The following is a 72089-nucleotide window of genomic DNA, read 5'->3' as shown; positions in this document are numbered from 1 at the left end:
TGGGCTCAAGGGCGGGTGTTCGCCTTGACCGAGCAAGAGGCTAAGGCGTCAATCTCTATAATTCGAGGTACGCTTTCTGTATGTGGAATTGAAGCAAGAGTATTAATTGATCTTGGATCATCCCATTCATTTGTTGTACCACACTTTGCATATCACTTGAATGTTAAACCTGTACAACTTGTTTGGACTCTGTTAGTATGTACGCCTATGGGAGAATCAATAGAAACTGATATAATATATAAACAGTGAGGGGTTGTGATTGAAGGACATTTGTTACCTATAGATTTGATACCTTTAGATGTTCAAGACTTTGATATTATTTTGGGTATGGATTGGTTGTCTACCCACTATGCCACAGTGAACTGTTTTGATAAGATTGTAACTTTTAAATGCCCTGGTCAACCTGAACTACACTTTAAGGGCGTCAAGGGTGTTTGTCCTTTACACATCATCTAAGCCCTTCGAGCCTCTTGCATGTTGGCCAAAAGATGTGTTGGATACTTGGCTTATGTAGTAGAAAACCAGAGTGTTCAGTCTAAATTAGAAGAGATACCGGTGGTGAGAGAATATCTAGAGGTCTTCCCTGAAGAGTTAACTTCTCTGCCCCCGGTTAGAGATATTGAATTTGAAATAGAGGTGGCCCCTGATACTTCTCTTATTTTTAAAGCCCCATATAGGATGGCCCCAGCTGAGTTAAAAGAATTGAAGAGAGCAATTACAGGAATTATTGGCTAAGGGGTTCATCAGCCCCAGTGTGTCACCATGATGTGCACCAGTTCTATTTGTGAAGAAAGATGGGTCTTTGAGGCTATGCATTGATTATAGGCAGTTGAATCAGATTACAGTAAAGAATAAATAGCCGTTGCGTAGAATTGATGATTTATTTAATCAACTGCAAAAGGCCCAAGTATTTTCTAAGATTGACCTCTGGTCTGGGCATCACCAATTGCGTATTAAGAAATATGATATCTCCAAGACTGCGTTCAGGACTCGTTATGGCCACTATGAGTTCTTAGTCATGTCTTTTGGATTAACGAGCGCACCGACTGTGTATATGGATCTGATGAACACATTCTTTAGGCCCTATCTGAATAACTTTATAGTAGTTTTTATAAATGCGATTTTGGTGTATTCCAGGAATCAAACAGATCATGAGCAACATTTAAGAGTGGTCCTCCAGACTCTAAGGACGGAGAAATTGTATGCTAATCTTGATAAGAGTGAGTTTTGGCTCCCAAGCATGGCGTTCCTCGGGCACATTACTTCCAAAGAAGGGGTTGCACTTGATCCTTGTAAGATTGATGTTATACTTAAGTGGGAAAGACCAATAAATATATCTGAAGTCCGCAGTTTCTTAGGGCTGGCAGGGTATTAAAGATGTTTTGTAGAGGGATTCTCGAAGATAACACTTCCCCTATCCCACCTAACCCAAAAGGAAGTCAAATTTGTGTGGTCTGATAACTGCGAGAAAAGTTTTCAGGAACTGAAAAAGAGACTAAGTACAACCCTGGTACTAACTTTGCTTGAGGGGAATGAAGATTTTGTGATTTTTATTGATGCCTCGCATAAAGGGCTTGGGTGTGTATTGATGCAAAGGAAAGACGTTATAGCCTACACCTCTAGGCAGTTAAAGCCGTACGAGCAGAACTATCCCACTCATGATTTGGAATTGGCAGCTGTGGTTTTTGCCCTAAAAATTTGGGGATATTATCTGTATGGAACTCAGTTTAAAGTGTTCACCAACCATAAGAGCCTCAAGTACTTGTTTTCTCAGGAAGAATTGAATATTAGACAAATAAGATGGATGGACTTGCTCAATGATTATGATTATACCATGAACTACCACCCGGGTAAGACTAATGTTGTGGCAGATGCTTTAAGTAGGAAGCCTGTAGTGTCAATAGCTCACATGATGGTTCGAGAGATGAAGTTACCTGAAGATGTAGTAGAATAACACCCAACTCTGCCCCTTGATGATTGGAAAGGAATAATTTCATGTATAAGAATAGAGCCCCATCTCTTTTAACAAATCCGAGTAGTGCAAAAGGAGGATCCTCAATTCATAAAAATTTTCGAGGAAATAAAGTTGGAAGGTAAGGAGGATTTTGCTATGGGCAGTGATGATATGTTAAGGTTTAAAGGTTGAGTTTATGTCCCTGACAATGAAAAAATAAAAAGTCTTATTTTAGAAGAGGCACATCACATCTGTTATACAGTGCATCCAATGAGCACGAAAATGTATCAGGATCTAAAAAGGGTCTTTTGATGGAATAACATAAAGAAAGAAGTCGAACAATTTGTTTCCAAGTGCTTGACCTGATAGCAAGTGAAAGCTGAACATCAGAAACCTGCTGGGCAGTTGCAACACTTACCTGTGCCAGAATGGAAGTGAGAGCACCTAACTATGGATTTTGTGACTGGCCTGCCTAAATCAAGTTTGGGGCATGATAATATTTGGGTCATTGTAGACCGACACACTACGACCTCTCATTTTTTGCCGCTTCGTACTACTTATACAATGGATAAGTTGGCCCAATTATACATTAAGGAGATAGTAATTCTGCATGGGGTGCCTGTTAGTATTGTGTTCGACAGAGACTCTATATTTACTTCAAGGTTTTGGAACAGCCTACAGTCGGCTATGGGGACCAAACTCACTTTTAATACAACTTTCCACCCTCAAACAGATGGACAGTCAGAAAGGACCATATAGACCATGGAAGATATGCTGAGGACCTGTGTTACATATTTTAAAGGGAACTAGGATAATCATCTGCTTCTAATAGAATTTGCTTATAACAATAATTTCCAGGCCAGTATCCAGATGACACCTTTTGAGGCATTGTATGGGAGGAAGTACAGATCGCCCATATGTTGGGACGAGGTTGGTGAAAGAAAACTTTTAGGACCAAAGATTGTTCAAGTAACCTCAGAAAAATTGCCTTAATTTGAGAGCGGCTCAAGATAGCCCAAAGTCGACAGAAGAGTTATGCCGACAATCGAAGAAGGAACCTTGAATTCGAAGTGGATGACCAGGTTTTTCTGAAAGTATCACCCACTAAGGGCATAATGAGATTTGGCAAGAAGGAGAAACTAGGTCCACGATTTATTGGACCCTTTGAGATTTTAGAAAGGATTGGAGGCATGACATATCGATTGGCCCTACTGGTCGAGTTAGCCGATATCCATAATATGTTTCACGTGTCACTATTGCAAAGGTATCAATCTGATCCATCCCACGTTTTGGAGTATGAGCCAATGCCGATCAGGGAGGATTTAACTTATATAAAACAACCTATTGCGATACTGGATATAAGAATTCAGATTTTGCATCACAAAGAGATTCCTCTTGTCCGGGTTTTATGGCAGTATCATTCGAGGGAAGAATCAACATGGGAGCGAGAAGATGAAATCCGAGCCTTGTACCCCCATTTATTTGATTAACGATTTTGAGGGAAAAATCTTTTTAAGGGGGGGATGATGTGATGACCCAGATTTTCCCAGTTAGATAGAGTACATGGCGGGATAAGGAGGAAGGAAAGAAGAAGGGAGAGCGTGCGATGATAGGAGAGAGAAGGAGTGTCGCGTGTAAAGTGAGCTTCGCATGCTGTGTCATTGCCGCCTTTGCTTCCGTCGGCTGCGTAGAGAGACAAGGCCAGCACCTTATGTGAAATAGGAGAGTCAATGTTGTGAGTGTCTGCAAGGAGGAAGTTTCACACACGATAGTGAGTTAGAGCAATTGGGGTAGTGCCGACTGTGTAGCATCGGCTGCGTTTCGCCGTATGTGCAACGCCGGCTGTGTTTCGCCGTGAGTGCAGCACCGGCGGTGTTTCACTGTGTGTGCATCGCCGGTAGAGTAGCGTCAGCTGTGTCTTTGACATGCATGAGTTGTAGGTGACACTTGTTAAATGCATGCTGATTTGAGAGCCACTTGTCTAGATTTTTGAGCCGCTTGGTGACACTTGGTCAGCCACCTCAAAAACAAGAGTACTTAAGCCTCTTCTATCACCCATGCCACTCATTCTTACTTTATCTCTCTCTCTAAGACACAAGGTTTGCAGAAGTAACTATTGGAAGGTAGCCGTTGTTGGGCGGATGAGAGCTATGAGAAGAGGGGTGGAGAAAGCAGCATTGTGGTTTATGTAAGTGGATCCATCACCATTGGATTATAGTCATAAGGATGCATGGAAATTTATGCATGTGAAATGAGAAATGAAAGTGTATGTGATGTAGAAAATCCTTATGTCTTCTTCAATGAAAATTAGGGCTTTTGTTTTATGATAATGGTGGATGTTGAGAATGAATGTATGATTCTTAGATCATGTAAGAAATGCATGTTATGTGTGTGAATTGTGAGAGAATAGTTGTTATCATGATCTTCACCATGGAATGAAGGTCGTAGAATGTGTTCTTGAGACATGTTACATGCCACTGTGAAATTCCTGAAGTATATGTGTTTTTTAAAGAGGCTTTTGAACAATCAAATGAGGTCCGATTGACCTCAAATCACTGCCATTGAAAAGATGTATGAGTCTAGTAAAATGTTTGTTTTTGCCCACTGTTGAAATTCTTTACAAAAATGAAGTTACGTTTCAAAATGATAGAGTATATCACTATGGACTGCTTTCCTAGATTTTCCACTGATGCTACTGTGGTCACTAATTTTAATTAACCAAATGAAGTCCATTTTTTGTTAAACCGCAGCCATTTGAAAGATCTTTGAATGGGCTAAAAAACTAATTTGAAACTCTTCTTAGATTGAAAGTTATACTTCGTTTTATGAAGGTATTTCACTGTGGGCAGTGTTGATAAAATTCAGAACTATCTTCGTGTTTGGCACGAATCTTTGAACCACCAAATGGAATCCAAATGCTTTCAAATTAGCTTTGTTAGAAAGATATACGTCTTGGCTTAAACTTTGTTTTTTGAAATCGTCAGAAGTTGCTTCATGGTTTAGGAGTTATAGTGATATGAAGTCGATGTCCCCTGTGCACATCAACGTGCAGCTAGTAAACCCTCATTGGTTTTGGAACCGTCTTCAAACTCCAAATGGTCTAGGGGTACGACCCTAATGGTATGCACACGTCAATGCCCTTGATGGCAGGAAACTGAGCGGTAAGGCTTAACAGAAATACGGTTACTGTTATTATGTGTTAAAATGTGATGTACCTCTACCAAAATATGATATTTCTACTATCATGATGAGATACTGATATCGTCATAATGTGATACTATGCGGCTTATATGTTATGTGAATGGGTACCTACTGTGTGATGATGGTACCGTGCTGTTTATGTGATATGTGAATGGGTACCTACTGTATGAATGATGGTATCGTGCTGTTTACGTGATATGTGAATGAGTACTTACTGGGTTAATGATGGTGCCGTGCTGCTTATGTGATATGGGAATGGGCACCTACTGTGTGAATGATGGTGCTATCAACTAAGATATTTCCCTAACTCCCCATGATAGAACGTGAGTCAGGGTGTGAATATTTGAGAGGGTCGTGCCCCCCAGATCTATATGGAAGCTACGCATTGGGTCACCCAATGATAATGTAACACTCTCTAGCCAGAAGGGCATAGGGAGAGGGTCGTGTATTGCAAGGCCACTGCCTATCGAAAATCTCAAAGCGCACTGAGAATGTGTGTGTGTGTGTGTGTGAGGAAATTATGAAGTGGGGCACCCACTTGTCATTTTCCTCCCTCCTAAATGAGAGTAGATGTTTTAAGCCGCAACATCGGCTTAACCTGAGCAATAGAACTTCTACTTCGGGAGTAGGCTTTGCTAGTTCTATAACTATGTTATGTTGCCCCTACTGCATTGTTGACAGTGAAGTGATTTATGACTCATGTGCTGCATAGTAGACTGATTCATCATAATATTGTTAGAATATTGGAAAGCATATTGGAGGACTCCACTTAGTACTTTCTGAATGTATATATGTATACTGCATATTGTTATCACTGTTATACTAGTTGGAATGCAATGGTGTAGATCGGCTTACTGGGCTGTTAGCTCATTCCATCTCATTTACATAACTATAGAGTGAAGAATGTTGACATTTGTGCTAAAGGTGGGTGGGCGTTTGAGGGTATGTAGCTTGAAGTTTAAAAGTTTGGAAAGCCGTCCTCCAAAGACTTTCATAGTATGTTTTGGTGGTCTCAGCAATATGATGTATATTTTATTTTATGTATTTTGGGTCAGTAGTGCCTTGAAGGAATTGTAAAGACTTTTTGATATTGAATCAATGCGATGGTTGTACTTTTGAATTGATATTTGTCTGTTGAATGAGTTTATTTTAATTTTCTTTCGTGGTCTGCTCTTGATCCCATGTTTTAATGCTTTGAGCCACTACCACCTAAGTGACGTTCGTGACCGAAGGTCGCGACGCCGCGCTCTGTCGCCCTCCGGCTAGGGTTTGGGGGCAGGGTTGTGACATCAGTCGACATAACTTTATGTAACATATACCTGTTGGGTGGATGTGGCCATTAAAGGCCTTATGTGTGCTTGTAAAATAAAATGATATAGTGGAATATGAACTCAGTCGAAGTGTGGTCCATCGTGGACCATACTAAGAAAACAATGTTTGCTGATACCAATTTGTGCTTGACGGTCTAGGTCAGTTGGTTGGAAAAAACCCATGTTACCTGAGCATATAATATAAACCGATAAGGGTTATAATGAGTTATGCCTTGATGAGGTCGAAGTATGCCCGGACGAGTAAGCCGAGGGACTGTATGACCCTTGTGTGTGATGGTGGCTTTAATAGACGGGAGCCAAAGCCTCATCCATGTACCATCATATGGTATGCATATTGATAGACCATTTTGGGAAAGCAAGCCACCTTTCAAGGTGAAGCGTATTCATGTCCGAGAGATACCCTTATGCGTGGTCACATCAGGTCTAGGTGACCTTGACCCATCTCTAGGTGAGGACCTGAAATCTACAGACTGGGATTGCGACCCCTTAGCTCATCGGTCAGACTTTGGTGACCCGCTAATGAGCCCCTACTTAGACTGTGGGTCATGGGATACAATGTGTCGGTCTGATAAAGTAAGTATGGTCTGTAATCCACAGTTGAAGGTGGAGTGCCCCATGATTTAATTCCTCCACAGTTGAAGGTGGAGTGCCTCATGATTTAATTCCTCCACAGTTGAAGGTGGAGTGCCCCATGATTTAATTCTTAAACCATATGGATCATTTTTCCATCATATTAATTTAATTATATTTATTTTATGAGAGAAATTATTTGAGAATTTTAATTTTTATAAACCTCTTGATATTTTATTTATAAAGTTTGGGTTTATAAATATAAAGATATTATTTGTACAATGGTTTAAAAATAATATTCTAATATTTTTAAAAAAAATATTTGGAATTTTATGGAAGCCCATTGTGCACATTAGCCCACCATGTTCTAGAAGGTGGGGCCATTGAGGCTCTCTCATGGGTGGCACGCCCCACCCTTTGGATACTTCTAATTTTTTTTATATGGTTAATCTTGACTTGTAGTCAAATATTGTCTTGTGGTTGGATATATATTGACCATATATTCACTCTATATAATTTTGATAGATTTTATGAAAGTATGAGAAAACTTGTGTTATTTTATGATATGTATAATATTTTGATTGGATTTAATTTATTTAATTTCTATTGATGGGAAAATGGTTTAAGAAATAGGGATAAGGGTTCATGCACCTTCCATAATATTGATGGCACATCTATAGATTGTATGGCTCAGATCTATCACCCCATAAGTCACCCAAGATCAACGGTTCATATTCAATCTCATAAGAAGAGGCAAGCCAAGAAAAATCCTAAGAAATCCAAATATTGTTCAAAGCCTATAAAAAGAAATGTCTCTACCCAAAATTCTTACACCTTATCTCTTATACCTAATTCCCATATTTCTCTATCATATCCCACAAAGGGGCACGCCCCACTTAGACTTTCTCTTTCTCTTTAGAAAAGTTTCTCTCTCATGAAAGCTAAAAAAGGAGCAAATCCCACTCTCCCATCTTTGATATCTTTCTCTCTCCCACATTGTGAAAGAACCTAAGGGTTTAAGCTATGGAGTTCTTCTCTCTCCCATCGCTCAATTGTGAATTTATAGCTAAGGGTTTTAGGGTGTAGCACAAAGATAATTCATATCTCTCAAACTAGGTTACTAAGGGGATTTACCTAAGGGTTTGAGATTTGTGATACAAGAGTTCATAGTTCCATTAGAGGGCTTAGCTCAAACTTGCTTTCCCAGTTGAGATTGAAGGTTGATCGTTGATCCCTCGCCATTGGATGGTGGTGACTCGGTGTTGTGAGAAACTATATTTCTGTATAATTGGGCCTTAAGCCCCCATGAAGATGTATTATTGAACTTAATAAAGATGTGAACAAGCCCTAATTTATAAGGTTACAAAACTGTGCAGTACTATAGAAACTTATGTAATGAACCACCTTCCTAATATGGGTACACATAAGAGGAAAGAAAATATTATTCCTAAACATTAGTGCAGGTTTCTCTATTTCCACACTCCCCCTCAAACTCAAGATGAGTTAAGAGAGAGCATCTTGAGTTTGGACATATGAAGAACGCAGACTTTAGTAACAAAGCAGGAACAGAAAAAGCTTGAGCAACTGTAAATTAGCGATCTGCAGAAAATGACATCAAGTCTTCAGTTACTAATCATGACCGATAAAATTAGTGATCTCCAAGATCAGATTGCTTGAATAACAAGCACATAAATCAACAGATCTCAAGAACAGACGGCCTCAGAAACAAAGCAAACAGCCTAGAGAACAAAACAGACGGTCTCAAGAAGAGACGGCCTCAAGAGCATTCAGAATCGAGAAATTCGATCATCAAACAGGAGGCTCTTGGAAGAGCCAAGAGAAATCAATGGCAGATCAACAACATAGTTGGATCTTAGATTCGAAGTTGAGAACAATAATATCCAAAACAGATCAGAGAGTTGAAACACAACTCGACAGAAAGGCATATCAGAGAGTCGAAACACGACTCGACAAATAGAAAAATCAGAGGGTCAAAACACGACTCGAGAGAGAGATATATCAGAGAGTTGAAATACGACTCAGCAAAGAGAAATCAGAGAGTCGAAACACGTCTCGGTAGAAATAGATTAGAGAGTCGAAACACGACTCGATAGAGAAGTCGGGTAGAGAGAAGATGAAAATGGTTCAAACGGACAAACTTTTTTTTTGTTTTTTTTAAATGAAACAACAGCAGGCAGCAACACGAGAGAAAAGACAAATCCGATTTTCGAAATAGAAGAACGCAACAAGGAGTGCTCAAGGAGGAGACAAGAGTCATGTTTCTGATGGTGTAAAAGAACAATGTAGCAAGTAGGGTTTATAAAAATTAAAAACCAATACGTAAAAGAAGATATGAAAAGGCTAGAGAGGCACGAACTTTGTAGCAAATTGAAGTAGAAAAGGTTGAGAGATGTTCTCCTTCATAAGAGGAGAGAGAAAGAGAGGGGTAGGCATCCATCACACAATTAATATGCAGAGAGAGGATTCGATGAGAGAGAAAATAACAGAGAGAGAAGGTTGTGACGAGAGAGAAAATAGAGATTGAGAGAGATTTTGGGGGTAGATCAGTAGAGGCACGAAAATTTTTAGAGGGGGAAAGTGTAGAGGGTAAACCAGTCAAGCAGAGCTTCTAACCTAAGAAATCGACGCGCACGAACAACACGCCACCAATACCCAATATTTCTATACGAGAGAGAAAGGAAAGGGTTGAGAGAGAGTAGAGGGTTGAGAGAGAGCTGAGGGTTGAGAGAGAGTAGGGGCCAGATTTCTTGCTTCCCCTCTTGGCGACGTCTTTCTTCGTGGCCTCTGCAACAACAGAGGGATCATCAATTCTGAGATTGGGGAGCAAGAGTAAGGAGGAGAAAGAGGTGAGGGTTATGTATGGGTTTTGATACCATGTGAGAAACTGTATTTCTGTATAATTGGGCCTTAAGCCTCCATGAAGATGTATTATTAAACTTTGGTTGGGAAGAAACAGAAAGGCATACAATCTTTAGTTGAGAAGAAAGAGAAAGACATACAATGGACTGGACGAGAAGGATAAGAGGTTTAAGATATTCGAAGATAACTTAGTCCATATTGACCAACACAATGCGAATGGGAACACGACGTATAAGCTCGGGCTCAACAAGTTTGCTGATCTGGCCAACGAGGAATACATGGGCAGGTCCCTAAGGGTGCGCAAGAAAAATACAGCAGGGTGTGGACTCAGGGATAAGAAGGTCGATGTCCTTGGTCATCGCTATGTTGTGGGTGTTGGGGGGAGCTGCCGGAGAGCATGGACTGGAGAGAGAAGGGCGTCGTTGCTCTTGTCAAAGACCAGGGAGACTGCGGGAGCTGCTGGGTGTTCTTAACTATTGCTGCGTGACAGAAAGGTTATCTAGAGCCGAGCTTGCATAGATTATAGAGAAGACTCAGACTGAAAAGGTCACGACAGGATTTCAGAGAACCTAGCTCTGATACCATGTGAGAAACTATATTTCTGTATAATTGGGCTTTAAGCCCCCATGAATATGTATTATTGAACTTAACGAAGATGTGAACAAGAGCCCCAATTTATAAGGTTACAAAACTGTATAGTATTATAGAAACTATCCTATGTAATGAACCACCTTCCTAATATGGGTATTCATAAGAGGAAGGGAAATATTATTCCTAAATATCAGTGCAGGTTTCTATATTTTCCACAAATGTGAGTGTAATAAGCTCGGTTGAGGTAATATCTGGCACTCTCTTTTTGTTTCTTCTCATATTTAATTATATTTTCTTTATATTCTCAAGCATAAAAATTGTGGATATTTTCTTTGTTTAAAGAAAATTGGTTTAATGGCATCAAGGTTTTTAAGATCTTGGATTTATTACTTTAATTTTCTTTGAAGCAAGAGTTATTGTAATAAGACTCTTTGTAATTGATCTTTGCCAAAAGAAAAGAAAAGGGGTGAAAATAAGAAAAATAAAAAATATATTCCTCGACAAGAGCGCATTAGTCTTTTTTTCATTGGTATCAGAGCAATTGATAATTGATGTCATTAGTTGCCTATTCTTTTTATTGAGTCTAGATCAAGCTTGGGAATGAGATATAAGAAAACTAATGACCTTTGTGGTCAAGTAATACACCCTGGTTAAATAATTATTGGAATATTCAAACGCTGAAAAGGCACTCTGCATGGGTATTCTAGGCTATTTTGGATCAGTGATATGACAGAGATAATAATGGATTTTTCAATTGTATACTTCAATGATATTGTGTATCTTTGAGAGTAATATCTACTTACAAACTTTCAGTGGGAGATCCTAAGGGAATTGAGAGTTATAGACTCATAAATGAAAGGTGTTCAGTTCTAACCCAGCAAAATCCAGAAACTATCCATTGAGTTTCGTGAATTTTCCTACCAATCATATGACATTATTTCTAGCTGAAATTGCAATATAACTTATAAAATTGAGTCTACTTTCAAAAAAAAATAGTCCCATTAAGAAATTACTAGTGGTTTGAAAGATATGGTCTATTTATTGAAGGGTGCGCAAGTGCTGTTTTTTGCAACAAAAACTATTTCAATGACTTGGAAGTCATAATTTTATTTCCATTCTTAACATAATGTTTTATGATCCATACTAAGTTTTTAGAATTCCATTCTGAGTCTCTTTTCTAATAAAATTTATTTGAGAGACATATCTACGGGGAAAAAAGGAATAAAAATTTTGGATTGAAGAGAGATCATCTTGAATTTTCTACCATTTGGTATGTTCTTCATTGAGACATAAATAACTATATTTATCACGCCTACTTAACAGAGTGATATGAGACTTGTGGAAACATATGTGTTACTATTATGTGTCTACTTTTAAACAAATTGGTTTGAAAGGGAAACTCTATGAGGGTAGAGAGAAAAGACAATTTTTTTAGATAGTATTCTGTCCCCCCGGACCCCTACCGTCCCAAACCGGAGGGCAACAGAGTGCGAGATCGCAACCGGAGGTCGCGTATGTCACTCAGGTGGGAGTGGCATCAACACGTGTTAAGAGGGCGGAATCAAAGCAAACCATGAGAAATAAATAAAAACTCATCCCACAAGCACTGAAAATTGAATAAATTAAAACCATTAACTTCATTCATCTTCAAAAGTCCTTACAATAAAGTTTGAGGCTTACAAGCCTAACATTCATCTCAAAATATTACATCAAACAGAACAACACGTGGCAACGCCACCAAACACCAACAAAGCCCAAAAGAGATCCTAGACCTGTTTGAACGCATGCTATCACCGATCAGTTGCTCGCCATACGTGGTTAGGTACTAATACTCTACACAGAAGAAATAAGCAGAGTGAGCAATAAGCCTAGTAAGTAGACCGATGCCCTTGCATTCCCGACTATCAGTATATACCTAATAACAAGCCCATGGTCCATCATAAATCACATTTGTCAACTAGAGTATGGTCATAGATGAGAGTGTTGGAAGGTATTTTTCATCAACATGAGGCCTCCACTCAATAAAGGCCTAGCAAGTAGTGGAAATTTTGTCAGTTTCAGAATAACCCCAGAGCCGGACAAGATCTTCATGAGGTCTCTCAAACGTCCCCTGTCAAGTTTCGTCACGTTCCGACATGTTTAAGGAAGTACATATTGAGAAACAGTTTCGGCAGAATCGACCTCTAGCACCCTGAAACCGACCCCTATAACTGGAGCTACATTTTTTAGCGTCCCAAATTATTGTGAAACAGGGGGAGCCGCACGCTATTCTTATGCGGCCACTCTGCAACAATACACCATTAAAGGGACAGTCACGACCAGTAAGTTTCGACGCTCATATCTCGGTCGTCCTACGTCTGATCGTGCTCAAATTTGGTGAGCAAGTTTGTCTAGTCAAGACGAACGATTCGATATGTGGCACGCCTCATGATGATACCTGAGTGCGAAGAAAAGCTAGAGAGAGTTGCTGATCCGTGAAGAAAGTGCAGGAAATTCAGCAGCATCATGCCTCGCTCGAGTTGTCAAATCACGCCGCTCGTGATTCTGATCAATGCGAGACCAATTCCATTGCGGGAGTAAGGGCTTGGACCATCTCTGACTCGAACTCCATACATGATGAATGGTCAGATTATGCACACGAAGCTGACGAACAGACTGTAAATTCTGCCGCTTGAATCCAGTGAAAATTCCCAACTTGCAAAATCTTTGTTCGACCACGGAATTGAGCTGCATTTGGTGCTCGTGATCGTAGCGGCATGCTCAGTGTGATTCACCGAAAAAAACATAGAAAAAAATCAAGGAACGAATACACTATCGATTTGAAGTTTCAATATCTACTAAAAATTCAAGTCACATGATTGTGCACCAAAAACACGATCCATGGTTCGAAGTTGGTATCAAATCGATCATCATACCAAGCCCTACAAGAAAACAATTATCTTACGATCAACCGGGCATCAGACCCTAGATCAGCCATGCAAGAACACGCAAGTCCTAAGGCAACACATGGACTATTATGGAATTCCACAACTTGTTAGGAAGGGGCAAATATGTCAATTTGCACCCTATTTTCTAATTTCTTTTAAATCAATTTAATCTTAATTTCCAGCAATTAGAGTTAGTTTTGATCATCTACCCATGTTTGGGGCACACTTCTATATATACATACCATCATTGTACGTAAAAAAAAAAGGGAGAGAAGACAGACACATACACACACAAGAGATAGTTTTCACTTAATACAAGTTTGTCTTTCTTACCATTGTGGTGCTACGCTTGAGAGAGAGGGTGAGGTGAGAGAAACTTTCGATCGGTACCCCTAAGGTTGAGGTAAATCTTCTCTCTCGTCTTTTTTTTTTCTTCTCCTCTCTCCCTTCTCCCCTCTCTTCTCCCTCATCTTCGTTTGAGCCCCTCGCGGAGGTCGTGCACGATAGTGGCAGTGTCGTGCATGCCTCTCCCTTGGTCTCACAAGACGCGCATGGTGATGCCAGCATCATGCGCGAGTCTCCCTCCCCTCCTTCTCGTTTGTCTCTTTTTCTCACTGAAGTCGGTAGACAACGCTGCACATTGTCGCCCACAGACAGAGCTTTGACATCTCGATGAAGAACCTAGATGACGAAGTGTGTTGCCACCTACAGGAGTCTTCATCTACTGCACGCCTAACGTAGACAGCGATAGCTATCACTACCCGCTGGAGGCCTTTGCAACACCCATCATCGTCCGCGAGATTCCTCTATGTGTCCGGTGCCTATCGCCGCCCGCTAGAGGCTCTGACAACACCCATCGTCGTCCCCTAGATTCCTCCGTGCGTCCGGTGCCTATCGCCGCCTGCTAGAGGCCCTAGCAACACCCATCGTCGTCCATGAGATTCCTCCGCCCGTCTGGTGCCTATCACCATTCGCCTTGCATCCCACGCCTATCGTCGTGTGACCTAGGAGAAACCATCACCGTGTGCCTTGTCAGGAGCTAGCGTCGTCCACAAGGGATGTGCCGCCTCCTTGCATTGTCCACCGTGATGTCTATCGACGTCTGGCTTTCCCCTTCTCTTCGTCATATCGTTCTTTCCTCTCCACCTCTTTATTTTCTCACTTGATTGAGGGTAGGCCTTACCTAGGGCCGACGCACCGACCTCGGTTTCAAGTAGTATTGCCGCCGCGCTGGTCCTTGAACCATACCCGTCTTGCTACCGCTCGGAGTTGGCAACTTTTGGACGAAGAGTTTTCTCTAAGAAGACTCAAAAGATCTTCTTCAACTTCTTGGAGATGATGATCACAAGAAAATATGGATTGGCTGGGATCATCTTCCTCATCTCCGTTTTCAATCATGTGAATGATAACATCGTCCTTTGAGTTACTCGGAGGCTCAGTTTCTTTGGTCGTTATGGCTGTATTTTTGGGGAGAGGGTTTGTGAAGATACTCAACTTTTAATTAGGTTCTTCAACAGGTTGATTTTTAGGTCCGACAGTAATGTCGCCCCTATTAATCAACCCTTGAATCACCCGCTTTAAGTAGAAACAGTTTTGGGTATCATGGGCATGATTTCTATGCCACTTGCACCATCTGTTCTTGTCCTTGACCTCAAATGGTGGTTCAGATGGCGGCGGGAGTTGAACCATGTTTTGCTTCAAGAGTAACTTCAACACCTTTTCTAACGGGTCTTTGAGAGGAGTGAAGTTGTCCTCTCACCTTTGAATTTATTTTGAGCATTAACTCTAGGTAGACCTCTTCAATTTTGATTCCTATTATTGTGCTGGGAGGCTGAACCCTGAGCCGGTCCGTTAACGACAATTTCGTTAACCTGACTGGAAGCTTTCCCCTTCTCGTTGCTCTTATTTTTATTATGAGGAGTCATGATGGGTTTGTTATCGGGCTTAGTACTGAGGGGTGTCCCTCTCTCCCTTTCATGTTGCGTCACCTGCTCGATCATGGAGTCGAAAGAGTGGGGGATAAGTCCCTGGCTAAAGAAGTCCTATATTCTGGAGCTGCATTTTCTAAGACCATGGAGATTTTAGCAGGGTCCGTGAGTGGACATTCGATGACCCGCATCGCTGCCTCATGGAATAGATCGATAAAATCCTCGAAGGATTCTCTTAGGTTTTGTTTGATCACACTGAGCTCGCCCAGGGAAAGAGATTTTGGTGTCGACCCATAGTAATGGGAGACGAACTGGTTGAATATTTCGTCTGGAGTTATGTGTGGTTGAGCAGTCATTATTCTCCGATGCCAGTTTAAACCCACGCCAGTCAAAGTTTGTGAAAACAGGACCTTCAACTAGTTAGGCCTGTCTCACAAGGCTCGGACGGAGATGAGGTACGCGTTGACGTGAATATCTGGGTCACTCTTCCCGTTGAATTTGTTTTTAAACTCTGAGATGAGAAACCCAGGGGGAAGGTCTTCCATGCCTCCAAGGGTCATGCTAGTCTCACCTTTATGTTAAGTTCTCTTCTCCTTTCTATCTTTCATCTAACCTTGCACTTCATCGCCTTCTCCCATGAACGTGCATGGCCTAAGACAAGGGTGGGGCCTTTTCGACCCACTTGTCTTACAAATTAACCATATAAGTGTTGTGTAGAAATACAAGAGGATGACAGGTCAAGGGAGGCGATTCCGAGCTAGCTCAAGCAACCGGGGAGCTTTCTTCGTGATCTAAGAGGATGCTCATGTGAGCTAGCCCGAGTAAGTCCCGAACCCACCTAAAATTCCGCTCTCATTGGTTGGTATACCTGCCGTTGCCCTCTAGCAAGGTTCCGAGAGAGCGATCTCAAGTCCTAAGTCAACCAAAGACCCAAGACATGTGCCACCAGATCACCTAGATCCAGAGAGCGAGATCGAGGCACCTAACCAGCTTGGCGACTCCACTGGGGACTTAGTACCCCTTAGTCGGTTCGTTCTTGTTTGATCAGTTTCTTTCTTTACTTTCTGTACTCATTTCTATGGCACCTGGGTTGTTCAACCTGTTCATCTGGGTCGTTGATTTCATTATCCCTGCACTCGTGGCTGTCCTAAGGAAGTGAGCCGCTCAAGCCTCCCTCCCTACTCTTCTTCTGAGTCAAGACTCATGGTCCGGCTCCCAGGTTCTCACTTGGGTTGGTGCGAGAGGGGATTTAAAGGTCAGTGCCTCCCCGCTTTCTCGCCTTGGTGGACTCTCCACCAAGGCCCCTTGCATGGGCAGCACTTGTGCTGCTGCTACTGGCAAATCTCCTACCAGTCATGCTGCTGCGGTATGTCGAAAGGCTGCCCCATCCATCCCTATGTAAGGCAAGTAAATTGCCGTCGCTCCTGAGGTTTGCCGCAACGCAAACCCCCGTGCTCCTTCACTACACCGAGCCTCCACACCTGGAGGGTCGGTACACAAAGGGGGAGGCCCTGAGGTCTTCAACCCTCAGACACACTCAAAGGCTCGTGGTCCATCCACTCGAGCCACACCTCAGGGCGACCTTCATGTTGCCTTAAGCTCGCATCTAGGACTAGGCCTTCTCAAGCCAAACCCTGTATGCGCCATGCATTCACTTTCCACAACTCTTGGCAGCGCTAGCTCTATGCCACCTCGAGCACCGGAGGTTCGACCGCTCCATCTTCCCTCTCGGCACACAGCTTCACCTTTTGAGAGACAAGCTCCCGCCTCGTCCCTCACAAACACAAGATTGTGGGTCTCGGCCTCCACAGGTCGAACCCATTGACCGAGCCCCGGCTAACCCCCAAGTCACATGAATTGCTAACCCTAAAGGTGCACACCCACCATCTTCGCAGGTCCCTTTCGGATCCAAACTCAGGCAGAGTCACGAGTTGGCCCCTCTTTCCTCTGCCACTCTTTCGATGCCAAGCAAGCACCTCGAGCCCTAGTAAGCAAAGGTCTTCCCTAAGAGTACCATCTTGAGCCAGCCCTGGGTCATCTGAAGACCCTGGCCTCACAAAGGAATTTGGGGCAACGGCTTGATGTCGGACAGAGACCTCCAGCCTCCAAAACAAGAACCCAAGCTGTGCTCCATCCTTAGGCCCCACTCCCTGCTCTAGCTCATACACATGGCCCTCCCCTGTTCAAAGAAAATGGGGCAGTCCACAGTCCAGGTCTTAGGCTCGGTTCGGGAATGAGGTCCACAGCCGCCTCAGGATCAAGCAAAAGAGAGGCCTACAGATCCTGACCAGGGAAGCCTCCAAGGCAGTCGAAGTTGCCACCCCTGACGACCTCCTGCCTTGTAATCCCTTTTTCCCTCTTCAAACTCTGAAGCCTGAGCAAGTTCAGGAGTACTGTTCGGTGATCACCACCCAGAAGCCACGGTCCCAAGCCCATCAAGAACTGGTCCTCACAAGATCGACATACAAACTCCGAGTCCAGTCGGGGCAAGCTAAGCCCCTCCAGACTGACTTGCCGCACGTGACTATCCAGCCTCGGCAGTCCGCTACATCACTTGACTCTGGCCTCCCAGAAGAAACGATCAGTGTCATGGTGATCAATGACCCGAACGACGCTCAAAAGGAGCAGATGAACAAGTTCGAGGAAATGATGCAAGCCATCCTCGGAAAGATGGAGCATCTAGAGGCCTTCAAGGCCCCTTCTAAGCCTGACTCCCCGACTGGTGAGAACACAGCTCCTAGGCAAGCACCCTCACCAGTCTCTCAAGACAGTTCCTCTTCTCATGGGGTCTCTCAAACTGACATAGATGCTATGGTGGCAGATGCCACTCTACCAAAAGCCGTATCCTTCGTACAATGACAGGGAGTCGTTTCCCCCGAACTACCAAAAAGGGAAACTCCCCCTATTTAATGGCACCACGTCTCCTCACCAGCATACGGTCCACTTCCAAGCAGCTTGCCGGGAGACGGCAACTAACGGGCGTCTTCTCCCTTGCCAGTTCATTGAAACTCTCGAAGGACCAGCCTTTCAGTGGTATGCTCGGTTGTCGTCAAACTCGGTAAACACTTGGCAAGAAATGGAGCAGTTGTTCTACCAACGCTTATACGAAGTGCAAAGGAACGTGGAAACCATCAAGCTCCTCACCTTGATGTGAGACCCTGGTGAGCCGGTTGATAAATTCATCACCCGATGGAGAGAGTTGGCGACCTTTCATGTCACTCCAATGACTAAGAAGGAAGCAGTCCAGACCTGCATACAAAACATGCTTCCTGAGATCGCCCTACATGTTGAGGCATCCAATCCACCTTCCATATCAGAGCTCATTTCTAAGGTAGTCCGTATTGAGGGATTGTTCAAGCACGGCAACACCAATCTGTCGGCTCACACCCCAGCAGTCAGGGCAATCAAAAGGCAGTAATCAGCGTGGCCGTCACCGTGGTTGACATCAAAGGCTCGATTTCTCAAACCCTAAACCTCTTCAAGGCACAGGCGTCTCTGGCCAGGGGCAAGCAGCAGTCATACAACAGCGTCCCGCCTCCTAAAAACTCTCGACGAGGCAACTACTTGGCCCAGCACCAGAAGAAGGTTTACCCCTTCGACACGGAGTGGACACCTGCACTACTTCGACAGTTGCTGGAGGCCAACACTGCGGAGTTGGCTGGGCAGGAGGCAAATGAGAAGTACAATGCCTATCACAGGAGGGTCTGCCACCCCACTCACGACTGCTATAAGCTCAACGACACTATCAAAGCCCTTATCAACAAGGGTCAGATAAAGCTCGAAGAATTGAAAAAGGCATTCGGGGCAGCTGAGGCATCTCACATAATCACAATCCAAGAAGATGACAGGGCACCCGCTATCCTTTGTGCATCCTTCTCCATAATGCTCAAAGAAGGAATCGCCACCCCAGAGTTGGCAAGGCAATCTAAGTTCCTACCGCTAGGGATTGAGAATCTCTGGTGAGCATATCACTGGATACGAGGCCATGATGTCAAAGAGTGCATTGGCTTCCACAGCAGAATGACCGTAGAAGCACTCGAACTCCGACAGGGCACCACTGCAAATTCTGCCAAGGCCCCGAGAGATCCTCTTCCTTGCTCAGAAAGCTTTGATGCTGGTTGAAAACTGCTTGCAAGCACGCTGTGAAGCTTCACACCTCCTAAAGTTCGTCAGAAAAATCCCTAAGGACCTTTCTCTACAAGTTCTGGCCAGGAAGTGCTCACCAGAAAACCCTCGTCAAGAGCTTTGGCTCTCTCTCTCTCTAAAAAGCCCTTCTACTGTTTTACCCTTCGGTAAAACAGTAATGTGGGGTTTCTCCCCCTTTTTATACTCTGCAGTACCAAAGACTGTCCCCGACAAACTCAGAATGACGCTCCAATCCCTGGCTCTTGATGGTGATAAGGCCAGGCCAGGGCGGCCAAGCCCAAGACCCGAAGCAGCATCGCCGCGTGCCGCGTCTAAGGACTACCACCGAGCACTTCGTTAGGAGGCTATTTCCGCGTGCCTCGTCAAGACTTCGTCCAGGGGACTGGTGCCACACGCTTCGTTCAGAAGGTTGTCGCTGCGCATCTCATCCAGGGACTACCACCGAGCTCTTTGTCAGGAGGCTATTACCGCACGCCTCATCAAGACTTCATCTACGGGACTAGCACTGCACGCTTCATCCAGAAGGGTGTCGCCTCGCATCTCGTCTAGGGACTACCACTGAGCGCTTCGTCAGGAGGCTATTGCCGCGCGCCTCATCAAGACTTCGTCCAGGGGACTAGCGTCGCACTCTTTGTTCAGAAGGTTGCCGTCGCACAACTCGTTCAGGGACTATCACTGAGCGCTTCGTCAGAAGGCTATTGCCGCGCACCTCGTCAAGGAGTTATCGCCCTGTGTAAGGCTAAGGGCTACTGCCGCGCTGTCACACCCCAAGGATTTACAATACAGATATTCTTGAGATGTGACAGTCAAAATATATATACATCTCTTGATAGGACAAATTTGCAGTGGCGAATTCTTACAAAGTAACAAAAGAAAGCTTAAGCACAACTACAATATCTTTCAAAGTTGATCCTGACGAGCACTCAAAATGAAACCGCAGTTATCCTGAAAAAAATGTTTATCATAATTTGATGAGTTTGGCTACTCAGTAAGTGATCATCATAATCCTAAAAATAATCATGATTGAAAGATATCAATATTTTCAAAAAAGAGATCTATTAACAGAAATGCATTAACAGTTTAACTTTTTAAAAAAAATGCATAATTAAGTATAATTCGAATAATTGAAATGCGTATAACATTTTAACGGGAATGCATAATTCAAACGATTTCACAAATTACCCTACTAGCGTCCCAAGTAGGTCACCTATATACCCTATCAGCGTCCTGATGGGTCCACTTAATCCCTATCGGCGTCTCGGATAGGTCCACTTAATCCCTGCAGGTCCACTTATACCTCACCGGTGTACCGGATGAGTCCACTTAATCCCTACCCGCGTATCGGATAGGTCCACTTATACCTCACCGACGAACCAGATGAGTCCTTAAAGTATTTCTAAATCTCTTTAAACATTAGAAAGCAGCAATATCATGTACTCAACATATCACTGAAGTTATTAATATGAATTTCACTGAAACCATTAAAAACATTCACTTTCAATAACATTTCAAAAATAACCAGTCAAATATTTTGGGCTCAAATTTAGGAAGGTAGCAGTTCGTAAAGACATTCTAGCATAATTGCCAATCTAATATGTATAAAAAAGCTCTTATAGAAATTCAAGAATACTGAATTATCACAATTTATGGGATATCAATTCGCAAATAAACATTTCACGAACAACGCTGTAATCAAATGCAAAAATATCAGTTTTCGAATAATAAGGCAGTCATTTGCACATGAATTTTTCAATGTCTAAATATTAAAAAATAGTAGAAAGAAATCTCACAATTTTAGTAAAAGCAGAACTATCACATTTATTTCTAATAATTTTATTTCTAAATTTTTTTAACAATAGACAAGAAAAATAAATAAATAAATTTATTTCTAAGAATTTACAGCATTTAAAATTTTTAATATCATAATTTTATTAAAAAGATTATTTTTCAAAAGAATGAGGTCACTTGCGCATAAAATTTATCTCGCCTAAAATTCATGATAATAAGCAGAAATAATTATTTCATTTCATTTTTAAAAAGAACGGATTATTTTTCAAGATAATGAAGTCACTTACCTAAAATATTTGAGAGGGAGCTTCCGATAAAAATTGAGCTAAAGAGAGAAAGAGCTCACCGCGTTTCGACTAGAGAGAGAAAGATCTGAAAAATTTTCTAAGGTGGGAGTCCTCGCCTTTCCTATTTGAATTCTTAAGACACCTTATTATTTTATCTTATTAAGTTACACCTCATACATGAGGTGTAACAATTATATTACACCTGAACGTTTAAAGCCCACGTCCACTAAAGGACGTGGCAAAGCAGCAAAAAAACTTAAACCAAAAGATTTTGAAAGTAGTAATGGTCCCTAAGGACCATCATGCTCATATGGACCATCACTTATTAAAAGTTTCTTTTCTTCTTCTTCTTCTTCTTTTTTTTTTTTTTTTTTTTTTTGGAAATTTTAGGATCATTACATTTTTCCACCCTTGAAGAAATTTAGTCCTCTAAATTTGTGTACCTGCTTATTGAAAAAGATTTTTAAATTTCCTTAGAATCTTAAACATATTGCTCTAATACCATAATTGTCACACCCCAAGGATTTACAATACAGATATTCTTGAGATGTGACAGTCAAAACATATATACATCTCTTGATAGAACAAATTTACAGTGGCAAGTTCTTACAAAGTAACAAAAGAAAGCTTAAGCACAACTACAATATCTTTCAAAGTTGATCCTTACGTGCACTCAAAATGAAACCGCAGTTATCTTGAAAAAAATGTTACCATAATTTGATGAGTTTGGCTACTCAGTAAGTGATCATCATAATCCTAAAAATAATCATGATTGAAAGATATCAATATTTTCAAAAAAGAGATCTATTAACAGAAATGCATTAACAGTCTAACTTTTAAAAAAAAATGCATAATTAAGTATAATTCAAATAATTGAAATGCGTATAACATTTTAACGGGAATGCATAATTCAAACGATTTCACAAATTACCCTACTAGCGTCCCAAGTAGGTCACCTATATACCCTATCAGCGTCCTGATGGGTCCACTTAATCCCTATCGGCGTCTCGGATAGGTCCACTTAATCCCTGCAGGTCCACTTATACCTCACCGGTGTACCGGATGAGTCCACTTAATCCCTACCCACGTATCGGATAGGTCCACTTATACCTCACCGACGAGTCCACTTATACCTCACCGATGAGTCCACTTGCATACTTAAAGTATTTCTAAATCTCTTTAAACATTCGAAAGCAGCAATATCATGTACTCAACATATCACTGAAGTTATTAATATGAATTTCACTGAAACCATTAAAAACATTCACTTTCAATAACATTTCAAAAATAACCAGTCAAATATTTTGGGCGCAAATTTAGGAAGGTAGCAGTTCGTAAAGACATTCTAGCATAATTGCCAATCTAATATGTATAAAAAAACTCTTATAGAAATTCAAGAATACTGAATTATCACAATTTATGGGATGTCAATTCGCAAATAAACATTTCACGGACAATGCTGTAATCAAATGCAAAAATATCAGGTTTCAAATAATAAGGCAGTCATTTGCACATGAATTTGTCAATGTCTAAATATTAAAAAACAGTAGAAAGAAATCTCACAATTTTAGTGAAAGCAGAACTATCACATTTATTTCTAATAATTTTATTTCTAAAATTTTCTAACAATAGACAAGAAAAATAAATAAATAAATTTATTTCTAAGAATTTACAGCATTTAAAATTTCTAATATCATAATTTTATTAAAAAGATTATTTTTCAAAATAATGAGGTCACTTGCGCATAAAATTTATCTCGCCTAAAATTCATGATAATAAGCAGAAATAACTATTTCATTTCATTTTTAAAAAGAACGGATTATTTTTCAAGATAATGAAGTCACTTACCTAAAATATTTGAGAGGGGGCTTCCGATAAAAATTCGGCTAAAGAGAGAAAGAGCTCACCGCGTTTCGACTAGAGAGAGAAAGATCTGAAAAATTTTCTAAGGTGGGAGTCCTCGCCTTTCCTATTTGAATTCTTAAGACACCTTATTATTTTATCTTATTAAGTTACACCTCATACATGAGGTGTAACAATTATATTACACCTGAACGTTTAAAGCCTACGTCCACTAAAGGACGTGGCAAAGCAGCAAAAAAACTTAAACCAAAAGATTTTGAAAGTAGTAATGGTCCCTAAGGACCATCACTTATTAAAAGTTTCTTTTCTTCTTCTTCTTCTTGTTTTCTTTTTTTTTTTTTTTTTTTTTTTTTTTTTTTGAAATTTTAAGATCATTACACGCGCGCTTCACGAAGGGATCTGATGCCATTGTCCGGGTCTAATGCTGCACTTAGCGTCATATGCAGGCCTTGACGCTCCCCTCCTGACCATCAACCCATAACCTCAGGAAGTTCATTCCTTACATCACAACCTCGCCCCTCAATGAGCCCAGTTTTTGGTAATGGCTCTATTCCCCACGGAGTCGCTTCCCCCATGGTCCGCATTGACCTTAAATTGCATGGCCATGGTCTGTGCTGCATTACCTTAAACTGCACAGCCACGGTTTATGCTGCATGACCCTAAACTACATAGCCATAGTCCTTGTCTCACGACTCAAACTGTATGACCATGGTCCAAACTATATGACCTTAAACTATAGCGGAGGTCTAGTTGCACAACCTCAAATTGCAAAGTCCTTGTCACATAACTTTAAACTTACGAGCATGATCTAGCTGTGTGTCCTTAAACCAAAGTGCACGTCCTGACCGCATGACGTTAAAAGGCTTAGCACCACGGTCCAAACTATATGACCCTAAACTGTAGCAGAGGTCTAGTTTCACGACCACAAACTGCATGGTCCTAGCTGTATGACGTTAAACTGCATAGCCATTGTCCGAGCTACAAGACCCTAAAACTGTAACGTGCAGCGCGCTGAATGGTTCATATGCATAACCCCAGTTAGACCCCCAACGAAGTTAGATACATGTAAGGGTCGTACTCATCCTATCATCTCCAGAGAGTTAGAGACATCCTTCCTTCAACCCACGGTGGGGTTCATCCATGCCCTGGCCTCTCGGAGTTTCATGCACACCGATATTCATTATTCTCGTGGAGTAACACTAGCCCTCCTAATCCCCAGTGAAGCCTTTCCCGTTAACTACCCCTCATAGGGTCACCACCTTCATCTACATCTCTTCACATGTGAACAACCTTAACTATTTTTATCCCTAGGGAGTCAAATTGCTATCCACATACCTACCCCCCATGCAACCTCCTTCTGACATGGCGACTCATACACAGTCCATGTTGCATGACCTTAAACTGTATAGCCACAGTCCAAACTATATGACCATAAACTGTAGCGGACGTCTAGTCACACGACCTTAAACTGCACGGTCCTAGTTGCATGACTTTAAACTGTATAACTGCGATCCAAACTATATGACCTTAAACCATAGTGCACGTCCTGAGTGCATGACGTTAAATTGTTTCGCTCAGGTCCAGAGGCACGGCCTTAAAGACGCCCCATGTGCATGCACACCTCCCTTTCTGTGTGCATCTTCACACGTCTTCCCTAACTGGCCCATCGGCGTGGGCATATCCTCTTCTTCTTCTCTATAGTGATCCTACCTAGGCCCACACACCCTTTACGTGCATCACCACACACGTCTTCCCCAGCCGGCCCATTCGTGTGAGTGGGCCACCAACACCACTTCCATTGCCTCCTCAGTGAGTCTACGTATGTACACACGCCCTTTACGTGCATCACCATACACGTCTTACCTAGCCGACCCATTCATGTGCGCGGGCTACCTTTACCATCTTTCATCTTATTCCCCAGTAGTCTTACCCTTGCTCACCAAATGGCAAGACATCTCGTCGCCAGCTAGTGGGTCACCACTTTTCACCTACCATCCAATCAACTCTCTACAGGCAACTTCATGCCACCTTCCCAAGTGAATCAAAGCTACCCCCAGACTCCCTCTATGGCCTCTACAGACTGCCATTTCTTATCGCTATGGTCCAGCTGTATGACCCTAAAACTATAGTGCATGTCCTGGCCGCATGACGTTAAAACGCTTCGCACAGGTCTCGAAGGCACGATCCTAAAACGTGCCTTCTTTAAAAAAAATGGACATGGTGTACACCTGGACAAGGGAACGCCATGAGTAAAATGACGGATGGGTATAGTTACAAAACCTTGAGCAAGAGAATTCTGTGGAAAAATAAACCCAAGCACGGTGAAAACCCCAAAAGGGCACCGTGAGCAAAAATAGACGAAAAGGGTGGACATGCCCACAAAATCATGGGTAAAAGAGCCCGAAATAACATAAGTTGGTGAAAATCGTCTTCACAATGCCACTCCCCCTATTCAAGTGAAAACTCATGAAAGGGGGCTTGGACTGACAAAGCAGGTTGACGCACTTCCACAGTCTCAGCTGATTCCCCAGGAATCGTGGCTCGTCAGGGAGTGAGAGCCTCATAAGATCTCCCCAGTTTCCATGGCTCATCAGGGAGAGAGCCTCATAAGATCTCCTTAGTTTTCATGGCTCATCAGGGAATGAGAGCCTGATAAGATCTCCCTAGTTTCCATGGCTCATCAGGGAGTGAGTGCCTCATAAAATCTCCCCAGTTTCCATGGCTTGTCAAGGAGTGAGAGCCTCATAAGATTTCCCCAATTTCCATGGCTCGTCAGGGAGTGAGAGCCTCATTAGGTCTCACCAGTTTCTATGGCTCGTCAGGGAGTGAGAGCCTCACAAGATCTCCCCAGCTTCCATGGCTTGTCAGGGAGTGAGAGCCTCATAAGATCTCCCCAATTTCCACGGCTCTTCAAGGAGTGAGAGCCCCACAAGATCTCCCCAATTTCAACTGCTCGTCAGGAAGTGAGTGCCTTATAAGATCTCCCCAGTTCAGCAACAACAAGAGTCCTTAAGGGTGAGGACGATGACAAAAAGATCCCTCCAGAAATGCTAAGGACCATCACGTAGGCAAGATACTGACAAGGCCAGGGTTGCCACATGATTCAAGGTAAGTCTCGCCAAAACCATATAGCCAGTAGGGGATCAGATTTTCGGGACAGGCCAGAAGCCCCCGACTGGACTCCGTTAGACAGGACCTACAGGGATACCCTGAGCATCAAAAGGCAAACCTGGTGTAGAAGCAGATAGTGCCGACCAGAGGTTCGTAGCATTTGGCGTTCAAAAATGCCTGGTTCTATACAAGGAGGTTATGACAAATACCTCATGCTCCAGAACCATGGATAGTATCCTGAGGGTGAGGACTTCGACAAGATCCCTTAAATTTCTTGAATGATTTCACTTCTTGAGTCTCTCGAAGTAAAAAATTAGGTGGGGCATGCTGTTGGAAGGTATTTTTCATCAACATGAGGCCCCCGCTCAATAAAGGCCTAGCAAGTAGTGGAAATTTTGACAGTCTCATAACAGCCTCAGAACTGTCTAAGATCTTCATGAGATCTCTGAAAAGTCTCCTGCTAAGTTTCGTTGTATTCTGACATGTCTAAGGTAGTGCAGATTGAGAAACAGTTGTAGCAGAATTGACCTCTAGCACCCTGAAATGGATCCTTATAACTAAAGCTACATTTTTAGCATCCCAAATTGTTGTGAGACCACTACCATTGGATTCGGCATAGTTGAAAACCTTTAGGGGTCAAGTTTCATCTCAAACGGACACTCCAGGAAGACGTTATAAGTGAAAGAGTGAAACAAGAGGAGCCGCACTCTATTCCCGTGCGGCCCTGCAACACTAGACCATTAAAGGGACAGTCATGACCAGTGACTTTCGACGCTCATATCTTGGCCGTCTCATGTCGGATCGTGCTCAAATTTGGTGTGCATGTTCGTCTAGTCAAGACGAGCGATTTGATATGTGGCACGCCTCGTGATGATACCCGAGGGCAAATAAAAACTAAAGAGAAGTTGTTGATCCATGAAGAAAGTCCAGAAAATTCAGCAGCTTTGTGCCTCGCTCGAGCGGCCAAATAACACCGTTCGCGAAACCGATCAAAGCGAGACCAATTCCATTATGGGCATAAGGTCTCGGCCATCTCTGATCTGAACCCTGTACATGATGAACGGTCGGATTCTGCACACAAAGCTGATGAATAGACTACAAATTTCGTTACCTAAATCCTTGATTCCAGCCAACTTGCAAAATCTTCGTTCGGCCACATAATCGAGCTGCATTTGGTGCCCCGTGATGGTAGCGGCATGTTTAGTGTGATTCAGCGAAGAAAACATAGAAAAACATCAAGGAACAAACACACTATCGATTCGAAGTTTCAAGATCTACTCAAAATTCAAGTCACATGATCGTGCACCAAAAACACGATCCATGGCTCGAAGTTGGTATCATATCGATCGTCGTGCCGAGCCCTATACGAAAACAATCATCTTACGATCAATCTATTATCAGAACGACCTCGAATTAGCCATGCAAGAACACACAAGTCCTAGGGCAACACAGGGACTATTATGGAATTCTACAACTTGTTAGAGTCTGTCATTTTTCACCCTATTTTCTAATTTCTTTTAAATCAATTTAATCTTAATTTCCAACAATTAGGGTTACTTTTGATCATTTACCCATGTTTGGGGTACACTTCTATATATATGTACCACCATTGTACGCAAAAAAAAAAGGGAGAGAAGGAAGACACATACACAAACAAGAGAGAGTTTTCACTTAATACAAGTTTCTCTTTCTTACCATTGTAGTGCTACGTTTGAGAGAGAGGGTGAGGTGAGAGAAACTTTCGATCGGTATCCATAGGGTTGAGGTAAATCTTCTCTCTCTTCTTTTGCTTTTCTTTTTCTCTCTCCCTTCTCCCCTCTCTTCTTTCTCCTCTTCGTCTGAGTCCCTTGCGGAGGTCATGCACAGCAGTGGCAGTGTTGTGCATGCCTCTTCCTTGGTTTCACAGGACGAGCATGGCGATGACAGCACCATGCGTGAGTCTCCCTCCCCTCCTTCTCGTTTGTCTCTTTCTCTCATTGAAGTCTGTAGACTGCGTTGCCCATCGACGCCCACAGACATAGCTTTGACGCCTCGGTGAAGAACCTAGACGACGAAGTGTGTTGTCGCCTGCATGAGTCTTCTTCTACTGTGCACCTAATGTAGACGACGATACCTATCGCCCCCCGCTAGAGGCCCTGGTAACACCCATCGTCGTTTGTGAGATTCCTCCATGCGTCCGGTGTGTATCACCGCCCGCTAGAGGCCTTGACAACACCCATCGTCGTCTGCGAGATTCCTCTATGTGTCTGGTGCCTAATGCCGCCTGGTAGAGGCCCTTGCAACACCCATTGCCATTTGCATGATTCCTCTGTGCGTCTGGTGCCTATTATCATTCTCCCTACTTCCCACGCCTATCACCGTGCGACTTAGGAGAAACCATTGCCGTGTGCCTTATCAGGAGCTAGTGCCGTCCACAAGGGATGTGCCGCCTCCTTGCATTGCCCACCGCGATGTCTATCAACATCCGGCTTTCCCCTTCACTTCGCTGTCTCGTTCTTTCTTCTCCACCTCTTTCTTTCCTCACTTGATTGAGGGTAGTCATAGCCTAGAGCCGATGCGCCGACCTCAGTTTCAAGTAGTATTGCTGTCGTGCTGGTCCTTGAACCATGCCCGTCTTGCTATCGCTTCGAGTCGGCAACTTCTGGCCATCATGCTAGTCTCACCCTTCCGTCAAGTTCTCTTCTCCTTTCTATCTTTCATCAAACCTTGCACTTCATCGCCTTAGCCCATGAACGTGCATGGCCCTAAGACAAGGGTGGGTCCTTTTCAACCCACTTGTCTTACAAATTAACCATATAAGTGTTGTGTAGAAAAGTAAGAGGGTTACAGGTCAAGGGAGGCGAATTGGATATCATTTGCTCAATCAAAATCTTATTTCAAAAGCATGTAAGTTCCTTGGAAAATCATAGTACACTCATGGCATATTCCAAAGACCACTCCATAACTTCAAACCCATATGAGATAACAACATGAAACCTTTTCTATCTTAGGCTAGACTCACACAAGCATCATTCCACAGAATTTCAGAATCCACAAGAGTGATAATAGTGCGCAACTTATCATGCAAAAAAGACCTCATTGCTGAAAAACAGAACACAACATTCATGCTTAACATCATACTTGGTTCATGGAAATTCATGCTTAAATATCATACTTTCAATTTCATGCTCTTAGGACTTGATGCAAGGGGGTAGTAATCCACTTACACAACAAACAATGGTGCCCTCCCATCTTCCTTCTACAGTCCTTCAACTCCAACAATCGCTACTCTAAAGTGAGGGAGTGAACTTTCCCCAAAACTTGTCTGAGAGAGAGAGAGAGAGAGAGAGAGAGAAAGAGAGAGAGAGAGAAAGAGAGAGAGAGAGAGAGAGAGATGTGGAGGAGTGAAAAGTGAAGGAGGTGAGGGAGAGGGAAGGGCTTAAGTATCCCCTCAAGTGGCAGGTGGCAGCCCAAGCTGACAGGTGGCCACCAACTCCCATGCAGCTGGACAAGTAGTGAGCAATTAATCATGCATGGCAGTGTCGCAGCCGGCGTTACACATACGTCGATGCCCCTTGTTCACTCCCGACATTGTGTTCTCGCTGCCATTAACACACTGCCGCTCTCTCTTCTGCCGTCGCCTGCTCGCTATAGTCACGCGCTCACTTCAAAAAAGTCTGGGTCCTTACATCATCCTTCCCTTAAAAAGATTTTGTTCTCAAAATCGTCAATCAAATAAATGGGGGTACATAGCCCGGATTTCGTCTTCTCTCGCCCATGTTGATTCTTCCCTCGAATGATTCTGCCATAAAACCCGGACTAGGGGAATTTCTTTGTTGTGAAAGCTTGAACTCTTGTCCAAAATCTCAATTGGCTGCTCAACATAAGATAAGTCTTCCCTGATCAGCATTGGTTCATAGTGGGAAAGATCATGCTGATACTTTATCAGCAGTGAAATATGGAAGACATCATGAATATTAGCCAACTCGGGCGGTAAGGCCAGTCGATATGCTGCGACTCTGATTCTTTCTAATATTTCAAAGGGTCTGATGAATCGCGGACTTAGCTTCCCTTTCTTTCCGAACCTCATAATTCCCTTTATTGGTGACACTTTCAAAAAGACTCGATCACCTACTTCAGATTCAAGGTCCTTTCGGAGATTATCGACATAACTCTTCTGCCGACTCTGAGCTATTTTAAGCTTTTCTCGAATTAGGGTGATCTTTTCTGATGTTACTTGAACAATTTTCGGCCCTAACAGTCTCCTTTCGCCGACTTCTTCCCAACTCACTGACGATCTGCACTTTCTTCCTTTCAGGGCCTCAAAAGGTGCCATTTGAATACTGGCCTGGAAACTGTTGTTATATGCAAATTCTATTAAATGTAAGTGATCATCCCAGTTTCCTTTAAAGTCTATAACACAAGCCCTCAACATATCTTCTAAGGTTTGAATGGTCCTTTCTGATTGTCCATCAGTCTGGGGGTGAAAAGCAATACTAAAAGTGTGTCTTGTAGCCAAAGCTGATTACAGACTGCTCTAAAACCTTAAAGTAAATCTAGAGTCCCTGTCGGACACAATACTGACAGGTACTTCATGCAACCTTACTACTTCCTTGACATACAACTGAGCCAGGTTTTCTACGGAATATGTAGTGCGTACTGATAAGAAATATGCAGCCTTAGTTAATCGGTCCACGATAACCCAAACACTAAAATGTCCAGTGCCTGATCTTGGCAAATTGGATACAAAGTCCATAGTGATGTGCTCCCACTTCCATTCAGGCACAAGCAAGGGTTGCAACAGCTCGGCTTGTCTCTGGTGATCAACCTTTACTTACTGACAGGTCAGACATTTAGAAACAAATTGTGGCACATCCCTCTTCATGTTATTCCACCAGAAAGTCTTTCTTAAATCCTGATACATTTTTGTACTTACTGGGTGTATAGTGTAACGGGCGTGGTGTGCCTCTTCTAAAAGGTCTCTCTTTATATTTTCATCATTTGGAATGCATACTCGTTCTTTAAATCTTAATAGATCATCATTGCTGACAAACAAATTATCTTTTCCTTCCTGCTTCAAGTCTTCCAGAATTTTCATAAATTGGGGGTCTGTCTTTTAGGCTATTCTGATCTATTGAAATAGCCAAGGTTCCACTCTTATACCCGAGATTATTCCGAATCTAGAACTAGAGGGTAGTGTCGGGCACCACTCCATTGCATCTTCTATCAGCTTCATATCTTGGGCCATCAGATGTGCTACTAATATCAAGGGTTTTCGGCTTAAAGCGTCGGCTACTACATTTGTCTTGCCCAGCTAGTAATTGATGGTGCAATCATAATTATTCAGTAGGTCCATCCATCTCCTTTGCCTCATATTGAACTCCTTTTAAGAAAATAAATACTTGAGGCTCTTATGGTTTGTAAGTATCTTAATTTGGGCCCCGTAGAGATAGTGTCTCCAAACCTTCAAGGCAAAGACCACAACCGCGAGCTCTAAGTCATGAGTTGGGTAATTTTTCTCATGTGACTTTAATTGTCTAGAGGCATAGGCTATAACTTTCCCATGCTGCATTAACACACACCCCAGTTCCTTATGGCAAGCATCAATGTAGACCACAAGGCCTTCGTTTCCTTCGGGCAAGGTTAGTATTGGGGCAGTACTCAATCTCTTCTTTAATTCTTGAAAACTTTTCTTACAATCATCTGACCATATAAATTTCTCTTCCTTCTGGGTTAGGCGAGTCAGGAGAAGATATATCTTTGAGAAGGCTTCTACAAAAAGCTTATAATATCCTGCCAGACCGAGAAAACTATGGACTTCTGTCACATTTGTCGGCCTTCCCCATTTTAGTATGGCCTCAATCTTACAAGGGTCAATCGCAACTCCATCCTTCGAAACAACGTGCCCAAGGAAGGCCACATTTGGAAGCCAAAACTCACTTTTCCCCAACTTGGCATATAATTTTTCTGTCTTCAGGGTCTAAAGAACCATCCTCAAATGCCGTTCATGCTCTTCTCGATTCCTTGAGTACACCAGGATGTCATCTATAAAGACTACTACAAAGTCATCTATGAAGGGTCTAAAAACATTGATCATCAGATCCATAAAAACGGCAGGGGCATTAGTTAGTTCAAACGGCATCACTAAAAACTTGTAATGACCATAACGAGTCTTGAATGCAGTCTTAGGGACATCTTCTTCCTTGACTCACAACTGATGATAACCTGACCAAAGGTCAATCTTGGAAAATACTTGGGCCCCTTGGAGTTAGTCAAATAGATCATCAGTTCTTGGCAAGGGGTACCTATTCTTCACAGTGACCTGGTTCAGCTACTAATAATCTATACATAACCTCAAAGACCCATCCTTCTTTTCAAGAAATAGGACAGGTGCACCCCAGGGTGACACACTAGGCCGAATAAAATCCATCTCCAATCACTCCTGCAATTGTTCTTTTAATTCCTTTAGTTCAGTTGGGGCCATCCTATAAGGGGCTTTAGAGAAGGGGGCAGTGCCAGGACCACATCTATCTCAAATTCTATTTCTTTGACTGGGGGGGGGGGAAAGGTTAACTCTTCAAGAAAGACTTATGAATATTCTCTCACCACCGGTATTTCTTCTAACTTAGACTGGTCATCCCGATTTTCCACTACGTAAGCTGGATACTCAGCACATCTTTTAGTCAATAAACAAGAAGCCCAAATAGCCAAAATAAAATGCAGAGAGGAAACATCCTTTATGCAAAAAAAGTTCAACTCAGGCTAGTTACGTCGTTTAAGGTTCTTATCATGACAATCTATAGTAGCATGATGCGTGGATAGCCAATCCATGCCCAAAATAACGTCAAAGTCTTGGATATCTAACAATATTAGATCTATAGGCAGCACACACCCTTCAAGCAAAACCCCACAGTGTTTAAAATTAGTATCAGATAATCACTCGGCGACTGATATGCCTTAGCAATAGAGACTGAAATTCTGAGTTTTTGTGAGATTTGTCAATAGTGACAAACTGTAGTAGTTTTTAGCATAGCTCCTCATTTACACATAATTTGGGCAAGGTTAAAACATGAAAATCATAGAAGACTAATGCATCTATCACATAGTTGCATTTTTAGGTCCTTTGGACGTCAATAGGTTAGGCAAAGTCTTAATATAGTAGAAGCAATATTTTTAGAAATTATCATGGTCTGTTAACAGTGGTATATGAACACAAAATGAAACACATCTTCCAAACTATCAAGAATCTAAACTAGACACAAACATTAAACTCAAATAGACTCATAGACCTTTCAAATAGTGGTGATTTGAGGCCAATTGAATATCATTTGCTTAATCAAAATCTTATTTCAAAAGCATGTAAATTCCCGGAAAAATCAAAGTACACTCATGACACATTCCAAACACCACTCCATAACTTCAAACATGTACGAGATAACAATATGAAACCTTTTCTATCTTAGGCTAGACTCACACAAGCACAATTTCACATAATTTCAGGATCCACAAGAGTGATAACAATGCCCAACTTATCATGCAAAAAATACCTCATTGCTGGAAAACAGAACACAACATACATGCTTAACATCATACTTGGTTAATTGAAATTAATGCTTAAATCTCGTACTTTCAATTTCATGTTCTTACAACTTGATGCAAGGGGATAGTAATCCATTTACATAACCAACAATGGTGCCCTCCAATCTTCCTTCTACAGTCCTTCAACTCCAACAATGGCTGCTCCAAAGTGAGGGAGTGAACTTTTCCCAAAACTTGTCTGAGAGAGAGAGAGAGAGAGAGAGAGAGAGAGAGAGAGAGAGAGAGAAATGTGGAGGAGTGAAAAGTGAAGGATGTGAAGGAGAGGGAATGGCTTAAGTATCCCTCAAGTGGCAGGTGGTAGCCCAAGCTGACGGGTGACCACCAACTCCCATGCAGCTAGACAAGTGGTGAACACTTAATCATGCATGGCAGTGCCGCAATCGGTGTTATGCATACGACGATGCCCCTTGTTCACTCATGGTGTTGCGTTCTCGTTGTCGCACGCGCACTGCCGCACTCTCTTCTGCCGCCGCGCACTCCGTCCTTACATGTTCATCCTGGAATGTTGCAGTACGCTTTTTTTTGTGATGTGAATGTCACTTATTTATTTCTTTGAAGAAACGTATTATTTGGATTCACACCATGATGTTATGATTTGGTTTTGAGTCTAGTTTTCAACACAAAAGATTTCAGGAAGAACTTCTTTGAGGATTGAGAGAAACAAATTTTTTATTGAGGGGTGCTCAACCTTATTTTCTGCTGAGAAAATTACATTGTGACTTAAATGTCACTAAAATGAAGACTCACTAAATGATATGACTTAGGGATGGAGGTGAGTATTTTATATTTTTGAGTCTATTTCAATATTCAAAAGGATTCAGAGAGAAACTTTTTATGAGTTGAGAGATATTATATTTTTACCATGGGATGCTCAAGTTCTATTCTGCAGTAAATTAAAAGATGCGACACGATAAGACACATCTTTGGATTCTTAATTATGGAGACCTTTTTAGGGCTTATTTAAAAAGGTTTTATAGTGTGCCATGAGTATGGTTTATTATAGTAAAACTTCAGAGAGATGTAATACAGAGTTGACGAGATATGATACTCTGTATGAAGAGTTTTTTATATAAATAGTTTTTCGATCTGAGAATAGTAGAAAGAAGAAGAAACACAATACCTATAAAAGCATATTAATTTCTTCAAGATGTAGGGATACTTGGTGGTAGCAAAGAAATGTTAAATATCAGTTAGAGAATCAAATTTGTTATATTTGAAATGATGAGATGAAGAAGAAAATTTCTTTACGGTATGAGACAGAGAAAATCCACCGTAAAGACAAAGACAATCCATGTGTCAAAGATATGGACACTTCGTGACATGTGAAACCGGTGACGAATATATTCTCCATAAGTTACGTGCTCTTCCAAGGTCATAAAAGTTTCTTAAACAAGTAAATGTAATGAATCATGAAAGCCCAGGTACCACACTACATGGTTTTGAGGTATGAAATCTATCCCACATTATATGGTAAGGTCATATAGGGAAAGAAGATTCAATAACTTTTTATTTTATGTTTAATATGCTTTGGTTATATTTTTGGCTAATTGTTTTATGAATATGTATGAAGTGTATGGACATTAAGTGATGGGTGCTAACAAATTTGAAAGAGCCGATTTATGAATACCATGTGTTTTAGTACCTCTTTGTGTTAAAGGATGAACTACTTAAAGTAGTAATACACATGGAGATGTGATTTGATCAGGGACTTTGAGCCCTAAGAATAAAGCACGAGAGATGGGGGTGGCTCATTCAAATATGTAAGCACAAAAGGAGTGTTCTGATAGTATTCGGCGCTAGTGACCATCCTCCTAATAATGTCTATAATATGACGTGTTGCATGTGATAATGATCTGTTGATAAATTCTCCATATTTGCCAAAAAGGAAGTATTTGTCAAAGCTTTAATAACCATTATTTAGTAATGTTTTATTTTGAATAAAATTATAAGATGATATATATGATTTGTTTTTGTGGCCATGAACTTGACTTGGGAGGAAATTAAAGGTGAATGCAGTAAAATGATTTATGAAGGCTGAGCATGTATTTTAAAATTAAATTGGATGACTCGAGAAAAAAAAACCTACGTCTATGAATATGGTTTTGAGAATACTACACAAACACACACACGCACACACACACACACACACACACACACACACACACACACACACACACACACACACACACACACACACACATATATATATATATATATGGGGGTTTTGTTAGGTTACACCACTTGGTGGTATAACCCTTAAAGTGCTCAATATTTTTGGACACTAAAATACCCTTGAATTGTAATACAAAAATTTTCAAGTAGGGGCACTTTTGGTCATATATATATATATATATATATATATATATATATATATATATATATATATATACACACACACACACACACAAACCAAGTAAATAACTTTTTTTAAAAGAGAAAAACATCGTGTCTTGAAGGTATTTATAAAAAAGGGAGAAAAACTGTTAGGCAATGGTTATTTTAAATGCCCATGTGCCTTGACCCATGTTTCTAGTTATTTAAAATCATTGATTACCTAAAACCTTGAACTATAAGGAATGTTGAAGGAAAGCCATCATGTTAGGCTTCCTTGACACATGTTGTGTTGATTAAATAACTTGATTTGTATGCTAATGATAGCAGTGAGTTTATCTATCTATGTTGGATCCATCGAGTTATCAAAGTCTTTGATTCTCTCTATGCTAGTGGGTAGTTATTTTGTGGGGAGTTATCTAATCATGTAGGTTTGTGGGTAGTTTGAGTTGTGGGTAGTCTCAAAACTGTTGTAAATGCCTATAAATAGACACCATGTAATGGGATAATTGTAACTTGTGTAGCACTTGTGAAATGAGATATCAGTGATAAATCTTGTGAGTTTGCGATTATCTCTCCAAGAAAAGATTACGTAAAGTAATCAAATGCTGAAGTAGCACCCACACACATTTCAAAAGATACCAACATTAGTATCTGCCCTTATCCAAAACATTCCAACATGGTATCAGTGCGTATGTAAAATTTTAACATAGTATCAGAATGTATGTAAACTTTCAATATGGTATCAGAGCCCAGGTTGTGAAAGAAAGATAAGCATTGGAGAGCCCAGGTTACCAAAAAAACATGAGTGATGATGAGCACAGGTTGTGAGATAAGGAGATCACAAGTTTCCAAAGATAGGCATTGGAGAGCAAGGTTGCCTAAGAGACAGGCATTGGTAGAGATTTATTACTTGGTGTGGAAATTTAAGACTAGCACGTCAGAGACAAAACTCAAGGGAAAGGTGATAGAAATTTAAATCTCTCTTTTGTGATAGAAATTTAAATCTCTCTCTTTTTTTTTTTTTTTTAATTTCCTGAATTATTCCATATGGCACACTCTAGTAGTCCAAATAATTCTCAATTATTGATTCCAATTTTCAAAGGTGAATTTTATGAGCATTGGAAAATTTAAATGAAAACAATATTTGGGTCTTGATAGAAAAAAGGGGGTGATTTTGAAAAAAAAAAATTCATTAAAATGTTAGATGATATGCAATGAATAACAAAGAAAAGAAGAAAAAAATTTAAATGTGATGTTCTTGGAAAAAGAATATGGAGATTTTTAAAAAGGGGGAAAAAAAATTGAAGAGTTCTTGATGTTGTATTTTTGCAAAAGCTTTCAGAAAATGAGATTTAAAAAAAAAAAAAAATCTGAAAGGGGACATGAGTAATCCTCATGGGAAATCCATGTTTATGCGTGCATGAAAAAATGAAAAATAATTTTTGGGAAAGAAAAGAAAAACAGGACAGCCCAGTCCTGGTATGTCGTGCTATAAAAAGGTATGATGGGAAATCCATGCTTAGTGTAGGTATAAGAAAAATGATTTTTGAAAAAAGAAAATAGGACACCGCAATCATAGTTTGTCATGTCATGGAAAGACATGATGATGCCATGTAAAGGCATGAGAGTACCTAATGAGAAGGCATAAAAAAAAGAAATTGTGTTTAAAAAAATAGGACACCGCAGTCATAGTATGTCATGTCATGAAAATTCATGATGATGCTATGAGAAGGCATAAAAAAATGTGTTTTTTTTTTTTTTTAAAAAAGGGATTGCAGTCCAAGAGTATTATGTCATGAGAAAGCATAAAAAAATGGGAGAAAAGTGTTTTAAAAAAAGGAATTAAAAGGAAAACTAATTGCTCCAATTTGTTTTTATAAAAAAAACATCAAGAAATAGGGCAATTCCTACTCCCAAAAGCAAGTTGAATGAATTTTTCCAAAAGCAAAAAATTGAAAAATCAATTTACAAAATTGTCAAAGGACACAATCATTATCCCATCTTTGTGTGTGAGATAGAAGTGGGAGGAAAAGAATTTTCTAGTTTCCCAATGGATACAAGAAAAGAAGCTGAACACAGTGCAACCTATTTTACCATATCATAATTGGCAAACATCGAAAGTAAAAATGACGAAGAAGAGAAGATGAAGATTGCGAGGGAACAAGAAACTTGTGAAATGAAAACGTATATTGAAAAGCTTGAAGACTTGGTTTCTATATTAAAGGAGGAAAATGAAGACTTTCATAATTTCATTAAAAATCATGTACACGAAATATAAAAGAAAAAGAAAAAATTTCTCATCAAGGGGAATGTTGAAAATGCAGCAAAAATTTAGGACGTGTGGTCCGTGTCTAATAGTTATGACTAATGGGTGTATCTCTCTCTATATTAGTGGGTGTTAGTGGGTAGTTATTTTGTGGGGAGTTATCTAATTACGTAGATTTGTGGGTAGTTATCTAATCATATAGGTTTGTGGGTAGTTTTGTTATAAAATGTATTTTTGGATATTTTGGCCTTAAGCCCTCATGGAAAATGTATTATTGAACTTATCAAATATGTGAACAAGAGCCCCAATTTATAGGGTTACAACGTTGTGTACTACTAAAGAAACTAAGATATGTAATGAACCACCTTCATAATATGAGTACACCAGAAGAGGTTTGGATAGGCAAACCTGCTGATTATTTTTTCCTTCATGTTTTTTGCTATGATGCATATTCTTTGATCGCAAAGGAGAAAAGAACTAAGTTGGAAGAAAAATCCAAGAAGTGTGTTTTTCTTGGCTATGTTCACGGTACAAAGGGATACATATTGTGGGATCCTATTAACCACATGGTTATAGTAAGCTGAGATGTTATTTTCAATGAAAATTTCATGCAGAAAAAGAAAGATGGGACAGATACATAAACTATTGAGGTGAAATGCACGCATAAGAACCAACGAGATGATGTTCAAGACCAAGAACTTGAAATTGTCTAAGAGCTTGAAGCATATTTACGTGATCTTGAATTAAGAAGATCTGATTGACCTAAAAATGATCGTTTGAGGCTTAACAACTATATCTTATCCTATGCTTCCCTAACAGAAGAGGGTGAGCCAATTTATTTTCGTGAGGCATATGAGAACAATGAAGCCGGTCGATGGAGAGAATCCATGGAAGAAGATGTGGAGACCCTGAGGAAAAATAAAGCATGGGACCTCGTCAAACTACCAGAGAAGCAAAAGAAATTTGGTTTCAGGTGGGTCTTCAAGAAGAAGAAAGATCCTGATGATATTGTTGAAAGGTACAGATCTCGATTGGTTGTGAAAGGATATGCTCAGAAATCAAATATTGATTTTCATGAGATTTTTTCTCTTGTTGTGCTCATGTCCACTATTAGAGTTGTTCTTGATTTAGAGTTGGAACAATTAGATGTGAAAATTGTATTTTCGCGTGGTGACTTAAAAGAAGAAATTTATATGATCCAACCTGAGGGTCTTATTGAGGAAGGTAAAGAGAATTTAGTTTGTAGGCTCACGAAATCGTTGTACGGGTTGAAACAAGTATTGTGGTGTTAGTACAAACTATTTGACTAGTAGATGTAAAGCTAACCATTGTGTTTATTTTCAAGGCCATTGAGATGGAAGCTTTATTTTTTTGTTGTTATATGTCGATAACATGATTGTTGCAGGACCGAACAAGGAGAATATTGCAACACTTAAAGCTCAGTTGGCTAGGGAATTTGAGATGAAAGAATTGGGAACCGTTCATCGAATTCTTAGGATAAGTGTACTTAGAGATAGGAAGAACATGAAAATCTGGTTAACTCAGAAGAGTTATGTGGAGAGTGTTCTGCGGTGCTTTAATATGCAGAATACCAAACCAGCTAGTACCCCATTTCATGTGCATATGAAGTTTCTTCAAAACAATGTCCTATTAAGTACTATATTCATCTGCAGTAGGGAACCTTTTGCTTGTTATGGCTAGCACCAGACCTGACATAGCACAAGCAATGGGAGTTGTGAGCATGTTCACTTGGACCGTTGTAAAATGAATCCTTCAATATTTGAAGGGAACTTGCGATGCTGGTATTTATTATAGTGAAATGGATAAGAAAATCACTAGTTATGTCGATGCTGACTTTGCAGGTGACTTGGATGAAAGAAGGTCTACTACTGGGTATATTTTTTCTTTGGGAGGTGGTGCAGTTAGTTGGTTATCAAGGTTGCAGTATGTGGTGGCGTTGTCTTTTACAGAGACTGAGTATATGTCATTTACTTGTACGCCTAAATAAGCAATTTGGCTAAACATGTTACTTGGTGAGTTCCGAGTTGTGCAAGATGGTATTCCGCTTCATTGTGATAACCAGAGTGCTTGTTTCTTGTAAGGAATCCAGCCTTCCATGATAAGACCAAATATATTGATGATCAGTATCACTTTATTCGTGATGTGATAGAAGATGAAAATATTTTATTGAAGAAAATTCATACTAATGACAATCCAGTGGATATGTTGACTAAACCCATTGGGAAGGGGAAGTTCACTTGGTGCAGGACTTTCTTGGAGTTTGCGGTGACTTGATGATTAATAACTGGTGGGTAGAAATTTCTTGAAGTAGACTAGTCAGAATGGAAATGTCTTTAAGTGGGAGAATGTTGGATATATGGTGAAGCCCATGTTTTGTGGGATATAATATGTACTTGATATCTTTTGTTATGAAGTTTCATTTATTTGTGGGCTGTCATGTGATCACTCATGTGATGTGAATGCAAGTAATAAGGGATGAGAAAGATTCCTTCTTTGATAAGGAGTGGCACGTGATCTCATAGAGAGATAAACTCCCTTACTCCTTAAAAGATGGGAAATAGATCCTAGTAGATTTAGGAAATCTAAGTGAATAAAAAATGGGTAAAATATGGGTCACGTGGGTCTCCCATGTGTTCCTCTTTATAAGTAATATGTTGCAGAGAGAGAATATTATGTGAGCAAGAGGAAAAAATCCAGAGAGAAGAGGGTTAGTTCTGTAATCCTTGGGTGGGTATTCTATTGAGAGAAAAACCTGTTTGAGGACTTGAGAGAGAGAGCTTGTAATCCCTTGTATTCTCTATGCTTGCATGATATTTTTTGATTAGTGGAAAAGAACTTTGCTGCCCCGTGGACGTAGGCAATTTGCCGATCCATGTAAATCTTTGTGTTTATGTTCTGTAGACACCCTTCTCAAAATTCTGGCTAAGGAAACTCCTAAAAACCTCGATTTTGAATCTAAAAGACTACACAAACCCTAGTAGACCTTAAGCAACCTAGACCCAATATAATTATCCCAAAACTTCCCAACGATATAACAAATGACAATTTGGTCCCTGTAAGACCCCAGTGTTGGGCCGCCGGCCGGGCTGTAACTCAGCCCAACAGGCCCAGATGTAGGCTGATGATACAATCAAAGCATCTGATGATGCAGTAAATGTGTTTTCTTTAATTAAATAAGGCTAAAACTTCAAGATAAATCCAAAATATTCTGGAAAAATTTCAAACAAATTAAGAAAAATTACCAATTAAATCTTATAAATACCCCCTCTCCCTAACCCCAAAGGGATAGAGAAAAAGAGACAAAAAAACTTAGATATTCCTGAAATTAAGAAAATTACCCAAAAATAGGAAAAACCCTTAGAAAATTCTTAAAAATTTAGAAAAAATCCCCAAAAATCCCAGAAAATTAGATAAAATCCTAAAATTCATGTTGAACCTTTGGAGATTCCAAAACCCTTAGAAAACTAAGGAATTGTCCTCTAATCCAAGGAAAAATCCTCAAAAATCTTAAAAAATTAGAGAAAATGTCATAATTCATATTCAACCTCGGGAGATTCCAAAACCCTTATAAAACTAAGGACATTCTCCTTCAATACTAAGAAAGCCTAGGTAGACCCTACCTAAAATTCCCAGCTATTCCCCCAGCCTTAGGAATCTTAGATCTAGGTAAAAAAAAAAACATTAGATGTACCAATTCCAGCAAGCAAAGCATCCAAAAAATTGAGATGGTGGTGTAAATCCGAAGAGCCGTCTGATCCAAGCCCGAAACTTCAGGTTTTGGGTCCCTAGAGGTAAGTATATCTTTTTTTGCTTAATTTAGTTTGTTTTTCTTTATTTAATTATCTGATTTATTTTATTTTTTCTGGAAATTAATTCATCATTATATTTAATTAAATTTAGAAGTATTTATTTTGGTCAAAATACAGATTTGGAGTTAGTGGACTAAGAAAAAGACCGGATTTACATAGATCTGGGTTTTTTCTTAGCCCATAATTCAAGCGCCCCACTCTCTATCTTTTCCAAAGTAACCAGTTTTAGCTAAGATTTGAGCAGATCTCATCACAGAAATCGCCATAGATCGGAGTGTAAGCAGTTTGACGCCCACCGTAAGGTACCTTGAGCCTTAGATTCGTATTTTAGACTTAAAAAAGCTTCTTCGTTTTTTTTCTCATATTTATTTTTTCAGCAAAAATTAAAATAAAAAATAAACCATAAAAAATAAAGAGAAGAAAAACAAGTTAAATTTGAAAAGATTTCTTTTTTTATTGGATTTGATCTTTCTTTCTAGATCTTATTTTTTCTCTCTCCATAAAAAATTTAGGATCTTTTTTATCTTAATTTTTATGATCTTTTGGATCTTTTAGATCATATTCTTTTAAATTCATCTTTTAGATCAATTATTATTATTATTATTTAGATCTTCTTTTATATCCATCTTGATCATCTTTAGGTTAAGATCATCTTTATTTTTAGATCGTCGTTTAGGTCAATCTTTTAGGTCATCTTTAGATCTATCTTTTAGACCATCTTTATCTTTTTTAGATAATATTCTTTTAGATCTCATCTTGATCATCTTTATCTTTAGATCGTCTTTATCATTTAGAGCATCTTTAGATTTATCTTGATATCATCTTTATCATATTTTTCATATCCTCTTTTATTCATACTTATCATCTTTAGATCATATTTTATCTTTTTTAGATCATACTTATCTTCTTTAAGTGTAGCTTTATTTTTTTAGAATACGTCTTATCTCTTTCCAAAGAAAAAAAAGAAGAAGCATATTTCTCTCTTTTGATAAAATAATTTAAAAAAAAAAAAACAAAAAAAGAAGAAGATAGATCTAGGCTTTCTCTGCTTTATCTGTTTAGATTAGAAATAGATCTCATCCTTTTTATCTTATCTTTTGTTGTTAAACTTTATCTACATAGCTTATAATTTTCTTGACATTGTCTTCTTCTTTTTTTGAAAGAAAAATCTTTTTCTTTTAGATGCATCTTTATCTTGTTGTTTTTTTTTTTAGAAAGCCAAAAAAAAAAAAAAAGGATAAAAAAAAAAGAAGAAGAAGATTTTTGTTGCATAATTTTCTAATCATGTATGTAGTTCGTGATGACTCAGATACTTAGTCTACTGCCCATACTAGACCCAAAGAGCTAAGCAACAAGATGACATACCTCCTGGGTTCGATCGTTTTCACACCCATCCACTTTATATCACTGTTTTCATGAGCGGTTATGAAATCAAGAAAGTAATGGTTGACAATGGGGCATCTCTGAACATCTGTCCCTTGTAAATTATTATAAGAGTAGGGTTATCACAAACAGACCTTGAGGTCTCAAACATCTCAATTGCATCCTATGATGGGGCTCAAAGAAAAACCTTAGGGATCATCCCTCTCACTCTTAAGATTGGGCCGGTGGTCAAAATAGTGAGGTTTTATGTCCTTGACATTGAACCTTTCTTCAATCTACTCATTGGCAAGCCATGGCGACATGAAAATTTTGTTGTGGCCTCTACTTTGCACCAATGCCTGAAGTTCCCAATTGCTAGAGGAGTGGTTCGCGTACATTTAGATGCGGTCAGAGTAGAAAAAGAGAAACTCTCAGAAAAATTGAAAATCTAAGATATCACACTTCTAACATATAAGGAAAATTGCGCCATGATCCATGAAATGCACGAAGTGTCCGATAAATTGAAAAATTGTTGTAGTCATTATGATTTCGGATCGTGCATGGCATGAAATATGCTATTGGCTCAGGGTTACTGCCCCGGCTCTGGCCTTGGTAAAAATGGGCAAGGTATTGCTGAGGCAATTACTCATTCCCGTCATGCTAAAGTAGACATCGACGATCGAAGAGGGTTGAGTTGCACACTTTCTAAGCTTCAATGCAACCTCAAATCTTCTTGGCATCCAGGTTTTATTCTTGGAGGAATTCAAGGTCTTGACCATTGAAAGATCGAATCTCTTCCAAAATCGAAGATCATAATTCCTCTAGAACTCCTCTAGAAGAAGAGCTGTTTGAACGACAACTTTCTCGGCTTCCACTTGGAGCCCATATTGTGGCTACCACCTCCTCGGCTCTCAAGTAAACTAGGGCAATTACTGAAAATTGGAACATTACTCCCTTATCCATTGAATCCATCAAGGGGATACAACGACACTTTCAAGTCCTTGTGCCAAAAAACAAGCATCCTGCACGAAGCCTCTCTAGCACCATTACCTTTCCGATTGTAGAAAATGCAGTCAAGACTCTTGACAAACCTAGTGAAACATTAAACAAAGTCAAGGAAGAAAATGAAAATGAAACAAATGAGGACTCACCTGTCGATGAAAATTTCGAGGCAGATGAAAACCTTCCCATTGAGGAACTCATGTTCCAAGCTAAGCAGTTTAAGACAAGATTCGACGACAGTCTTACTACTTTTTTCGAGGAGACCTTAGATATTAATCTAGGAACTGAGAAAGATAAAAAAATCACAAGAATTGGAAGCTCTTTGTCACCAGAAGAACAAGACAAGATGATCTCCCTCTTAAAAGAATACATTGACATATTTGTCTGGTCTTATGAAGATATGCTTGACTTAAATCCCGAATTGGTACGACACCATCTTGTACTCCATGAAGGGGCAAGAGCCATCAAATAGAAACTACATTGACAAAAGCCTCACTTGGAGCAGAAGATGAAAGAAGAGATTGACAAACTTTTAAAGGCAAAGTTCATCTTACCTGTGGACTATTCAGATTGATTAGCCAATATCGTAGTAGTACTTAAGAAAGATGGGAGAATCAGAGTTTGTATCGATTATAGGGATCTGAACAATGCATGTCCTAAGGATGACTTTCCTCTTTCAAATATAGATGCCCTAGTTGACAACACTGTTGGACACAAATGCTATCCTTCATGGACGGTTTCTCTGGTTAGAATCAGATCCTTACGGTGAAAGAAGACAAAAAAAAAACTTCATTCATTACGCAATGGGGGACATACAGCTATAGAGTCATGCATTTTGTTCTTAAAAATGCTAGGGTAACCTACCAGAGAGCCATGACTGCTATATTTCATGATTTGATGCATGACATTATGGAAGACTATGTGGATGACATCCTCATCAAATCCAAAACTCGGGATGCCCAACTTTCCAATTTGAAAAGAGTATTTGACCGACTTTGAGAGCATCAATTAAAGCTGAATCCTCAGAAGTATGGCTTCGGTGTTGAGTCTGGGAAGCTACTTGGCTTCATTGTGAGCCAAAGAGGAATATAGTGGACCCAATGAAAACTAAGGCTATCTCAGAAATGCCACCTCCAAAGAATATTCGAGAAATTCGTGGGTTACAAGGTAGAATACATGTTATCCGGAGATTTATATCCCAATTAGCTGAGAAATGTGGCTCATTCAATCGTATGTTAAAGAAAGACACCCCGTTTATCTTGGATGAGACATGTCAAAAGCCTTTGACCGTATAAGGGAGTATCTTTCTAACCCACCGATCTTGAGTCCACCTGATCCAAACAAACCTCTATTCCTTTACCTTGCTATGACAGATAAGATAATGGGGGTCATGTTAGGGCAATATAATGATCAAGGAAAAGAGAAGACTTTCTACTACATCAGTAAGAAAATTGTCGACTATAAAATACGATACTCAAATGTGGAAAAACATTGTTTAACCTTAGTGTGGGCAACTCAAAAGTTGAGGCATTATGGGCTTTCTTATACCATCAAGTTTATATCCAAGATGGATCCACTCAAGTATCTGCTAGAAAGACATGTTTTAAATGGACAATTAGCCACATGGAGAATGCTCCTAAGTGAATTTGACATCGAATATGTTACTCAGAAATCAGTCAAGAGGCAAGCAATTATCGATCATTTAGTTGAATATGCCTTACCTGACTATGTCCCCATCAAAACAGATGTCCCTGATGAGGACCTCTTTATCATTGAGGATCCTATTTGGGAGTTATACTTTGACTGGGCTAGGAATGAATACGACACTGATGTCGGAGTCATCCTATGCTCTCCAGAGAAAATAATGTTTCCAACTGCTATAAGGCTCAATTTTCCCTGCACAAGCAACGTTGTAGAATATGAAGCCTTAAATTGATTCCTAGCCCCGTCAAAGTATAACTCCCAATTCCTAACGAGTCTCAAGAACGCCCGTGAGCTCCAAATTAAACAATTATGGGTCATGGGTGATTCTTTCCTTGTAATAAATCAAATTAACAGAGACTGGAAGGTGAAAGACAAAAAGCTCAAGATCTACTAGGACTTAGTTGCAAAGTTGTCAAAATGCTTCAAAAGAGTAACCTTTCAACATGTGACTGGGGAAAACAACCAATTCGCTGATACCTTAGCCACTCTCACATCAATGGTCGATATTCCTCCCCAAATGAGTGTTCAACCATTCTACATTAGACACAAGAGTGATCTTTTTCCTCCTAAGATGGAGTCGGAGGAGGAAGATCAAGAATCAGAGAGGGAAGAAGAAGGCTTCACCTTCCAGATAGTCAAGCTAAGCCCTGATATCATGATGTATTAGTCTTACTCAAAGATAGAATGTATCCCAAAGGAGCCTTAAAGAGAGACATAGACGCCTTAAGAAGACTCTCAATCAAATTCTTGATCAAAGACGACATCCTCTACAAGAAAACCTTTAAAAGAATCCTTCTTAGGTGTATTGACTAATCAGAGGTCGACACGGTGCTTAAAGAACTACACAACGAAGGAAGACATGCAGGGGCAACACTCCTAGCTCAGAAGTCAGAAGACAAGGATACTACTAGATTACTATGACCGAAGACTATTGAAAATATGTGAAGAGATGTTCTAAATGTCAAGTTTATAGGGATCTCATACATGCCCCTTCCATGCCACTCAATCCAACATCTCTGCAAGAGTTAATAGAAATCATACCCCTAGAAATTCTTAATTGGCCACCTGGGCCACTTTCACAGGATTTTATGAATAATCCTCATATATGGGATGAAGAACTAGACATTAAAGATTAAATCATACTATTCCCTGAAGAGAAATGATCCAAAGAAAATGATTAGGGCAGGGGCATGATTCCACTACTTGGGGCACCCCACATTCAAAGAAAAAAAGAAGATTCAAAATGGCAGTCCTATCCACCAGTTTGATAGGATCTCCCCATCTGATGAAAATACTATAGAGGCGGTTTCATCCAAGATACTGATTGTCCTGTCAAATGAAGAAGACCCTACAGGGGTAGCCCTGACAAACCACTTGATAGGGGTACCCTCATGTGATGTTGAAAATAAAGCAACGACAACTAGTGAGGCCCACGACTTATCTGATGACTCCCAACATCCCTCGAGGCAATATACTCCTCAAGAGCAACATGAAGTTGCAACTGAAAAAAATTACCGAAAAGGCGTGGGGTGATCACTTACTCATCCCTTTCAAATAAGCCAAGTGGGGCATCCATGCTCTGCTTAGGCATTCTACTATGTGGTATTGAAAACCTAAGGAGTTGAAAAATAGAAAAAAAAAAAAAAAAAAACAAACAAAAAAGAAGAAGAAGAAAAGAAGAAAAAAAAAAAGAAAAAAAAAAAAAAAGGGGAAAAAGATGAGCTTAGCCAACCCAACAAGAGATTGAAGGATTAGGAAACACAGAGTGACTCCGAGTTTGGAAATCAAGGCTCGAGTGAAACAGTCCAAGGAGGAAATCTTCTATAAAGATTCGACAACCTTTGTCAAGGAAGTATCAGATACCAATTAAGGGTAAGGAAAATCTAAGGATAACCAAGACTAGGACCTCTCTGCCTCTAGGAAGAAGGAAGGATGATCGAGTTCTTATCTGTTTTTTTTAAGATGAAGTGCCACAAGAAGGAAAGATAAAATGCCACCAACTCTTCTCCTCCTCCTCTGTTTCCATCTTCTTCTTCTTCCTCTTTTTTTTTTTTTAAAAAAAAAAAAATGGCGAGATGAAAATCGGAAATAATCTCGGGCATTGGAAAAAAAGCCACTGGGCTGAACACCCGAAAGGGACCCTAGTAGCAGAGAGAAAAAAAAAAAGAAAATCCATCAGGCTAAAAATCCGAAAGGAACCCCGAGCGTTGGAAAAAGGCTACTGGGCTGAACACGCGAAAGGACCCTGGGGCGATAGAAAAATAGAACTTCTCTATCTTTTTGTCTCTTATCCAAAATCACAAGAAATTCTTCTGTTCTCAAGTTAGAATGGCATTAGAAAGCAAAAGGAAGGCATTTGTCCAAGTAGAACCTGAAGAGGCTCGACTATTTGAACTTCAAAATAGTGGAGTGGAGTAACAAAATTCGAAGTGCAAGGATATTCTAAGGCACATCCCATATTATCCAAGACACCGGTCTACTCAGAAAAATAAGAAAAAGTCTTCATTGAATTGTGACATAAGAGTCAAGATTGAAAAATGAGGAAGTACTCAGTGATTCCTCGTCTTGAAAGTCCTAAGTAAAGGCTCGACAAGCTAATGAGAAAAAAAAAAAAAAAAGGAAGAAGAAGAGAGAGCTCGATGGTAACATGAGCCTAAACTGCTAACCAAACTTGTTTTTCAAAATTTCTCATCCATCTTCAAAATTTCCCCTACGTGTTTCGCGAGTTTTCAAAAACCTTAATTTCTTTGGTTAAAATGTAGCCCAAAACTCTGTTTCTCTTTCAAAATTCAATCTATCTTCAAAACCTTTTAAAATGTTTTTAAAAAACGAAGGAGTTTCATGGAGGCTTGGATATGATGCGTCCGCCACCACAAAATCATGGATTTCTGTGCTTGCAAACTTTTAGGAAAATAGAGACCAACACATAGGTTCATATACTAAAAAGCTTGAACTTGTGAACCCCAATAATCAGAATCAAAGGCGAATAAGAAGTTCAATTAGCCAAAAAATCATATCCTATCATTTCTTCTAAATTAAAATCCCATTCGATTGGACAATAAGACCCCGAGAAAAAGGTCTTAAGTCGAAGATGACTACATTGGCAACTTCCCAGGTAGCATTGGAGTAACTAAAACAAGGAGTGTCATTGGTTCAAAGATAGCACGGTTCTTATTGACTGTCACTTTAGATCCCGATTGTTGGAGACCTCTCAACTGCACGGGCTCAAAGATAGAAGTGCCAGTTCGATGTCTTATAGATTAAAAGTATCCATCGGCGTACTGCCTACGCAAAAGGTACTGGTCATTCAAAAGAATGATCCCCCGAAAAGGTTTTCCTTCCCACTGTGTCTCAGGTGTCTACTTCTTTGCCATTCACCAGGTGCCCTAGGTGAATGCCAAAGAGGGGCAACTTTAGACACTCCTCTCGAAATTCTGGCTAAGAGAACTCTAAAGACCTCAATTCTGAATCTAAAGGACCACAGAAATCCTAATAGACTTTAGGCAACCTAAACCCAATATAATTATCCAAAATCTTCCCAAAACCTATTCTAATTTGAAGTAGAGCCTGGGAGCTTTCCAACAATCCAAGAATCGCCTGAATCATATCTATGGAAAAAACGATAGGTATGAGTTACCTATGGACGCGGGCTGGGTTGTAACTCGGCCCGGCAGGCCCAAACGCGGGCTGATGACACAGTCAACACATCTGATGATGTAGTAAACGCGTTTTATTTAATTAGATAAGGCTAAAACTTCAAGATAAATCCAAAATATTCCAGAAAAATTCCAAAAAAATTAGAAAAAATTACCAATTGCATCCGATGAATACCCCCTCTTCCTAACCCAAAAGGGATAGAGAAAAAGAGACCAAAAAAACCTTAGAAATTTTCAAAATTAGAAAAATTATCAAAAAATACCAAAAATAGGAAAAACCTTAGAAAATTCCTCAAAATTTAGAAAAAATCCCAAAAAATCCCAGAAATTTAGAGAAAATCCTAGAATTCAACCTTTGGAGATTCTAAAACCCTTAGAAAACTAAGAAAATTATCCTCCAATCCTCTGGAGATTCCAAAACCCTTAGAAAACTAAGAAAATTCTCCTCCAATCCTAAAAAAAGCCTAGGTAGACCTTACCTAAATTTTTCAGTTTTTCCCTTTGCCTTAGGAACTTTAGATCTAGGTAAAAAAAACCTTAGATCTTCTAATTCCAGCAAGTAAAGGCATGCAAAAAAAGAGATGGTAGCGTAAATAGGAAGAGCAGCCTGATCCAAGCCCGAAACTCCGGGTTTCAGGTCTCTAGAGGTAAATATATCTTTCTTTGCTTAATTTAGTTTGCTTTTCTTTATTTAATTCTTTGACTTATTTTATTTTTTCTGGGAATCAATTCACCATTATATTTAATTAAATTTAGAAGCATTTATTTTGGTCAAAATATGGATTTGGAGCTGCCGCTGCCAATGGACTCAGAAAAAGACCGGATTTGCATAGATCTGGGATTTTTCTGAGTCCATAATTCAAGCAACCCCATTCTCTCTACCTTTTCAAAAGTAACCAGGTTTTGTTAAGATTTGAGCAGATCTCATCACAAAGATCAGCGCAGATCGGAGTGTAAACATGTTTTTTTATTTTTCTACGTTATTTTTCTTTTCCTTATTTTTGCCTAACCTTGATTTTTATCTTCTAGTATATAAGAAACGTATAGCATCACAAGTACAAGCAATTTGGATTGCTGGAGATAAGGATGAAGGGGTTGGCATAAGAAGTGCGTCGATCCATTCACGATCAAGTAGAAACCACTTGATTAATGTTACGATCCCCTACAATATCTTTTATTATTTTCTTTTGAAGAATACTGATGGCAAAATAATTTATTAAAGACACCAAGACATAGAACTCGTAGAAAACAATGTGTCCTTTAGAGAACACTATTATTACAAATTACAAATTCGAGTGAGAGATAGTTTTTAGGGAGAGAGGAAGGACGGTGAAAATGGGATCTATAGTTGGTTTCTAATCAAGATTTTTAGAGAGAGGAGAGTTGAGAGAGAAAATCATTTGGGAGAGAGTGAATGTGAGAGATTGTGGAAAGGTGGGGTGTTCGGTTTTGGAAAGAGACAGAGGAGAGAAGGAGAATGGCGAAAATGAAGGGCACGGGCCCTTGGCTTGTTTTCGATCGATTTACCTGGATGCCACACTCGTTCTCTGGGCCTTTAACCAAAATGATGGCCCACGAAATGTTCCACAAACAACGGGATCCTCGTCGTCTATCCCAAGGCCCCTATAAATATTGGGAAATTCCAGGGAAGCCCACGGGAAAATAGGTAAGAAGAGAAATTTCAAATCCTTGATGTTCTAAAAAAAATCAAATCTTGTACTTAAATGTGGGGTTATTACATGCATTGACGTGATCAAAAGAGGTGATGAGACTGTCACTACTACTATCTTAATAGACCAAGAAAAAAATAAGATAAGATATATAGGAAATGCAAGCGTAGGCAAGCGGGTCTACAGCTATATATAAACCTAAACCTAACAGTTGGCCCGATCTGTCGGACACGGTCTCATTTTATATTTTAAATTGTAATTATTTTTCGACAAGTCTAAATCACATAAAATTTTAGACGTCTATTATTCTCATCAAGGAGCACATAATAAAAATATTTAAAAAATAATTTATAATATATAAATTGATCAAAATACTTCTGAAATGTTTCAAAGGTATTTTGATCTATTTATTTCTCACAAAATATTTTTTTGATATTTTTATTGGATTTGTTTATTTTTAAAGTACATACGTCCAAAATTTCAAGTGATTTGAATTTATAGAAAGAAATTAAAATTCAAATAAAAAATAAAATTGTGATAATTGGATTGGCTCAGATTCAATCTAAGCCGTTGGGCTCATATGTAGTTATAGGCCCACTGACCTACGCTAGCATTTTCCTATATATATATATATATATATATATATAGGAAAAAGCTCTGGTTAGCCCACTAGTTCATATGAACATATGAGCGCAACGGCCTATATTGAATCTGGACCGATCTGATGATCACGATCTCATTTAGTGTTTGAATTTCAATTTTTTTTATACAAATTCAAAGCACTTAAAATTTTAGAGTGTGTTTTTTTCATTAAGGCATACCTAATAAAAATATAAAAAAATTTATTCATGAAAAAAAAAACCAAAATACCCTTGAAAAGATTTTAGAGGTATTTTGGTCAATTTATTTTATCTAAAATATATTTTTGATATTTTTGAAAGATTCAAATATATTTTATGAACATACATTTAAAATTTCAAGTGATTTGGATTTGTATAAAAAAAATTAAAATTCAAACAGTACCGAACACCCGTGATCGTCCGATCGGCCCATATTCAATGGGCCGTTAGGCTCATATATTCATATGAGATAATGATCTAATCCAAACTTTTTCTATATATATATATATACTAATGATCCTATGAGACCTTATTACATCTATATGTATAGGACTCCAAAAAATCGTCATTAAATTTGATATAATTCTCTAAAAAAGCCAAATTTAACGGTGACCGTTGGAATCCTATACGCGTAAGTGTGAAAGGGTCTCACAAGTTCATTTCCGATATAAAGGGAAAAGATGCCCTACGCAGCTCGCGTAGGAAAAACTCGTACACCAACGGCTGAGATGCACCCGAAAAAGTTGGAAGAAAATCAATGGTTTGAATTCAAATACAAGCCACCTTAAGCTTTTTGGGTAAAAAAAGTAGGCCCGCCCATCTGACTTCTGAAGTTGCAATGCACCTCATCTCGGTCTACACGAGATTCAATCTCTCTCCTCACAGCCCAACCCCTCAAGCCATTTCTCTCTCCTCGCAGCCCGACCCCTCAAGTCATTTCCCTCTCCATCTCACACAGAAACACTCTCTCTCTCCTCGCAGCCCAACCATCTCGCAGCACAACCCACCTCTCCCTCTACACAATTATCTCTCTCTCTCTCACGCAGAACAACCCTCTCGCTCTATCCATTTCTCTCCGAGAATCCCTGTCTCTCTCACAGTAGAAAGACCCAAAATAGTAGTAGAAGAAGAGCAACAACATAACCCTCTTTTTCACAGTATAAACACCCAAAATCGCAGAAATAGGTATGGGAAGCTCTACTTTTTTTTATGGTTTCGCAGAAAGAGGTATGGGAAGCTCTATATTTGTTAGGGTTTTTTTGAGGGTGCTTTATTGTTTTTGTTTCTTAGTCAGACGTTCCATTTGTTGTGCTCTATTCTGATTTTTGAGTTTTTGCTGTGATTTTGATTTCATTGGTGTGTTTATTCGGATTATGTATTGAGTTTTGCATTTTCAGTCTTATTGGGCTCTTTTATTTCAGCTCTGCTGCTGCTCCTGCTTCTGTGTTCTCTCTCTACAAAATTAAAAGATTGAATGTCTACCCATTGCTGCTGCTTCTTATATTGGGTTATGCATTTTGGGTGTTAAAATTTTTGCATTTGTGGGTTTTATTGGGTTCTTGTATTGGAATATGTATGAGAATCCCTCTCTCTCACAGTAGACACACCTAAATCACAGAAGAAAAAGCAGCAATAGCAGAGCCCTCTCTCTCTCACAGTAGACACACCTAAATCACAGAAGAAGAAGCAGCAATAGCAGAGCCCTCTCTCACAGTATAAACACCCAAAATTGCAGAAACAGACATGAGAAGCTCTATTTTTTGTTAGGGTTTTTTTCTTTTTTTGGGTGGTTGATTGTTTTTGTTTCCTAGTCATGTGTTCTATTTGTTGTGCTCTCTTCTTATTTTTGAGTTTTTACTGTGATTTTTATGTCACTGGTGTGTTTATCAGGATTATGTATGAGTTTTGCATTTTGGGTGTTATTGGGTTCTTGTATTTCAGCTCTGATGCTGCTTCTACTTCTGTGTTCTCTCTCTACAAAATTTAAAGATTGAATTTCTACCCATTGCTGCTGCTGCTTCTTGTATTAGGTTATGCATTTTGGGTGTTAAAAGTTTTGCATTTTTTGGTGTTATTGGGTTCTTGTATTGGATTATGTGTGAGAATCCCTCAAAATCGCCGAAATAGATATGAAAAGCTCTATTTGTTGTGCTCTCTTCTTATTTTTGAGTTTTTACTATGATTTTTATTTCATTGGTGTGTTTATTAGGATTATGTATGAGTTTTGCGTTTTGGGTGTTATTGGGTTCTTGTATTTCAACTCTGCTGCTGATGCTATTTCTGTGTTCTCATATTTTTATATATTGTTTTTTTTCCCATTGTTTATCATTTTTAAAATTTGTCCTATTTTTCACAATTTATAAGGCTTTTTTTTAGGATTTTTGCTTTTTTCTTGGCTCGGTACAAACTCAGGTAAGTCTACTTGCAATTGTCCAAGTAACTCAGCAACACCATGGCTGAGTTCTATGGCCAAGCCGAGTTCGAAAACAGAGATATCTCTAAAAACCTTTCCTCGATTTGGAGTAAAGCTGTGAATAGCATGTTATTTAGTGCCTTTTGAGTTATCTCGGAAAACACTGGTCTCCTCCTAAATCGATGTTTTATTCAACTTTGTTGTGATTGAATCCACTTAATTTAGTCCTGCAAGGGAAGGTGTAGCTAAGGAAAATGTCATATTGTTATGTGTAGCTTGGCTTGTCCATGCTTGTCATGGCAAACTCTGATATTATTGTTTTTCGAAATTGTGTGCACACACCATGGTCCATCAGTGGCTCCACGCCAATAGACCATTTCAAATTGTGGTCCACTTACCTTGGCCCGTAGTCTTGCACATCCAGTGAAAACAGAAAAGTCAAAACCATTCACCAGCAAACTCCTGCTGATGCCAAATGTTTTTGTCGTCGTTGATGTTTTTTGTGCTTTCATGCTGTAATCTATCTCCCTAACTAAAAAAAAAAAAAAGGGTTCTATTTCCCTAACTGTTCCAGAATTAAACTCCACTATGCTACAGTGCATTCCGATAAAGTCAACGTATCATTGGAAAATGAAAATTTTCTTGAGGTGGAGAATTTATTCCTGGGTTTCTTTTACGTCCTTGCATAATCATCATGTACACAACCGTTTTTTATGCAGTTCATGCTTTTTCATCTGATGTGTTTTTGGAATTGCTCAAATTTCCCATATTATTTTATTTATTTATTTTGAATGATGCTTGATCTAATTTATATCTTGTGCTTTTATTTCGATATCTATGGTTAAATATCTACTAATGTGGTGCTGAATTCTTTTGCTTCTTTTGTAGGTTCCTTGAAACGTCAGTAGATGCTTAGCAGTCCTTTACTTCAAGCGTGGGTTTCTATACTCCCAAGAAACCCAATATTTCTATTTTTGGGAAGCAAGCATGCTTTCTCTTTGATATCATTTATGGATGGGAAGCAAGCATACTTTTTTGTAATGAAATTTGTATACAAATGCTTGTGTTGTAAAGGGAGCTTCAGTCACAGTGAGCAAACTTTAAGATTCAAACACTTGGATTGAACTTGTTGAAACCGTTTAAGAAACATTATGAGTCTGCCAAATTGTCATGTGCAATATCTCTTGTTTGCGTCGGTTGTGATTTTGTTGCAGGAGCTCGCCATAGCCAATCACTCTTAATTTTTGTCAAAACTTCTCTTTTCATTGGAAAAGAAAAGTTCTGTTAGCTATCATCCTTATTGAGAAGATTTCAACGATGGGTGTTCTTTGCTTGCTCTTTTATTTCAATGCACCTAAGTTACTTGGATTTTTATTTTGCAATGGGTTATTTTCCTACTTTGAAAGTCTCATTTTCCTACTTTGAAAGTCACGTTACACACACAGTCCATCTGTATAGCTCGCCATGATATAATCTTCCAACTAGTTACAAATAAACAGTGATATAATCTCACAACTTGTTACAAGGTGTTGTCGTATATTAAGTCGAACTGTGCTCCTCCCCTCTCCCTGTTCACACTGAACAATATATAATTTGCTTCCTCTATTTTGTAATAACTGGAAGTTGTGCAATTGGATGTGAGTGCCTCATTGAATTAATTTCTTTTGCTCCTCCCCTCTCCCTGTTCACACTGAACAATATATGATTTGCTTTCTCTATTTTGTGATAACTGAAAGTTGTGCAAATGGATGTAAGTGCCTCATTGAATGAATTTCTTTTTTTTCAATTGCTCTCCATTAGTAATTACCAAATTTAAAAAATAAATTTTGGGTAGAGAGAGAGAGAGCGACCAAATGCCGGGTTGAAGAGGGTGGAATTTAGAGGATTTTCACTGTTGTTAAGGGGCATAATACTCATTTCTTTTTTATACTTAAAAAAAGAAACCGCAACCATTGTAAAAGAACTACAAGCGCGGATTATTACTTTTCACAAAACGATCCAAATTCACCACACAGATCAGCAAATTCCCTCTATAATTAACATTAGCACTTCAAACATTGGGCTTACGTATTCCCATATTTACTCTTGAATCATTTCCATATAATACAATCACCACATTCACCACACATGTCCATTACAATACTGCATTTTACCAAAAAATGATTCTTTACTGCGGCCATTACCATACAACACAATCACTAGATTCACAAAACATCTCCATTACAAAACTTCATTTTACCAAAAAAATGACTCTTTACTGCCCCATTTCCATACAACACAATCACCACATTCACTATAACTATGGAGCATGTAACAAAAAATAGCTCATGACTTATGTCAAGGAGCGTGTAACCAAAAATGGATTTTGAATCTTTTGCAAAACATTTCCGTATCTTCTGTGGAGCATCTTTTCGACCTACAACAATAAGAATAGTCTTGATCTATTACACACTGAAATAAAGGAGAATAGTCTTGATCTTTTACCAAAATGCACAGTGATAAAAGCATGAACCACATTGAGACTAAAGAGAATCCTAGTTTATACCTGTTATGAAGATCCAATGTGAGCCTTGCGTAACAGCAAATTCTAATACTTTATATAAGCTGATTTTCCGACCAATGATATCCTGAAAGAGCAATCCATATCTGGTCACAAGCAACATACAACATGCACATGCATCCATATAAACAACATGCAAGCATACATGAGTACATAACACATTTCATACATAGATGAATAATACATAATGTTGCTTACCATCAATACTCATGTCACATGTTCTTAGGGGACCGAATCTTATAGTGGACTTTGAAAATAACCCTGTAGTAAAAAAATAAATTGAAATATTAGCATTTCATAATGCATTCACAATGAGTAATATCATATGAAAATTCTAATACATCTAGATTGAAAAGCTTATACAATTAAAATTCAAAAGAATCTAAAGGTATGGATTACTACTTTTCACGAACGAATGATGGACAATTTCTTCTATCATGCTCACTACCCTGACAAACTGCGCATTTCCTAGACTTTTCCATTGGATTCCATCCCTCTGATCGAGCTTTTGTTCTTGCATTTGTCGGCCGTACCTTTGCTCGTGCTCGTGGAGGATCAAGGACATTTTGACAATTGTAACTTCCATTTGGTGTGTCACTACAACTAGTAGCACTTCTTTCATCATTGACATGGCTCATGGTGTCAACCTGTGGACATCGCTTACAACCGAATTTATCATCAACCTCTATTACAAATTCATGAACTTCCACACTTTCTGACACACGCTCAGCGAGGTATCGAACAACCTGCAAGACGTCGTTATATCAAATGGAGCGTGGTAGTGCAGATGTATCATAAAGTTGTTTGCCACTTTCATCAACAAAAACCCCCCTCTTTATGTCTTTTGACCAGCGCCTCATTATATTTTGTGGAGGGATTTCGGAAATATTTTTCATTATAAAAATCTTCAACACATGCATGCGAAGAAGGCCCATCCTCTCATATAAGTGACAATTGCAAGAATCCATCTTCTCATGGGGATTGAATTCCACCAAGTATGATCTAGATCCAGTTGCCATATCTGCCATCTTAAAAGTGGCCACTTGTCCATTTTCATCAACTAACTCACTCATAAAATTCATACAATTGGCAACCTCTTCCACAAATATCTTCAAAATCTTTTGAGTATAGATTTTTGATGCATGTGACTCAAATAAAGAAGTTGTTCTTAAGATTGGAGTAGTTGTAATGTCTTTTAAGTCATTTTCCTTTTCTTTTCGTACCTTCTTATCTTGCACTTTTGCATATTTTCCAATAATGTATGTAAGCTCGTTTTGGATGTCAAGTGCATCTTGAAATGCTTATTGATCCCTTCGCTTCTTTGGGTAGAAGTCATACCCGCTGTTAACCTGCCAGTCAAGTATGTATCCACCCATTGCATGCGACAACCGTAAAGTCTATTTAGCCATTCATTGCTTTCCAACTCATATTTCTCAATAATTAATTTCCATCTCAATTCAAATTCTTCTACTGTTGGGCTAGCTATAAAACTCCTGAAGGTATCTGGAAAAAGAAGGATGCATGAACAAGGCATGGCATAGTTTTTCTTTAATTTTCGAAAGTATATGCCACTTACAGTAATGATGCACACTCTGGTCAAAAACTTGTCTCACTGCGGCTAAAATTGCATGGTATTGATCAGTGAGAATAACACTTGGTTGTTTTTCACCCATTGCTTCTAACCAATTTTCAAATACCCAAACAAATGATTCTACCTTTTCATTAAATATGAGTGCAAATCCAAATAAAGTTGTATTAAAATGGTGATTTATATACCAAGTAAGAGTGCAAAGGACATACTAAAACAGTTTGTTTTGTATGTGGTATCAAATGTAACCACATCATTGAAGTATTGATATGAAACTTTACATCTGGCATCTACCCATAAGATGTTGAGAATGTGATCGTCCTCATCTAATTTCAATCTATAGAAAAAAGATGGGTTCGATTCTTTTATTATATGGAGCCATTGTATAACTAGACTACCATCTTCTCCTCTTACTTTTCTTCTGAAACTGGCAATTTCATTTTCGATGTCCTTTTGTGTACATGTGACATTCTCAATCCCTCCAGCTTGCTCTATAAATATGTCATGAATATGTCTTGGCTTAACCATTGCCGAACTCATTGAATTTATTATCAACTTTGTGACACTAGACAATGTTCGGTGACTGTGAATTAGTAGAGATTTTCTTGGACTGACTAGATCGTGATAGTGATCATCAATAAACTTAGTCACAACCCACTCGTTGTCTGCTTTTCTACTCAGTCCCAGCTTAGCCTTACACCCACACCTTAATTCAAGGAGTTCCTTTCCACTGACCTGATTTTTCACTTTTCGAAATCCTTCCTTAGAGTAATTAATTTCTCTATCAATCATTTGACCATTTTTATTGTGGGTAGTGCCCATACGGATACCAAAACCTTTAGCTAATGCATAAGCCTTGTAGTAGTCAATTGCATCTTCTTCTGAAGAAAGCATCATTCGTACATGGGGTAAATTTGTTTCTAGGCTTTTGGTTGAGGAGTCAGGTTCTCCATCTTGCATTTCTATGAATTTTCTAAGAGGGGTTGCAAGATAAAGAACCTGCTCTATGGGCTCATTGGTGTCACCCATATTGTCTACAATTGCGCCAGTGGAAGAAGACATATAGTCTGAAACGGTGTGATCCATCTAAGTTTTTCAACTGAACCTACATAAGAAGACAAATAAATATATGTATTCAAACCTTTATATAAACAAAACTTTTGTATAATATGAATAAGAAAGTATCGAAATGGTGAACTTTTGTATAATTTGAATAAGCAAAACGTCCCATATATGCCACCTTGTCTATGTAGCTTAGGTAGTACGTTCCAAAATGGCTTAAGAAAGTACGTTCCAGACTACCAGATAAGAAACAAAGGCCATTGATACTTTTCCATAAGAATAATTAATAATTCCATGCATTAACATAAGTTTGACTCATTTCCATAAATAAGACATCCAATTTGATCAATAAATTGCACTGATTGTATGTGAAAGACACAATTTCATAATGCATTCACAATAAGAAAAGAATTTCATAATACATTCTATTGAAGCTTATGCAATTAAAATCCAAAATGATATAAAGGTATGCATCACTGTTTATACATAACCCATTATGTAAAGGAAGAAGATATCCAGATAAAAGAAGAAATTCAATCTTTTAATTTTGTAGAGAGAGAACACAGATGTAGCAGCAGCATCAGAGCTGAAATACAAAAGCATTTGGCATCAACAGGAGTTTGCTGGTGAATGGTTTTCACTTTTCTGTTTTCACTGGATGTGCAAGACTATGGGCCACGGTAAGTGGACCACAATTTGAAAGGGTCTATTCGCGTGGAGCCACTGATGGACCATGGTGTGTGCACACAATTTAAAAAAATAATAATATCAGAGTTTAAAATAATATTAGAGTTTACCATGACAAGCATGGACAAGCCAAGCTACACATAACAATATGACATTTTCCTTAGCTACACCTTCCCTTGCAGGACTAAATTAAGTGGATTCAATCACAACAAAGTTGAATAAAACATCGATTTAGGAGGAGACCAGTGTTTTCCGAGATAACTCAAAAGGCACTAAATAACATGCTATTCACAGCTTTACTCCAAATCGAGGAAAGGTTTTTAGAGATATCTCTGTTTTCGAACTCGGCTTGGCCATAGAATTCAGCCATGGTGTTGCTGAGTTACTTGGACAATTGCAAGTCGACTTACCCGAGTTTGTACCGAGCCGAGAAAAAAGCAAAAATCCTACAAAAGAGCCTTATAAATTGTGAAAAATAGGACAAATTTTAAAAATGATAAACAATGGGAAAAATATATAAAAAAATGAGAACACAGAAATAGCATCAGCAGCAAAGCTGAAATACAAGAACCCAATAAAACCTAAAAATGCAAAACTTTTAACACCCAAAATGCATAACCCAATATAAGAAGCAGTAGCAATGGGTAGACAATCAATCTTTTAATTTTGTAGAGAGAGAACACAGAAACATGAGCAGCAACAGAGCTGAAATACAAGAACCCAATAAGACCGAAAATGCAAAACTCATACATAATCCTAATAAACACACCAATGAAATCAAAATCACAGCATAAAACTAAAAAATCAGAATAGAGCACAACAAATGGAACATCTAACTAAGAAACAAAGACAATAAAGCACCCTAAAAAAAAACCCTAACAAAAATAGAGCTTCCCATACCTATTTCTACGAAACCCTAACAAAAAATCCCATGCCTATATCTGCGATTTTTGGTGTTTATACTACGAGAAAGAGGGCTCTGTTTTTGCTTTTCTTCTTCTGCGATTTTGGGCCTCTCTACTGTGAGAGACAGGGATTCTTGGGGTTAGGGAGAGAAATGGATAGAGCAAGAGGGTTGTTCTGCATGAGAGAGAGAGATATATGGTTGTTTTGTGTAGAGGGAGAGGTGGGTTGTGCTGCGAGATAGGTTGGTTTGTGAGGAGAGAGGGAGGGTTTCTGTGTGAGATAGAGAGAGAAATGACTTACGGGGTTGGGCTGCAGGACAGAGAGAAATGGCATGAGAGGTTGGGCAGGAGAGAGAGAGAATGGGTTTCGTGTAGAGAGAGATGGGGTGCTCCGCAACTTCAGAATTCAAACCGTTGATTTCCCAAAAACGTAAGTTGGCTTTTATTTGAATTCAAACCGTTGATTTTCTTCCATCTTTTTCAGGTGCATCTAAGCCGTTGGCGTACGAGTTTCTCTTATGCGAGCTGCGTGCCATATATATATATATATATATATATATAATTTTAAGTGATTTAGATTTGTAAAAAAAAAAAAGAACATTTAAACAAGATCGTGACTATCAGATCGACCACAAAATGATCCAGATTCAATTCTTGACATATGAAAATGTCAATTGGTATGTGTTATTTTTTTTGACAAAAATGGAAAGGCTAAAAAAGGATATGGTGATGTTGCTCAGTGCCCCTAAGTATATGAATACTTAATGTTTATGTTCTTTAGTTGTTAGTGAGGATCTAATTTGGTTCATGGATGCAATTATTATCTGCCACTTTATGATGGTGTTCTTTCTTTATGCATCTTGTCATTTGGTATCCCTGCGCTTTCGCTTCTTGAATCATATTTTCAACTGTCATCTCTTGCTTTTGTTGGTGGTTGGTAAAGTTGAGGGTGAATGCGATTTGGTATTGTGAAGAAGTCTTGTGCGTTTATCCCTCTATGTTGTAGCCTGTTGGGTGTTGATGTGGGTTCTTAGCATTGTTTTCATGGCTAGTTCTTTCTGCAGCTTAGTTGTGTGTCAGTTGCTCTTGCTGCTGGATTATTTGGGAACATGTATTGCTATGACTCTTCTATCAGCTAATGTTGAGTTTGTAGCGTTCTGCATGGGAGGTACTCCGGTATGTTTTGGGTGTCATCTATTGATCGTGCTTGTTGCTGGATCCTCAAGGAATTTGGAATCTGTGCCATTTCAGGATATCACAAGTCCACGATGTGTAATAAATAACGCTATTATCTGCACTATGTCAGCTTCCCTCTACCATATCAGCTTCTCGATTATTTTTTAGTTAATAATGCTATATTCACTTGTTTACTTGAATCAGTTGCCTTATTTTGCCGCACGATTATCAGTTTTTTGGCACATGAGCTCTTACTTTTCACGAAATAAGCATGGAAGTTGTAGGCAACGTAAAAACTGGTTTTGTGCTTGATCCATACAGCTTAATCTTATATTTTAATTTTAATTTGTTGGGTATCAAGTGATAGGTCTATTTATACGAGTTTCTTCCTGTTGCACTCTTCCCCCAGGATGATCGCCTTTCACACTTTTCCCTGGAAGAGTGCTCTTCTGAAGAATGCCGCAGTTTCTCTATAAATTTTAAGTGTTACTTTAGCTATGCATAGCCAAGCTAGCATTCATATTTGTAGAAAAGCTTTGCGGATATGCAGTGTTTTAGACGGTGAAAATTATGGCTGGGCAAAAAATCAAAAAAAAAGAAAAAAAAAAAAGAAAAAAAGAAAAGGAGGGCCATGCCAGCATTGGCCTTAGCCTGGCCCTAGGGACAGTTTGTGTTCGTGGCCTTACGTTTTAGTTGACGCATTACTGTTTTAGGGGTGGGCCAGGCAGTCCAGCACATTGCCGGCCCTAATGAAAGTGTTGGTGAAAGTTTTTAATCAATTCATGCAAGGCTCGAGGTCTAAATAGTTACAGTCGGCTACCCCTTTCTTCCGGTGGGTTCTTGTACACACTTTCTGCTACGTTTTCTTATTATTTGTTTTTGGATTTCTTATTATTTCTTATTATCTGCAATCTCAAGTTAACAAACTGTTCTTGCTGAGCAATTTAAAGATGCATTATTCTGTGGTTTGATGTTATTGATGTGGATAAATTCAACCACTTAAGGGGGATCTCGCTTTCATAATTAAGGATGTAGGTTATGAATGTAACTGTGTTGTGTTATGTAATTAGGATTGTTTTTTCAGTTCTCTGTATTTTGCTCATTAAGGTTGTAGTTTGGTCATTAAATTATTTGTTGGACGTGCTATTTTTTTTTTTATCTTGATGGTACAAGAAATAATGTGGTACATGAGAAAATCATTGTTGGTTGTTAGCAGTATGAGTTGATAGAATGAGAAACATAAAACTTGATGTAATGGTTGTATGCATGTTTATGTGTGTGTATTTGTACTAGTTTTTAGATTTTAGATTTGAGGTTATTGAGTTTTTAGTTTTTTTAGGGGTGCTTGTTTTGTTTTTTTAAGAAAATTAAGGGGTATAAATGGAAATTTAGTTTTTCTTAGAAGGTGGAGGGTTGGAATCTTGTATCGATTAGTGTTTCTTAAGGTACATTTTAGATTTTAGGGTCGAATTCTTTTATGATTATGTTACTCTTGGGTAAAAAAAAGAAGAAAGAGTAAAGAAAGTAAGAATCCAATTGGATCTAGATTTTTTTTAGGGTGGAGTTTTTTGCAGAAATCTTCATAATCTCTTAATTTTTATTTTATTTATCTTCTTTCTCCTTTTTACTTTATCAATTGGTATTAGAGTTTGCAATAGCATTAGTCATGATGCTCATTGCAAGTGATGATTTATTGCTATAAATGATACAAGTACAAAACGTTTTGACGAGAGCATAAAGAGCATAAATCAATCAATGTAGGGTATTTAAGGTGAGGTCTACGCCATTCAAGGGGATAGTGCTCACAATTATGTTCATATGATGTCAAATTTCATCTTAGGAATCAATCAAACTCTACTATCAATTTCCACGGTTGATCTTATGTATGATGGCTAATTTTATGCATGACCAAGCTTGGAGGAATGCCTGCCTGGTCGCTGTATCAGGGTCGGTCTTCAGGAGTTTGTTACGAGATAAAAAGCGAAACTAAAATAATGTTCAAGATACTAAAGTTCCATTATCGCTTGCCAATGAAGTGCTTGATTAATTGTTTCTTTGAAGAAAGCAAAGTACCTTGGCGATGGTATGACTATTGCAAGTAATTCAATTGCTATTTGAATGATGTGATGAAAACAATAAGCTTGAGGTTGAGGTCTGTCTAACCTTGGGAGAATAATATGATGGATTTTATTTTATTTTATAAATATACAATTTGGATTAAAAAAAAGAATAAAAAAAATAATAGTTTATTAGGTGTTGTGAAGAGATTTTTTTGGGTCTCTCTTCCATACCTACAAAAGTATAATTTATAATCTTTTTCTTTTGTTTTTTAATATTGTGTTTTATTTATTGTCTTTCCCCTCTTTCCTCGTGAACTTTAAGTTGACATACGATGAACTTAAAGTTCACTCGTCGTGAACATTATGCTTGTGGTGAACCCGAGTTTGCTGTTGTGAACTTCAAAATATCTTTACGTCTGTAGGAACCAAAAAAAAAATGCAAATAAAATATAAATTTTTTTTTGAATAATGTTAACAAATTTGTTGAAAAGAGAAGGTTAGAATAGTAATATTGCATCGTCACCAACCAAAGAAGTAAAAAAAATGGCACCAAATTTTGCCAAAGAATCAGCCACAGAATTCGTCTCACAATAGATATGATCGAAGGAAATCGGAATGAAATCCAAAAAGTAGAGAATCTTCAACTAGGTAGACCTAAGTACCCATGGTACCTTTTGTTCTATCTTACTTCTTTCAACAATCAAAGGAGAACCCAGATTTTTAAGCTTGAAAAATCTTCAACTCTTGTAGAAGAGCAAGAAGTTTAACAGTGGTCTCCCTAGTTGAACCAGCATAAGAGAAGATAATCTTTCCATTCTAGTCATGCACTACCCCACCAAAGCCGGCCAATCCTGGATTTCCTAACGAGCTCTCATCAAAGTTGAGGTTAAATCCTCCCACAGAAGGTGGAATCCATAATGATATCAGCCGGCATTTCACAAAATTCATCCTATAAAGGTCATCAAGATTTAAATCTACATCCACTTTGGTAGTTGTAACAGATAGCTAGCACAAAATAGAATGCTTAATGATCTGACGGAGTCTATGAAAAGGCAAACAAACACCCTCCAAGGTTCTTTTATTCCTTTCTTTCCATACTTCTCACAGAATCGACGCTACAGTAATTTGCCCCACCTTTTTACCATCTTTTGGAAGATGGGGGAAAGCAAGATTGGCAGCCACAATGAAAACACTTTGTGGCATGGCTAAAGATATATCAAAACCCGCAAAGAACCATGACCAAATCCTTAAAACGAAAGGGCAGTGTAGAAAAAGATGAGCTCCTGATGTACCATCCTCCTTATACATCAAGAAAATATTATTCAAGATCTTCCTTCCCTTAATGAGATTATCCACGTTTAGGATCTTGTTTTGGGCAACCAGCAAAGGAAAACCTGGACCTTATGAAGAATAGGTCATTTTCAAAATGTCTATCTAACTCTATCATGGAAGAGAAGAAGGTAAACAGGCTTTACCGAGAAGGGACCATCAGCTTCGATCTCCCAAACCACTTCATCACCCAAACCACTTTATCAGCAATACCTCCAGGAATAAACACTTGATTTAGCAAATGCAATAGAGAAAATGGATATTCCACACTTCATTGCCCCTAAACTCAAACAGATCAGAAAGCTTGGTATGAGGCTGCACCATACTTTCATAAACTTATGGAAACATCAATTTTAATGGTCTATCCCCAAGTTATTTTTGGTGCAAAAAAGAAATGTGGCAACCATCACCAACCAGCCATCTAATGTTTTTTTTTTTTTTACAAATAACCAGCCATCTAATATTACTGTAAAGTATCGGTTTGCACAGGTAAATAGCCTTCCAAAAAATAAAATGACTCTCGCTACCACTGCTTCCCCCAAACCACAAACTATGTCTATCCATGCCATATTTATGGAAAAGAATAAGATACCAAAGCTGATCTCTAAGAGTGAAGCTTCGACACCACCATTTGCATAGCAAAGCATGATTTACTATCCCATTTTCTGATACCCAGTCCCCCTTCACTCTTAGGTGTGCATACCCTATCCCATCTAAAAAGATGGTATTTTCTTGCCTTATCATTTGAACCCCACAAAGCCTCTCATCATTTTCTCTATTTTTTTAATAATTGCAATATGGATGTCCACAACTGACGTTTGATAAATGGGTGGATTGGCCAAGCAAGAATGTAAAAGAGTTACCCTTTTCCCATAGAGATAAATACTTTGGCTTCTATAAGACCTATTTAATTCGAACTCTTTACAGCACCCTGTCCCATATCGAAATTGGAACCCGTCTAATGGAAATGGGGATCCCCAAATCAGTGAAAGGGAAGGAGCCCACTTTACAGCCCATCGCATTAGCTAAATCTTTTACCAAGCAAAATTGCACGTTTGCCATTCATGCCCTCATGCTCTCACCACTCATGTGAGCACCTAGAATTCCTTCTTTAAAAAGCAAGAAGCAGTTTTACTTGAAAAAAAAAAAAGAATAAAAATCCTAATTTGTTTTGAAAAACAATGTATACAAAAACATTACAAATACCATATTTTCTAAACATTTGGCTTGAAAAAATGTTATCCTCTTAAATAGGAAGGATAATATATAGACTTGAAGTTCCAATTAGTTTTATGTGGAACACCTATTACCTTAAATGGTATTAATTGTTGATAAGTTTGGATATACCGTAAGGATTGATGTTGAGGTTAAGGTGTCCACACCAATTGTGACTCAGCTACCTATCTTAATATTCAAAGTTAAAAAAAAAGCTTTCATATATTATAACTTAGGCTTTCAATTAGTCATGATTTACCTATAACTTATGTAAAACCCATGTCCTCATAAAAGTTTTGAAAAATGTCATTCTTGTAAGGATAGTAAGGAATGACTTCCACTTCATATACCGGTGAAGCAATGGAGGATGCTTTCTTAAAGTAGATACAAAGACTAGAGCAAATTTCTAATCCAAAAAACAAGGTAAAATGGACACCTTCAATAAACCACTTACTAAAAATCAAGCTAAGTGAATAAGTTATAATCATTTTACATGACAATTAGAACCATTTCTAGCCTTGTATAACTACTATAAATAAACTCAAATACCAACCCCTTATGGGGCAATTACATACAAAGCAATACTACACTTTCATAGCACAAATTACATAAACTATATTCCAAAGCTTCAATACATCATGCAATTAATCTAAACAAAATTCTAAAGAATAAAATCAACTAAACAGGGAATTAGAATACAAAATTAAAATAGGGAAGCCATATTTCGAATCCCTTGTGCTGGGGCCACGCAATTGGGCCCTATAAGGACTTAATTTTGTCCCTTCGGATTGTACAAAAGTAGTTCAATCTCACAAGAGTATCTAATCCAAATGGGAAGAAGTTACACACTTTAAAATCACTTCTTAAGATCTCAACATATTGGTATTATCATCCAAAACAGAATGAAAAGGTTTGAATCGAATCAGATAAAGAACAAGGAAGTTATGACCAAACTACACACGGTGGTCCCTCGGACCACCAAAACAGTATTGTATGGAAAGATTAGGAACCCCCATAGGTAAAAACGTGATGAAAAAGTTCTGAAAATAGAGTGACACTCTGAGACTGAATTATTTGATGGGTTTGAAGCAAAGTAATTAATGGATACTATACATGATCATGGATTCTCATGCATATAGGCTATAACTCATGAATGACAACACTATGAATAAGCATGATGAAAAAGATGATCAAATGGGGATTCTAAGATCAATAAAAATTTTCTAAATTCAAAACTTCATCAACCATAGATGTCAAGGATATGATCTTATGAGACAAGAAAATTCAATGGAGTTTACCTTGATAAATGCACACTATAGACTTAAGCATAATAAAGGAGGACCACCATCAAGATCACCATTACTGAAATTCTAAAAGCTCTCTCTCTTCAAATTTCTCTCACCAAACTATAGAAGAAGGAGGGTAGCAACAAATTTCCAAAATGGTTTAAGAGTTGAGATAATTAGGGTTTGAGATCTCATAATGTGCTTTTATAATATGGGTGTAATTTTGGATTCAATCTACACCCTTGATGCACTAATCCAAAGGCACATGAAAGGTTAACGTATGTAGCTACCCATCCCCATCCAACTGTTAGGATAAAGGGATGAGATTTCACACCATTATCACTCACCCTAACCTTAAGTTATACCACTTTACCATTTTGTCTTTGGCCCATGTTTTTGTTTCAATTGTATCCAATATGGCCTTACAGAAATACCCCTAGTTTTTTTTAATAATGTATTAGAATAGATAACCACAAAGGCTAAAGGGAAAAGAAGTAATTGGCAAAGCTCACACGTGTAGATATTCTACTTTATCAAAGCCAATCACTTTGTAGATCTAAATTTTCAAACCAATCAATTTAAAGATGATGTCCTTTCACACGTGTGTGAAGATATTTTTCAACTCAAATTTGAAAATGTATTTTCTCTTTAATATCAATAAATAAATTAATTAAACTTCACACATACCATACATGACCCATGTGTGAGTTAATTAAGACATGTGATAAAAATGGGCCTTAATTTATAACATTATATAACAAAATATAACAATATATACCAAGACACTATAACACAACTTCTTATAAAACAAGTAACCAAATGCCAATCTAGTCCCCCGCCTAAGGATCAATGCCCAGTTGGGCGGTGATCCTAGAGTGAGGTGTGGGGTGCCATGTGGCAGCCCTATGGCCATTCGGACGCCACATGGTACTACCAGGGCAGAACTAAAGTGGAATTTGAGCTAAACAATATGAAAACCCTCATTTTTTATCAAATAAAATTCTGAAATATTCTCAATAAATATTTAAAGTATTTTTGAGCAATTATTAGGTTTTTCTTATCATTATAAAATCAGACAAAAGGTATAGTGAGATTTCAGGCTAATAACTATAGGTATCAGAGTACTCCATTGGGCTAGTCCTGAATGATGTTCCTCCGAGTCTCAGATCGATCTAATAGACCTATGTTCCATAGTCTAAAGCAGTGATACATAATTGGTCATATCAAAGCCGCTAAGCCAGAACTTCCGATCATTCGGCTCTCAATGGATTATAGGTGTACCCCTGTGGGACTTGATCCAAGTCAATTACAGGGGTCTTCTCAAAGCACATGTGTACTGCCTCTTCCAAACTAAGATAATGCATTTGGAAGAGTGGCTTCCCATACAACATAAAAATGCATATATCATGCAATGGTCTCATGTCAGGATTAAGTGTTGGCCATTCCATATAGGGCGAATACTCAATAAGTTCTCGGGTTCTATTTTTCTCATTTAGATTCTCCAAGCCCTGACAGATTGCAGCTAAACATGAGGCTAACCTATAAAATCCTGACTAGGAGGTGACTCTCACACCTCCTTGATAAATTACTTTATCAACATGTGAACTCTCGATGCCTCATGCGTACTCGGGGTAAAAGAATCTTGGCTCCATTTCCCAAGACACAAAGATTTCAATCTCTCAATCGCTCCTACTGAATGAGAGACTACTGGAATGTAAGCCTTGATAGGCCATATTTCCAACACTTTATAGTACGAGATTCAACCTTAGGCTCTAAACAATCAAATTTGAGCATCAAAACATCCTTGGGAAAAGTTTATATATCGCCGAGGCTCTATTTTTTGTTTTGTTTTTTGAACCAAGAGTACTAAATTTATTGATAGCTATTCAAAGGAAATTACATCATCATAGAGACAATAAAAGACTGTAATGAAGCTCCACCCTTTTCTAAAGAATCGACAATACAGTTAGCCTCACAGTGTACATGACAAAAGGAGACCGACACTGATGCTGCAATATCCATCACCTACAACCATAGAGATCGAAGTTTCCACAGGACCCGCTGTTCTAAGTTACACCACTTAATAACATTCAAATATTCCCCTTCAAACATACAGCTACTGCCCAAATTCCTAGGAATAAAAATTTTCAACCCACAAAGCAAAGCACTCAATTCGACACAATTAGCCGTAGCCACACCTATCGAGCCAATATAGGTAAAAATTACGTTGCCAAAACAATCATGCAGCTCCCCCCCAATTCTTGCTAACCCTGGGTTGCCAAGAGAACTTCCATCAAAATTAAGCTTAAAGGTACCTGGACTCAGAGCCATCCAAATGCATTGTAGTCTCAACCCACCAGAAACTAGAAGGAAGAGGTTGTGCAAATTAGCCCCCACATCCACTTTTGAAATCCCCTTTCCCTCCTTTGTCACCGACATCCACGACCAAATGGAGCATTTGATAATATAGATAAGTTAGACAAAGGGGACAACCTCCCCTTCAAAGGTCCTCTTATTCCTTTCACTCTCAAACCCAAAGTAAACTCGCAACATTCCAGGAACCGAGCAATGTTCTTAACATGAAGGGGGTCCACGTCACAAAAAATAAGAGTGTCATCAATATATTGCAAATGTGAAATGGAAATATTAGAATCCCCAATCCTAAAACCCGCAAAATGTCCCACTCTTTCCACATTACTCAACATTAACCTGAAACATTCAACATAAATGGTAAATAAAAATGGTGAGAGCGGATCCCCTTGACATAGTCCCCTAGAGGCATTAAAGAAATCAATAGGATTCCCTTTGAAAATCATCGAAAAATGTGCGGATGACAAACAACAATAAATCCAACTCCTCCATCTATCTGCAAATCAATTTCATAATTTCTAATAATGCCCCCCACTCAACTCTTTCATACGCCTGTTCTATATCTAACTTTAACATCACCCCAGGGTTTTGCTAGATCACTCGAGAGTGAATGTACTCTTGCACAATGAACACACTATCAGTAATTTGGCTGTCCTTAATAAAAGCTGTTTGTGTGCTCGATATGAGAACATGAAGGGCCACTTTCAGTCTTTCAGCCAACACCTTGGCAATGATCTTGTAGAGGCTAGTAAGTAGACTGATAGATCTAACATCAGAGATTTATGAAATTATTGATTTTTTGGGGATCAAAGTCAGAAAGGTAGAATTAATACCTCTAA

General features: G+C 38.9%; 1 protein-coding gene and 1 long non-coding RNA gene across 4 annotated transcripts; one reads left to right on the top strand and one right to left on the bottom strand.

Annotated features, from left to right (window-relative positions):
• The first annotated feature begins 53326 nt into the window (after nt 1-53326).
• LOC148781031 (uncharacterized) lies at nt 53327-56177 on the top strand. Its single transcript, XR_016039726.1, has 2 exons — nt 53327-53784; nt 55901-56177. It is a non-coding gene; the product is annotated as an uncharacterized LOC148781031 (long non-coding RNA).
• A 913-nt stretch (nt 56178-57090) lies between these two features.
• Nucleotides 57091-62293, bottom strand: LOC110008177 (protein FAR1-RELATED SEQUENCE 5-like). Of its 3 annotated transcripts, none has more exons than XR_016039725.1 (5): nt 61810-62289; nt 60160-60265; nt 57771-57833; nt 57558-57639; nt 57091-57428 (listed from the first exon to the last, which is right to left on the bottom strand). XR_016039725.1 is itself a non-coding variant. In XM_088845630.1 (5 exons), exon 2 carries the CDS (start codon nt 60244-60246, stop codon nt 59341-59343), a length of 906 nt encoding a protein of 301 aa, XP_088701756.1. In that variant the 5' UTR covers nt 60247-60265; nt 61810-62293; the 3' UTR covers nt 57091-57428; nt 57558-57639; nt 57771-57833; nt 57975-59340. The 3 variants fall into 3 exon arrangements, 1 of the variants encoding a protein (XP_088701756.1); XM_088845630.1 differs by having other exon boundaries at nt 57975-60265; nt 61810-62293; XR_002282787.2 differs by lacking the exon at nt 60160-60265 and having other exon boundaries at nt 61810-62272.
• Nucleotides 62294-72089: the final 9796 nt, after the last annotated feature.

Source organism: Amborella trichopoda, chromosome 8, assembly GCF_054954075.1.
Source record: "Amborella trichopoda isolate Santa Cruz 75 chromosome 8, AtrichopodaSantaCruz75HAP2 v2.0, whole genome shotgun sequence".
Taxonomy (NCBI): Eukaryota; Viridiplantae; Streptophyta; class Magnoliopsida; order Amborellales; family Amborellaceae; genus Amborella; species Amborella trichopoda.
This window is presented reverse-complemented; position numbering and strand designations above follow the sequence as displayed.

Coding starts and splice junctions, on each gene's coding strand:
- LOC110008177 (XM_088845630.1), bottom strand. CDS start 60,246: ATGGATCACACCGTTTCAGACTATATGTCTTCTTCCACTGGCGCAATT.